Here is a 60948-nt window from a genome sequence, read left to right on the forward strand (position 1 = left end):
ATGTGGTTCCAAATAAACATTAATCTTTTTCAAACAATCTTTGTTTTCCCATCCATAGGATACCATAAAGGACCACATTTTCCACTGAAACGGTTGTTCTAGTACAGTCCTGGCCAAAAGTTTTGAGAATGACACAAATATTTTTCACAAAGTCTGCTGCCTTAGTTTTTATGATGGCAATTTGCATATACTCCAGAATGTCATGGAGTGATCAGATGAATTGCAATTAATTTTAAAGTCCCTCTTTGCCACGACAATGAACTTTATCCCAAAAACAACATTTTCACTGCATTTCAGCCCTGCCACAAAAGGACCAGCTGACATCAGGTCAATGATTCGCTCGTTAACACAGGTGTGTGTGGACGAGAACAAGGCTGGAGATCACTCTATCATGCTTCATGCTGAAGCCTGGAAGCTTGGCCTGGTGTCAAGAATGCCTGCAAAGAAGCCACTTCTCTCCAGGAAAACATCAGGGACAGACTGATATTCTGCAAAAGGTACAGGGATTGGACTGCTGAGGACTTGGGTAAAGTTATTTTCTCTGATGACTCCCCCTTTAAATTGTTTGGAGCATCTGGGAAACACTTGTCCGGAGCAGCAGAATAATAATAATAATAATAATAATAATAATAATAATAATAATAATAATAGATGACAGATGTATGAATTAAAGATGACATTGATGTGCAGGGATATGATAAAGTTGTTAATGGAAATTTAGTAAAAAATGTGTATTTAATATTTAGAGGATCTCTCTCGAATTGTTAATTGTGCACGATCAATTCAATTACAATAGGGGACGTTTACTAACATTGCAACCAGTCAGCAATCAGCTATGATCTGTCTTATAGTTAGATAATGAAATAGTTCCTGGTTGGTTGGGATGGTTTAGTGCAAATGCTACACCTAAATGTAATTTTAGTAAATAAACCTTGTTGTATAGTGTGCCACATGTGAGACAAATGTGCATCAAATTATTGTGTACAACAAAAAAATGTGAATAATCAAACTCATTTTACCCTTTGTTTGGCTGGTCTTCAGACTCGACCCAACAAATGGTCACTTCTTCACTCAAGTCCACAGAGTCTATTTTGCCGCATGATATCTTAAAGTCCTTTTTATCCCTCAGAGCTTGCCGTAAGGATTCCATGATTTCCTGTGTTATTTGTACCATCATGCCATCTGGTATATACATAATGTCATATATAAATCCATGAAAACAAACTGAAAGAAAACTATGAAATAAGGGGTTGACAACATTTACAAAAGATTTAATAGCAGAAAAATATGAGGCAGCTTCCGGGTTATATTTACTTTCTCAGAAGCCACAAGAGAGGAGCATTCACCAAAATAAACAATGAAATAGTGCAATTTTAGAGGACAAGCCACTATCCAGCCTCTGTGCACTATGGCATTAAAGAATAAGCACACTTACATATATTCTGAACATTTACACGCACCTTCTACTATGCTAGACTTGGCGTGGAATCCAGATGAAGTTTTTAGGGCACCATTGAAAACAACAAAACTTGCTCCAGTAACTAGGAAACAATAATGATAAATAAAAACAATGTAATACCACTATATAGCATGCCAATCACTGCAATAAAGGAGAGAGGGGAAGAGCTGGGAAATTAATACATGCAGACTGTTGTCTACAACAGCTTTAATGCAACTTCTCATTTTGAAGCAACATATGTTTTCTTCCCTTGAGCGGCCAGGTCAATACCCAAGTTACATGATGCCAAATAAAGACCTTGATTGTGCAGTGCTTAGGCCCAGATTCTATAGCGCACAATAACTTTGTTAGAAATATGACCCCGCATGATCAGATAACTATCAATGCTGATTGCATTTTTTCACCAGTCCTGATTTAAATCAGAGCGCAGATACTGAATGGGCCCCTCCATCCTAACAAAGGACAGTTAAGAGATCCTCTCAGAGTCCAATATAGTTCATTACAAACCAATCGCTTGCACTTTGGCAGATTAGAGTACTTACAAAATATAAATATGTAGGTCTGTAAACGTTAATACATGCTATTTTTCATATTGGATCAATCTGTAGTTCAGGTTTACCGACCCTCTGAAAAGTATATGTAACAAGTCCTCACCTTGTCTGGTCATCCCAGCAGCACTGTTGGCTTGTGTCTGATAAATTCCATCGCTGTTTTGTACACAAACCAGATGAGAATCCGCCTGGACACTGAAGCTAGCACCAATGCTTATGACGTGTTCATTGCAAGAATGGATTACTTTTAGGATCTTCAAAGCACAAAACAGATAAAAATGTATAAAATGTGTACAAAGGTCTACTCTGTATTAAACAAAATATGCTTTGCAACACAGCAATTTCACAAAGGAATCCCCTCACTAGCTTTGTATCTTATAAAGTAAAGAGGACCCACAAGAAAGTCACGTTTAATAACTGCTGCTTACAATGTAGGCCATTTCCAACAACATATTTCAATAAAAACCATTATGATTAAAATAAAGTGTAGTAACAGTATAATCCTTGCTAACATGCAACACTGTCAATATTTTTATATTTACCGGAAATAAGATCGGAAATTATAATATCCATATTACCAAGTGTTAGAAAAACAAAGCATATACAAAAAAAAAAAAAAATATGTATCAATCACATACTTTAGGTCTATATGTGTTTCAACTCTACTCAGAAAACATAAGGATAATATAGACTAATAAGGACTTGCTGTGTTGCCTTTTTACAAATGGTTGAAATCCTGTCCTGTATGTATGAAAGGAAAAGGCATTCCTGATGGAGATTTTAAAATAATCAAAAAGCAAATGGTTAGTTTTATTGTGCGTTCATAGCAACATTATATAATATATTCTATATCTGGCATGTCTGCACTTAACCTTGTCAACTATAAAACAGGTCAGACCAACCTGTAGCATATCAGGACAACATAATGTTCACCACTGCACCTAGTCCTACGTGATTGGAGTTTGTCAATCTTGTGGGAGACCGTGACCTTTCCACTTTTGTAACTGTGTAAGCAAGAGCTACATGCGACATGGCCAATGCCATAATGCGAGGAGAGAAATAACAGAAAGCAGTAATCTACAGGCAAACAGTTAGCAGTGGAAGGAACAGATTCCTGCTAGGACTCTTGGGGGTAAATGTATCAAGCTGAGAGTTTTCCAGCGGGTTTGAAAAGTGGAGATGTTGCCTATAACTATAGTTTTCATTTTGTAGAATGTACTAAACAAACTATAGCTAGAATCCGATTGGTTTTTCAAACCCCCCCCAGAAAACTCTCAGCTTGATACATTTACCCCTTGGTGTCAAAAGTACCGCTACATGAAAAGAAATCCATGCTTCCAATTTGTGCACTTCACTTACCTCATTATGTCGCTTTGAAGGTATTTTTATATAGCTCTTGCCCATTTCCATGTGAATTACCAAACCATCCACATGTGGAATTGTATACTGGTAATTTCTTAGGTCCTGCAAAAAAAAAAATAATAGTATGTTCTGTGAGGATACTAAAATAGGTCACTCACACTATGACGCATAAATAAATCAATATCACTGTGGATTAAAAGTACAAAAAAAAAAAAAAAGTTACTTACAGTTAATAAATTAATGATAGTATGTCCAATCTCTCCAAATACAGATTTTCGATATCTGTGACTTGTTACAGGAGAAGGATATACTGGAGGAATTAAACAAAGAAACAGTCAGGATAACAACATAGTACAGCTTCCTTCTAGACCAGGCTGATGCTACTGGTCCTCAGTTGTTGTGAATTACAGTAGCGGAGTCACAGGTTGACCAGACCTCTGATCTAGGTTGTTTTTCATAATGTATACAAGAATAACCTTGTTTATCTAGCACTAAACCTATAGAGCATACTAATACAGATAAATAAGTTATATATGCCTTAGGCTTAAAGTTAATGGTAAATCAATGGAGAGAATGTTAATTACCCTATATTGACAAAAGTATTTAGACGCTTGACCATTACACCAACAGGGACTGTAATGACGTTGTATTCAAATATTCACTGGATATGGATTTGGTCCTCATTTTGCAGCGATAACAACTTCCACTCTTCTTGAAAGGCTTTCCACAAGATATTGGAGTGTTTCTGTGGGAATTTTTGCCAAATCCAGACTCGCTCATCTGACTGCCAAACAGAGAAGCGTGATTCGTCACTCCACAGAACACGTTTCCACTGCTTATACCCCTCCATCCGACGCTTGGCATTGGTCTTGGTGATGTGAGGCGTGCATGCAGCTGCTCGCCCATGGAAACCCATTCCATTAAGTTCCCGTCGCACAGTTTTTCTGCGTATATTAATGCCAGTGGAAGGTTGGAACTCTTCAGCTATGGAATCAGCTGAACATTGGTGACTTTTACGCACCATGCGCCTTAGCAGTCGTTGATCCCACTCTGCAATTTTAACGTGCTCTTCCGCTTCGTGGCCGAGTTGCTGTTGTTCCTAAACGCTTCCACTTTCTAATGATATCATTTACAGTTGACCATGGAATATCCAGCAGGGATGAAGTTTCACGAACCACCTTATTACAGGTGGCATCCTATCACAGTACCACGCTTGAAGTCACCGAGCTCTTCAGAACGACCCATTTTGTATCACAAATGTTTGCAAATGGAGACTGCATGGCTAGGTGCTTGAATTCATACACCTCTAGCGACTAGTCTGATTGAAACACTTCAATTCAATAATCAGGTGTGGCCAAATACTTCTGTCCATGTAGTGTATGTCAAATGTAAAAGAACAGCAAGTATTACTTGCATATTTGCATTTTTTCCTATGTCAAAGAGTCTGTTCTACATTATTGTAACAAAACAATTATGTTCACTTGTTTCAAACGGAGTTTCAAAGATCCCATTTTCACATTAGTATGTCTGTAGAGCATTACGAGGCATTTTTCTGGACCCTAAAAATTGGATATATAAACTAGTCCAACTTACCACTATATTCTGCTCCCAATCTCAACATTAAACGAATGGGGAAAACTTTTGCCCATGGAACCTCCATTTTCTGGATGATAACCCCACACAAGAAAGGGCTATTCGGTACAGGCAGTCCACTAATGTCCTGAAAGGTAGGTGCAAAAAACAGGAATCCGCCATGGTCCTTGCTACCCAAGAAGCTTTCAGTAAATGTAATATTTTCCAAATTGCCTATATATTTCCCTGTTAAAAAATGACACAAATTTGAATTAGTACAGTAAAAGATAAATGCGAAAAAGGAAGTGAAATCATACAAAATATAGAGCAGTAGTGTAGACTGCAAAAACAGCTCGTTATTAAGTGCCATTTCTTGTTTAAATGGCCCTTATTTTCACCCCGAAATTGGATAAACACCTCTAGCCCTATTCTCTCAGACTAGAAGAACAACACAGATTTTCCCTGTATTCAGAGGTTGAAAGATGAATAAAATATTTTTTTCCCCAGCCAGTGGTGCCTGAAGTGTACAGGACTAGGGGACAGGGTCATGTTGAGGAATGCAGCACAAATATTGACTTCCTGACTACTTTGAAAATACTGTCACTTCTGTCGGGAGAAAACAAACTATGCCATGCTGTACTTCTGTAACAAAGGAGGCTTCACTGTTCTGCTAGCAGGGAAAAAGCTTGTAGAAAACAGCCCCAGAGGTGGTCATCTCCTTTCAGAAATATATAACAGACATCTATTCTACATTCCAGGAAAATATTTGGAAAACGTTTGAACTTGGAAATCAAAACTTGCTGCTTGTATTTGCTACATGTTAAAATAACTAACTCATCGAGTCATTCACCCACAGTGTAGGGTAGAAGAGACGAGTGAGGTTGGTTGTACCTTACTGAATGTAGTCACATCAGAACTTAAGATTGTATAAGGGAAGCAAGCCAGAATCTTTTTGTGACATCACACCATGAAGTGTATGAGCAGGCCACAGAAAGTCGGAGAAAAAAAAAATTCCATTGCTGTTGTATCTTTCAAGCCAACATATAAGAACTATTGTGCGCAATGTTCTATTTATTGCGACAAATATCTAATGACATTATGAAGTCATGTATGATTTATACATTCATAAATTCATCTTTAATGCAAGCAGTTTGATTTCTCAGTGTAATATTATATATATATATATATATATATAGTGTGTGCAGGGCCTGATCACGCATTAGGCAGCCTAGGCCTTGACACCGATAGACCTAGATTATACTAACCTGTTTTTACATGTGTGCTTTTTGCACATTACTGCATTTAGACATATGTACTATAGGCTTATATAAAATACATAAAGCAATACTTTACAGTGCTATTCCAAATTTTACAGATCATGATCTAGTGTATTTTATGAGTGTTTGTGACAACAGAGGAAACACATGGCTGCACAAAATACATACTTTCCATCATAAGATGTAACCTAGACATGGACATACAAGACTCAATGTAAACATACCTTCCTGTGCTTCCTTGTAAATGTTCAACATAAGTTTAAATATATCCTTTGGAACGGAATCTTCGTTTGACAAACATGTCAACAGAACTACAATTTCAGCCTGGCCTAAGCCGTGTAATCCATTAGATGCAAAGAACCAGCATTTTTCTGAAGCATCTGAACAGTAACAAATACAAGTAGACTCATTATTAAATGCATTTGTCCTTCAGAAGTATCACAGACATGCAAGTATGAAAAGTACAATAGCCAACTCCAAAAGGCAGCTCAAATTAGTTATGTTCCTACTTACAAGTTATTATCTTGACATTCACAAGCAAGTTTGCATTTAGAATGAATGTTAATGGGTTAGGTCCACCTTCTTCTAAAAGCAACATGACAGCTGCATGAGTAGGGTTGTCTTCCACCACAGCATCTGGAACACATAAGATGAACTCTACTAGTCAACACAGATAAAAGACTTGTACAAAATGAAATGCATCTAATTTTTATATTGTCTAAGTCCAATATATTATGTATTGTTCATTATTATTATTACTAGCTCTCTTTTCAGAAGTCAAGATCTTATTTAAACTTGTTGAACCAAATGTTTAATCCTTTATACTGAGGACTAAAGGAGAATGAAACATAAATGATGCCATGTACCACCTACAAGAGGCACTCTATGCCTGAATAGTCTTCAACAAGTTCAGATCCTACAAGTAAACAAGTCGATAGTATTCAGGGTTAACATTGGCAACTCCATGCAAGTGAACACTGACCTTCAGAGGGTAAAAGCTCTGTTTTAAATAACAAAAGAAACAAAACCACCCTGGTACTGCAAATTGAACCTGCGGAAGGCCAAGAGCCACCCACCTTCTAAATGAAACCCTGAAGCAACACTACCAATGGAAATGTAAAAACAGATGTGTACTGGAGGGCATTGGTGCAGGCGACTCGGTGCAATGGAGATCATACAGACTTTTGGAAGAGACCAATTTTCTATAGCTGCAGGAGAGTTGAAGCAGGTAAGGTAAAAACTGCTACCTGGAGACCTAGGACAGGGGTAGGCAACCTGCGGCTCTCCAGGTGTTGTGAAACTACAAATCCCAGCATGCCTTGCTACCTATCTGCTGGTTATCTACTGGAAAAGCATGCTGGGACTTGTAGTTTCACAAAACCTGGAAAGCCGCAGGTTGCCTACCCCTGACCTAGGATGTAGGCAGCTGTAATAGCAAACCTAAAGAAGCTCTTTTCAGCTACATTGTCAATGTTCCTACTGTGCTCAGTGCAGCAAAAAAGTAAGGTATTACAAGAGAGTGCTAGTACGGCCACTGGAAAAATATCCGGAGAATGCAGCCCAAAGCAAACGCACCTCAACCCTGCAGCTACCAAAGCTGCATTCTACAACAGAAGGGGGAGGAGACAGCATTCATTATATTGATCCATTCCCAGTGTCAGAGTAACTTCTTGACAACAAAGTTTGAATCAGCTACAAGAAGAAAAACTTTTTGAGAATACATTATCAATCTCTCTATCCCTCTCACTATATTTTGATCTCTATATATATCCCTGGAAGCTTCTGTGTCAATTACTATTTGACTATTTTCCCTGGCAGTAGCTTTACGAGAAAGAAGGTTTTAAGAGTAAATTACTATTAGGGATGTGTCTTTCACATGTGCCCCTCAGCAAAACAGGTGGCAATGCAGCCACTTCTGCTATCTTTAAAGGTCTAATTTTTTAGCAACGTAAAACAAACTGCAAAATGAGAATTAAAAATAAAAAAAAATAAAAAAAAAACAAATCTTGTGAATCCTGTTTTACAAAAATGATTAACGAGATGAAATAACACTTCTCTGTCGCATGAAGCATACCTATTGGCCAATAGCAGAAGAAAATACATGACTGTAAAACCACAATCATTAAGACATATTAACACAAGACCATTCTATGCCCTCTGACACTACATCAATCAGAAACAAATAATGGGGCAGGTTAACATAACCCTGTGTTGAGCAGATTTCTTAATACAATCAACGCTTTCTGTAATGTTGTACAAAAATATACATCATAGCAATGCAAATTCTTTTCAAGAAATGTCAAATTTCATAACAATTACCTCCACTTTCTCCGGTTGTCATTAAAAGAGGAGGTAGACCCTCATCATCTGGAATAAGATTCCGCTCTCTGCTTACACATTTGTCAATTCCACAAAGCATTTTATAGTCTGTGGCAGAGGACACTGTGAAGGCACTAGGCGTCTCTCCAGCTGAAGATACCTGCACACTTGACACTTCCAGGGTGGTCTCTAACTTTTCTGGTGCACTAGATTGCTTTGCATTATCCTGGAAATGTTCAACAGCCTGTGGGGGGGGGAAATAAATAAATCAATGTTTACTAATGGGAAACTGCTATTATTTACTAGTACCCCACTGCATGAACTAATCATTTCCAACTGAAAATATCCCCTTTACAAATCCGGACAATTATACAATGCAGAAAAGGAGATTAGCAACGGAATTTTGAAAATCTCAAATTATTGATAACGAAAACACACAAATATAAAATTATATCTATTTTATACAATATGCACATATATACTTTCACACACACTTCAATGTATATCACATTCAGACAATTGTAATAAGAACATGGAAGCAACAGTCTCTCACCATGGCAGAATCTGGAGTCATCGGTGTAACTGGACTGGAGTCTTGTGAAGCTTTCCTGCCAACAGTGGCAAGTTTACTTGTATCAGCAACTTCTCCATTGGGTAATAAGCCATCAGCAAACCACACTCTCTTTTGTTCTTTCGCATTAACTCCTTTAAACATTAAAAAGGACAAGTTTGCATGGAAAGTTTAAAGTACACTGCCGCAGAGGAATACCAAAATGTATGTACCCAAGTCCAGAAATGGAAGTGATGGATTTATTAATAAAAGGCTCATACATAGGTAAAACAAACTCCACTGTTACTACAAGTTCCCCAGTTACTCCATGAGTTCGGCTTTCATCAGGCAACACATGGATAGATGGCCAATATGGCAGTGCCATAGCTGTATGTGTTCATGCTCCGGTTCACCGATTGTGTGCTGCGTTCCAGCTTATAAAGTTTTTTTGGGATTCACACACACAGGATTTACTTATTTCAGTAATTGTGTGCCTGTGGATATTCTTCCGTTTTTTCCTCGACAATTAAATCCAATTCAATGGATATGTTTAAGGAGTTCCCTTACTTAAAATCCCTGAATATTAAATGTAAAAAACAAAAAACAAAACAAAAACCCCAAAACATCTATTATCTCAAATGAAGAACCATACTACTTATGTATTTAAATAAATCCATTTTAACTATATAAATAACCAAACTGGATTTGAATGCATCCAAACAAAATTGTTTCGCTTTAATTAATGTGAAGGTATTTTTTTTCGAATGCTATTTTAATGCAAGCAGTTTGTTATATTTTGCTTATAGTTTATATCATACAAACTGGGGTAAACGGTTGGCACTTGCGGCACACTCCGTTACAGTCGAGCAATTTTGGTGTAACTGCTTTTATTTAGCAGGTGCAGAAATAGAATTGTAAAAATAAATCCTAAGACCGTTCAGCACTTACTACACTGTTGCTGTTTATAGTCCCAGACTACCAGTAGGTAGACCTTGTGCCTAGCCCACACCAGGCCTCTTCTCAGACATACCGACAGGCCCTCTGCACTAACACCAGGAGGTAAATGTATTAAGCATCGGTTTCTGCAAGTCACCGCATATCGGAGATTTTGAGAGGAAATTTAAAACGGCAATCGATTTCAAGGCAAGTTTTGCCTTGAATGCGATTGCCGTTTTCAATTACCTCTGCAAAGCCGCCGATATCCAGCGACATGCAGAAACCGATGCTTACTACATTTACCACCAGGCCTCTCCTCAGACCGCCTGAGAGGACCTCTGCACTAACACCAGGCCATTCCTCAGACCGCCTGAGAGGACCTCCGCACTAACACCAGGCCTCTCCTCAGACCGCCTGAGAGGACCTCCGCACTAACACCAGGCCTCTCCTCAGACCGCCTGAGAGGACATCTGCACTAACACCAGGCCATTCCTCAGACCGCCTGAGAGGACCTCCGCACTAACACCAGGCCTCTCCTCAGACCGCCTGAGAGGACATCTGCACTAACACCAGGCCTCTTCTCAGACCGACTGAGAGGACATCTGCACTAACACCAGGCCTCTTCTCAGACTGACTGAGAGGACATCTGCACTAACACCAGGCCTCTTCTCAGACTGACTGATAGGATGTGTGAACTCACACCAAGTTGAGAGCCCTGATCATTAGCAGGTACTTTCTTCTTAACAGTGTATGTACAGCTGCAGGCACTAGTTAAGACTCCAGGCTCATGCCTACAGCAAGGAAAACACTGTATACATGTCACATTACCACTGCCTGTGCTTGCAGGCTCTTATACAGGTGAAGGAACTCAGACTTCTAATATCCTTTTTACTGTGGGGGATATAATTCTTGAAATACACATTTCAATTTGATACAGTACATGTTTGTATGAGGTCATCCTCCCTGGATAAGTCTGGTTAAGTCAGTAACATGCACTTGTAACTGGCTAGACACCAAGACAAAAAAAAAAAAAAGTTAATGAATATCCCCATTAATGGTAAATATAGCAATTCAGAGAGCACAAACACCCAATACCCATGTAGTTTTGTTTTCAGCTTAGCCCTGTCTACTTTTCTATATACAAGGATATAAATATGTATATTCTAATCTACATGACAAAATCTAACCAATGCTGTTGTATCCCAACAGATGAAACTTACTAACTAGTGTCACAAAATATTTATATTATTAGTTTTATACTGGTAGAAAATCTGTGGAACTGTAAATAGCTCAACTTGGTATTCCGTTCAGTAACAAGTAGCTTGCTTAGGAGCTATGTAACCCACAAGTTACCCTGGATAACCTGTGGAGAATTGATTCACAATGCTGAAAAAAAGATGCAATTTTTGCCTAACAACCATACATCACTGAACAAAATTAATTGTGTCCAGAATTGTACTTTACTATACAATCTACTGAACCACAATCCTCATAGTTATGAATGTCACGTGTCAACCCCTTAGAAGTAGACCAAAAGATTACAGACCTTGATAGATCAAAGGGCATGAATGAAACATTTGGAGCAGAACCAAATAGCTGTAATGGTAAGAATGGCTGTGCCAGGTTGTATTCTTTAGCGCTATGACTGAAATGTTTTATACAACTAAACCTCTGTTCTCAAGGCAGAGTAATTGGGATCTTCAGTCAAGCACCTCTATTATGGGTTTCCAGCAGAATAAAAAGGATGCTACTAAAATACACTTTCTCGAAACACATTTTCAAAATTTCCCCCCAGTAATATTTTACCCACTATATCCCACCTCAACTTCTTTGTTTAGCTTTCAAGTCACATGTACCTTATTAGGACAATTGTACATATTCTGCAATTTCTACAGTCACATTTTTATGTTGCAGACTATAATATACTTGCTTAATGCTGTTATAATAATCATATTAATACTTGCATTTAATTTTTTGTGTTTTTATTTCTTACTATTATTAGATACTTGAGTAAAAAATGATCATGAAACTTTTGAACCTTGTAGTCCTTTTTATAGAAATATCTATATTGATGGATACATAATATACAAACATTGTAATTCTAGGTATCGTTTCTTCTTAATCATGTAGGACAGGGACATTCATACATATATTCCAGAAATCACTGAAATAAAAATGATTAACACAAGGGTATATAACATGGAAGACAAGTTGTTATTATATAGATATATACAGTATATGCGCTACTTTAAATTAATGCAATGTGTGCAGGTGAATAAAATCATTTGAGAAAGTGCTGCCAGGAAAATTAAGACTATTGTATGTGAAGGCAAAACATAGTCCAGCGTTCTAAAACAAACAATATATACATCTCTCTGTGTTTGCTTATACATAAGTAGGAGAATACATATGTAGGAGAATTTTGTGCACAATATAGCAATTTAGGGATAAGTTCACCTGCCAACATCAAGGAATCTCTTGCAGGTCAGTCCCAATCATTTCATCATCAGCATCAGTTATTTATATAACGTTGTTAATTCCGCAGCGCTGTACAGAGAACTCACGCACATCAGTCCCTGCCCCAGTGGAGCTTACAGTCTAACTTCCCTAACACACACACACACACATACACACACACACTAGGGTCAATTTTGATAACAGCCAATTAGCCTACTAGTATGTTTTTGGAGTGTGAGAGGAAACCAGAGCACCCGGAGGAAACCCACGCAAACACGGGGAGAACATACAAACTCCACACAGATAAGGCCATGGTCGGGTATTGAACTCATGACCCCAGTGATGTGAGGCAGAAACGCTAACCACTGAGCCTCCCCTTAAAGTTACCCTTCTGCTTTTTGACATTAGAGCACAAGCAAAAAAAACCTGTCCAGCCCAGTTACTCATGAATGGATGTTGGTGGTGTTTCATGCTGTGAGTAACACAAGCATCCCATCATTTAATATCTGGCTATTTGGACTGTGTGAACATGTTACTCTATGGATGACAATAGGGGATAATCAGCACCATTATACATGGTGTGGTTACGATGGGGAGGTCACATTACATATGCAGAGCTATGCTGGCATGTTAACTCCCCTTAAGTGACATATGGCTACAAATGAGGTCTTTAAAAGTAACATTTTGACCACTATGTCTAGTAAGGGGACATATTATATGAATCTATATTGTAATGGTGATTCTGAGCACAAGTAGAAGAATAAACTAACACTATCTGAGATTGAGGGGCATATTCAATTGTTGGCGGAAACGGCAAAAATGTCACGCTCCGTGCACTATTACCGTAATCGTTATTACGGTAGTTTTCTCGCTGGATTTCAGCTTGCAGCTCCCTGAGCCACAAGCTGAAATCCAGCTTACTATTACCGTAATAACGGTAATAGTTATAACGCCGCGGGGATTCGGAACAATTGAATATGCCCCTTAGTGTGCAAGAAGTCCTATGATCCTGTTTTTCGGTCAGGTTCAACAGAGATCACTGTATCCTTAAATTATTCATCCCTGTGTTCTTTACTAGGAATACAATACATAAGTGCTTATTCCGGCTTTGAATTTTAATGTGTTCCTGTTTTTCCAACCAGAACCGTCTAACTACTTATTTGTTGCAATTTACCATCAGCTCCAGATTGTTTAAGAACTGAGCCAGGCACTAAAGCAGTAGGTGAAGAAGAATTAAGTGTACCTGTGGCCTGGGGCTGCACCAAAGATGGGACGGTAGGACAGGACTTAGAGGGGACATTGGGATTTGGATTAGAAGCAGTTGGGCTCATCATCCTCTCAATAGTCTGTACTAAAGTAAGGGAAACAAAATAGAAAAAATATGACGGGGATTCGCTAGCTTGCAGCAGTCTACAAAGTAGTGTGTAGACAAAAGATCTGTCAAGAAGGAAGAGACCATCGTCCAAGAGGATAGACAGAAATATCAAGGATTCAGGAAAAAAATATCTAAACACCCAGCACAAGGCAGAAGTACACAGAAGAAGAAAGAAGTGTGGAAGAAGTGCTCATACTGACTGGCTCAAAGTGAAAATTGAATGGCTTATATATTGAAACAATGGAAGTGCTGTAACCCATAGAAACCAAACATTAAAAGTGGTGTCCACATTAAGACAACCCCTTGTCAAATTAACCGTTCCCCAAATACTCCCAGCAGTGAAGCCCTACTCCCCTTGGGACCCTCCATTACCTGAATCCGAGAATAAATTCCATAGAGTTCTATTAAAAATCTGTACTGTCTCCACTACACTCGCAGCAACAAACTCAACACCTGCTTGGCTGCAAAGGGTTACAACACAGCACTTTGCATTATGTTAATAGAAAATTACATTTGTTATGTGGGGTTTGTTTATGGGCAAGCCTTACTTTTGTGCCTAAAAAACAAACAAACAGTAAATTACTTTGGAAATTAAACATTGAAATATAAATGAGCACACAGATGACAGTGTAAATATATAGTCACAGTCATTTCGTCTTGTGTACGACACACAATGTAATATACAGATTAGATTATTAAAAATTTGTTTCAGTCATGTTGGGAAGCTTGGTGGTTAAGGCAGAAATCAGTAGAAGAAGTGTTAAGAATGAATTTGGAATATTAGAAGACCATCACATCCCACATTTAAAAAGCGGTGCCATTAGATATACATGCATTATAAAGCAACAACATAAAACATGCTGCTTACCTTTAGTAATAAAGTCATAGCAAACCACACACACTCTGGCTTCTTTATCCATGTACTGCAGCTTACACTTTTGACTGCAACATACAGCACAAAAAACCTAAACAGCAAAACGTAGAAAATGACATTTAACTTGTATACACCCATTTGTATGATTTTTAAAATACTTATGTTCTCCACAAAACCTGTTTTGGTGAATGAACAAAGTGGGACTACACCCAACTAAATAGTGATGATTAAATGACTCTCTCGTTTCCCTTCTATTATAAGTACACACTTGCACTGTTCTCATATTTGTCAATACAAGCAATGAAATAATACAGCAGGAAGCTGAAGCCGGATAAACAATTCTAACCCAGATGAAAAACTAAATGCACTGGCAATTCTGGATCTGTTCTCATGTTAAAGGTCTATGCACAGAATAGAAAGCATGGAAAAAATAAAGTGCAATGTCTCATGTTTGTACATAGGTTTTCCTTTCATTCAACTGACTTGGCAAATGGTTGAAAAGCACAGAAAACACAACAAACAAGGTTCAATGCGTCCAACTTACTTTTCCACAAGCTCTACAATGGTGTCTCCGCTTAGTAAAAGTGAACCGAATGCTGCAGTTCATGCAGTTAGCAGCTTCAGAATCAGGGATCCAGGCTGGCTGTCTCTGGCCAAGAACAGGGTTTTCAACAGCCCCGTGCTCAGGTTTTCCCATGGTCTCCCTTATGCTTAGTTCAGGACTCTCATCAGAATCTATTTTCACTGGTTTTGGTAAAGCACTATTGTGAGTAGGACTTGGTGTTTCAACATGCAAGTTGTCTGGACTGGATTCTTTAGTTGCTTGTTCATCCGGATTTCTTTCTAAGTCCTTATTATTTAGCTTTTCTGGTTGGGTGACAGACAGAGAGTTTGGTGGCTGCTGAAATAGCTGTTTAGGCCTAGCACCTCCAATATGTGAAACCAATTTAGCACCTGGAAGATTTCCTTGATTTGAAGTCGAATGTGAGGAAGCAGTTTTATTTGAAACGTCCACTGTGTTGCAGAGAGCGCTGTCCTCTCTTTTGTCTTGATCTATCTTCTGAGACTGCATCCCATCACTAGACGCATTAGTGCTAAATCCACTTGAATCGGCTTCACTTAACTCATAGGTTGGGAAACTTCCCAACCCAATCTCTTTATTTGAAGTTATACCTTCTTCACTAAGAAAAGCATCCAGCTCAGTGTCACTAATATATGTGTCACCTAACAATAGGTCATTATGGTCAGTTAGCAGATTTTGACTTATGAAATCACATAACGCCACATTATCTAATTCACTGCTACATACTGGGTCATGCACTGCAATAGATGGATTTACTTTTTCTACAGTAGGCAATTCAGTAATAGGTTTTTGATGAAAATATTTGTCCTCTAAATTAATTTCGCTGGCTACAAAATTGTTTATGGCTACAGGTAATAGAGGTGCAGGTTGTAAGGACTCATTTTCCCCACTTGTAATCTCATCATTTAGCGATACAGTCACTGGTGTATCTTCTTCAGTCTCTGGACTTGAGACATGGCTATGTAGTACTATACGATTGTCTGTAACTAACATCTCACTGCCGTCTTCCTTCCTTGAATTTACTAAAGTGTTGCTGCATGGAGAGTCTTTATAAGTTTGTTCGTTGACTGTTGATGTTGTAGACATATTAGACAGTTCATCATTGCACTCGGAAGTGATCAGACTTGTAGCTGTAGGTTTCTCCAAAGATGAACATTCATTAGGATAATCTAAATCACTGGAAGTTCCACATTTAACTCTAAAGTCTGCATGTTCTGTATCAACAATTGTGACTTCTGAACTTGCCATTTGTGTTATTCCCTTGTGCTCACAATTTAGTGTATGCCCTATTTCCATTGCATGCTCATTTGACACCAGGCCTGTGTGATCTTCAGTTAATGCCTCATAGGAGAGATCATCACTTACATATCCGTCAGTGCTTGAGCTACTTGAACTACGTGTAGAATCACTGCTGGAAACAAAGTCGGAATTTTCTCTTGCATCGTCCAAGTTAGCGGTAAGTTCTGAGTCAACATTGATGTTTATACTTCTGGCTTCAAGGTTTAGATCAAGCATATTAGATTCACTCATTGCTAGCCAGTTTGTATTTAGGGGAGGAATATCTCCACAATTTACTTTCTCATTTTGTGATGAAGTGGTGGGATCTAAAGATGGAACCGTAAAAAATCCTTGGTCAGAAAGCAACTCAAGGTCAGATGCAACATTTCCACTAGACTGAAGAGCATCTGGAATCAACGACTCATTGCTACTTGCTGTATGGAGTAAACTGCCAGTGTCACTGATAAGATCACATATAGGCACACTACTTCTCCCGGTACTTGAGTCTTCATTGGATGTTCCTCCATCTACACAAGATAAAAGATCTGGGCCAGTCACATTTCTTTCACTCTGTGAGACAGGAGGTACAGTTTTAACCTCAGTCTTATTTTCTGCTGGCCAAACAGAGGATAGAGATGGTTCAGGGCTGCTCCCACACAACTGTTTCCCAGGAGGTGGGAAATCTGGCTGCATGTAGTAGTCATTTGAGGAAAGAACCTGCTGGTTTGAGTTGAAAGGACTTTCACGTGACTGGTAGGTTTCCAGCTCATCTGTGTAAATATAAAACAGCAAATGATTCTAGTCTAAAAATGACAACGAACACATTATTGGATTCAATTATCTTCAAGTTTAGACACTTTTGTGCACCTCCTTTGCTATGTGCAAAGCAAACATTTTTTTTCCCCTCAGAAAGTAATCATATTGTATCTAACCCTAGTTGTCCTTCAAGTGGAAAATCTTTATTAAATAGAATGTTAAACACATTATAATCCAAGTTTGAGGATTTTGATGACCTAGAAGCAACGTAACAGTGAGTAACAACTAATTACATTTCCCACCCATTATACAGGGACCAACAGCTGTCAGTGGAAGCCCAATTCCACTGTAGGCAGCGCTTGTAGTAGCACAGCAGCCGAAAAGACATAACTGTACTGTCTGGTACACAAAAACACTGTGCAACAAGTACAGTTATGTCCTGTTAAGCAAAAGAAGTAAAGTAAAAGTTGTTCATTTTAATATTTAGTTATTTTTATTAAATATGTAACAAAACCCAAGTCTTTTTATAACAGTTAACAAGTTTCTTGCTCTATGTGCACATACACCAAAGTATGTCTCATATACATTTGACATTTATTGTCATATTGCTTAACTATTGCTAAACCAGTTGTGTGCTGTTACTGTGGGCAAGTTTTCTTTACAGAAATAAACCCACTGACCTTGGGTGGCTGTTTTGCCCATTATGTTACATTAACTCATTTGAAATACAATCACACACCTGTGTTCTGTTCAAAATCATCAAGCAGTTTATCCAGATCAACAACAGCTGCTTGAAAGTAGTTATCCATCTTCTAATGGGTCTGCAATCAATTTTCTTCTGCACCTGAATTAAATGGATATTTCATATTAATAAGAAATATATGCTAGTAGATTCACACAGAGATCAAAAAACTATAGGACTAAATTCATGCAATGATCATTATAAAGAATATATAGCATACAGATAGAATACATTGTTTAGAGTTATCCTGAACTTACACTACAAGCGATACTAAAAAGTAAAGTTTAACAAAGTAGTATTTCCCCACACATCTTTAAAGTAAGCTGCCCCACATATTTACAACTCTGACAGAGTTCAAAAAGCTGATGCATACATGACCGGGATATAAGTATAATTCCACCAATTAACATACTACATTTCTGGAAAGTCAGTCTACAGGCCTACCACTTCCACCACTCTGCCAGCTGAGACAGAGTATAACTTCTCCCTAACATGATTAATATATTTACTTCAATATAGATACTTCTGTTTTACTTGCTCTTTCAATAAATTTTCCAACCTGATCAGTGTAATAACTAGCTTGAGTGTTATATCAGGCAGTAAATATGTGGGTAATTGGTCACAGAACCATAAAACAGTTGGGCGGTATTAGCTTGTAAATTTACCCAACTGATTTTTTTAAGCACTTAAAAAAAAAAATCAACCAGCTAAAAGTCTGCTGTTGGCAATTTGAGATTGGCAATGCAATGCAGGTGTATGTCCATCACAGACATAAGTGTAGACATTTGTGTGTGCCCTTCTGCCGATTACCCACAACATACGGAAATTTATTTTAAAAAGAAAAACAAACAATCTCCTTAAATTATAATAAATACAGTAAAATGCAGACCACTCATGTTTAGTATGCACATAAAAATATCCATTGCATATGTAATGTTATCATTTATCTATAGCTCATCACAAAGTATTAAGCAATTCTATATAGGAGAACAAATTGAACATTCCAATGTACAGTGAAAAGAAAGCAAGAGGGCCCTGCTCCTCTATCTAAGATACAATTGCGCAAATACCTTGGTAGGAACTTCACTAAAGAGAAAAAGGCTACATTTTAATTCCACTTGAGGATTACATTAAAATCAGTGATAAACAAGGTCATGGTATTGTGAAAACAACAGTGTTGCAATGGAAGCAAGTATTTAAACATAGATGAGAACCAATAACAGAGCTGGACACTTCTGTAAGTTAAGCTACCTACATTATATAGAATAAAAATAAATGTACAACATATGGATCTCTTGTCACTGTGACTTTATTTCAGATTATAAAATGTATCATTGTTTATATACTCTGAGATGTGAATGTTCACTGCGCAAAAGGGGCAAAAAAGAGCTCACACAACAGATGCACCATACAGTCCTCTGTCACTTGGGTGAATGACGAGACATTGATGCAGTGTACACCCGGCTCACCTCCAGTGTCAGCCCAAACTCATCCTGTTTTTCTCTCCCTCTCTCTCTGCGCTTTTCCCTTCAGGTTCCTTTCACCTCTGACGTCACTTCTCTCCCCTCCTCAAATCACGTGAGTGCATGACGTCGGCGAGTCACAAGCTCAGTGGGCAGTGTGCTAGGGCCCACGTGACACAGCGGCAGGTACATCTCTCTGTCACTAGTGGACTGCAGAGTCCCCGCAAGGTGCTCGACCAAATGCGCAACCCTCAGGCCTAGCTGTCCGTATTCTGCTCTCGTACTGCGGCAGTTGAGGCCATTTTTGTTGTGGGCGTTTTGCCATAGATAGAAAATTACCTCATGATAGTGGAAATAATGCAGTTTCAAGCAAGCCTATAAATCTCCTTGTGTTATAGACTGTATCACAATGACAGTCACTGACACATTATGTATGAATTATGGGAAAATAAGCATGGGTGTCAGATAAAGGTTTCTATTGGAACAAGTTGGGTGTATGGAGTGTGTTTCATAGAGAGATGCAAAATGCATTTGATACCTCAGTTCAACTGAAGACCTCCTCATACCTCCCAGGAAGTGGCTCACCATTCTTAGGACTTTTTGTACTGATTTGGTGATATTTGGGAGATATGTCTTACTGGCTGATGCCCTGTTAATGCTGTGGGTATCCGCAGCAAGTGTACACTGTATTGAATGGATGTTTTTAGGGCTGGGTGTGTCCCTGCCACTGGGCTCTCTCCCAGTGCAATGTGACCACACCCAAGGCCAGAGGATCATGGTAAGTGCGGCATGAGGGCAATTTTTATTTTTCTCAGCACAAAGTACCACTTTATATTCCAAGTCCGTGCTCTGTGGATACCAGAGCAGGTATCAGAACAAGTATTTGAGGGGGGCAGTGTATGCACAGTAAAGCTACTTTCACGCATGCGCCATAGAGTGCTCCCAGCATTTGCCCTGACTACATCCCTTTCTTGTGTACACTTCGTGGCAGCGTCTGCACGCTGTCCCGCAGCTTGTATCCGGCAATTGCCCTAATATCTCAGTATCTGTGGCCACAAAATGACTGGAATGCCAAATAACCATCCTGTCAAAATCAATCTGACTAAATGGACAGGCTGCAATAAAGTCAGAAATTATACTTCTACTCAACTTGAGAGACAAACGGGTGGATCTTATTTTTTATTTTTTACAAGTGGCACTATCAGCAGCAGCAGCAGCATTTATTTATATATCGCCAGCAAATTCTGTAGCATTTTACAATTCTGGACAAACACAATAATAAACAAACTGGGTAAAACAGACAAAGAGGTAAGAAGACCCTCCTCACAAGCTTACAATCTAAGGGACAATGGGAGTTGGATTCATGAGGTTAAGTCTACATATTGCATTGTGATCCAGCCAGATTGCATAGAATCTGCAGATAAAGATGTTGTGGAACTCCAGATACAAGGTAGGTCAGCATCTGAAGTTCATAAAATTATGGCAACAACAACAACACCCTTGCATGCAAATGGTCCCCCTCCATTACCAAGATTTGAAGACATATTTGCGAATCTGGAAAAAGAACTAAAGTTTATCTGTGTGCGACCACACCCTTATGTTTTCTGTGATAGAACTAAAGTTTAGTAATATTGACCTAGCTGATTCGTACCTGCAGATGGAGATAGAGGATGATTCGAAAGTGTCCCTTTCCATCAATACACACAAAGGACTTTACAGGTACAATCATTTGGTATTCGGTATTACTTCTGCCCCTGCCCTTTGGCAATGAGCCATGGACCACGTGTTACAAGGGGTCCCTGATACCCAATGTTATCTGAATGACATTATTGTGACAGGCTCATCTGACAGAGAACACCTTCAAAACCTGAAGCTGGTGTTGCAGCTGCTTGAACAATATGGGTGCAGATTCAAGAGAGAAGTCTGAGTTCTTCACGGCCTCTGTCATATAATGTAGCCACACTATTAAGGCAAATTAACTTCACAAATGTCAGGAAAAAGTTGAATATGTGTTAAAGGCTCCCCTGCCTAAAGACGTGTCCCAGCTTTGCTCCTTCTTGGGGTTCATTAATTACTACCATAGATTCTTGCCTAACTTGTCTACAGGTCTGCACCCATTACATCAGCGTGGTCATAAAGGGCTATGGTCAGGGGACTGTGAGCATGCTTTTACATAGGCAAAGAAATTGATTATGTCAGACCCTGTAATAATCAACTACTACCCCTTTTTCCTGTCAGAGTGACCTGTGATGCCTCAGCTTGTGGCATTAGAGCTGTTATGTCACATACTATGCCAGGTGGACAGGATCGTCCATTTTCCTTTGCATCCCAGACATTATCCAAATCGGTACGTAACTGCACAAATTGACAGGGAAGTCTTAAGCCTGGATTTGGGTGTGAAATGTCTCAATCAGTATTTATATGGCAAGAAATTCACACAGGTGGAAATTGCAGTACTATATCATTTAAGAGGACTGCATACCATGCTAACGCAGATGGTTTGTCGCGATTCCTTTTACAGACCATCCCATTGACAGACAAAGATTCTTGGTATGGTTTCATGATGACACAAGTGGAATGCCTTCATACAACCACCTGTTTGATCAGACACAAGACTATTGGCTCCAGTACAGCAACACAAAAAGGGTGGTTTATGCCACTGCGCAAGCAGCTGGATCCTTACTTTCATCTCAGGCCTGAGTTGAAAGTTGATCCCAGCTGCCTCCTCCTGGGGGGTGCTGTTCAACGTGTCTGTCCTGCATCAAGCAAGAGTCTTGGAGGAACTCAATGTGGGCCACTTAGGCATGTTGTGGATATGCAGATGATACACAAATTTATCCTCCTGATATCTCACCATCTGTGTTGTCTAGCGTTATGAACTGTCTTTCTGCCATTTCATCTCGGATATCCTCTCGCCAACTCAACTCAATCTTTCAAAAAGAGAATAATATTCCCAACCAATAATAGAAGCTTACTACCTGACATCTCGATTTCTGTTGATGACATAACCAAAAATCCCACCCCGCAAGCTCGGGGTGGGAAAAGAAAAGATGAGGGGAGATTGAACTTACTTATCTGTAAACTATGAGCTAATGAGAGGGCAAGCTGCTGGCTGCTGTTTTATCTATTTGTCTATTTTTGGCAGGCTTGACAGCACCCTACACAGGGCTCAGCCCTAAGATGCCAGCTGTCCCTCCGCAAACACCATCCTAGGGTCCAAGTGGATTCCTTCACTTATCTGCCTCTTCAAGGCGAGTTTGTGAACAGTTGCTTCCTTTTCGGTAGCAGATGGTCAGAGGTGTTCAGGCTCTGCTGCTACATCACTAGAATAGTTAACTTGGACAGAAGGCCCGATGAATTTAGTACAGGAACTTGTTCAGTTCTTGTCTTCCCTGGATAGGATGATGGAATCTGCCTTTACAAATAGTATGTAGAAGGACCAAGCTCCTGCTGCTCTTCAGTTTTGGGAGGACTCAGTCTTTAAATAGATGTCCAAAGAGGAAGGTGTGGTGACCAAAAGCTGTTAGTCTGGGTTTTCCTTGTGCCCTGTTGAGGATGCGAAAATAAAGCAAGGAGTAGAGGACTTGGTTCGAGCCATGTGGAAAATAATGAATATACAGGACAGCAGGGAATTAGGGGTTTCAGTCTATTCGCTCTTTAGAGGTAGAAGAAAGAGATGGTGTCCTTACTGTTACTCAGTTTAAATACCTTTTATGCAAAGCATGGATCTAGCCTTCTTGTAGGTTCTGGTTGCTGCAGGTGGTAATTCCTTTTTTTCTTCTCTCCCTAGTGCAATATGAGATGGGAATCTCCACCTTTGCTAAATGCTCCCATAGCTTGCGTACTTAGTCCACCACCTGTCTGGTGTGCTACCTTATAGGGATGGCATGAGTAGCAATATAGATTGTGATTACATGATGGCAGGGGTCTCTTTTACACCCATCTTGGCTTTGGGTCAAATAGCCAGTTTAGAGGTGGTCAGATCAAATGGCAGAGGGTCTGGCTAACTTTGGAGCTCATTGACTATAGAGCATATCCAGGAGGCTTCCTATTATCTTGCAGAAGCTGCCATCAATGCAGGGCTCAGTGGGGCTTGGATTTTAGCCTCAAGTGTCCTTGCATTCTGTGGTTTAGGGCTTAAGATGTGGACATATAATCTAAAAAGAATTCTGATGTCTTTGCCTTTCTGTGGAGTGTTTTTCTCTTCGGCCCTGAACTGGGCAAGATTATTTCCCTGGCCATAGGGGGAAAAGTTCCTATTCTCCCCGTTAATGCTCCGAGACATAGAGGCCTTTGATTTGCTCTTTTCAATCCTTAAGGAAAGCAAGGGGTGAGACCTCCAAAGTAAAAACATACACTACTCCTGAAGATCATCAGAAAGATTAACAGGCTTGGGCAGTTAAACATTCAGCTGTAGTGTCCGGAGACATTTCAGTCAGCATAACAGGCAGATGTTCACCCAGGATGTCCCATGGTAGAAGTTGATAGAATACTTGATAGCTTAGTTGTACACTGAAATTTAAAGTTGATATTTGTGTGCTGCATGAAAAAACAGTCAGTATTTAACTTATGTGCAAAACAGAATGCCAATTTGCACCCCTTGCATTGTAACATGGTTCTGTCCAGGAGACTGAAATAAGAAGTTTCTTCAGTTAAGATCCTTAATGAATCAGGCCCATGATCATTAAGTCCAAGGGCTTCCCAGACAACATGGATTAGAACATGCTTAAAGCTAGGTAGCTGGTTATGGCCAGGAGTTATCTCCAAGATCTGGAAGACCTACATCTCTTGATGCAAATGGAAGGGTTTTCCTATCTGTTCTTTCCAGTTGACTTGTTTACTTCTTTTCTTGCAGGAGGGTCTGGATGGGGGCTTGAGACTTAGTTCCTTGGACAGAAAATGTTTTGGTTTTTTTTGGTTTTTTTTTACCAGAAATGCTGATTTTCTTTAGGGTAGTGATGAAGTGATTCATGTGCAACTACCATACATCCCAAAGGAGCACCTTGGTATCTTACCCTTGTGCTGACAGCCTTGCAGTGCTTTCCATTTAAGAATATTGGTTTCTATGGCATAGAAGGCTTGGCTTCCTCTTGGCCATCTCCACATGTAGGAGATTTTCAGAGCTGGGACCTGTCATGTAAGTCTCTTTTCCACATAAAGACAGGACTGCCTTTCACCTTAAGGTGGTTCCCATGATATGTCATTGATTCTGGCCTTAGATCAGGCTCGGTTTCCAGAGGAAGAGGACTCTCCACTCTTTGGACATGGTTAAGGCGTATAGGATAGATGACCTTATTTGTCATCTATGATGCCCACAAAACAGGCTAGCCAGCCTCTTAGCAGATGATTGTCAGGTGGATTACTTTAATTATTCACCAGGCTTACTTAGGGGGCAGGAAAGCCTGCCCCGTAAAAAAAAAGTGTCCGCACATTCCACCAGATTGGTAGTGCTTTGTGTGTGACGTAGCATGGGGCCTTGGCTGTGCAGCTGTGTCTGGCAACCACCTGATCTTCGGTACACAATTATCTTAGTTCCACAAATGCAAAATTTGTCATCTAAAGATGCCAGCCTAAGACGGTAGGTGCTGTGCACCATAAATTTTAAGCATACCCTCCCTTAAGAGGGACGTCCTTAGCGTATCCAGCGTTTTCCATGGATGAAAGATACATTGGGATCTTTGTACTTACTTTAAATCCTATTCTCTGAGTCCAATGGGGGACACTGGATACGCATATAGATATAATATATATATATATATATATATATATATATATGTGTATGTATGTATAGGGTACAGTGACAGGAGCTTGTGCACTTTTTTAAATTTGCTACCAAAAACTCAAGCTCCTCCTCCTCTATACCCTAGAAGTCTGCTTGGTACAGAACAAGAGGGAGAGGAGTATCTGGGGTCCTCCATTGGAGAAAAGGATTTAACATCCCATTTTTGTCCTTTCTTTTAAGTTGACCTTTATGATGGAGCACTGCACTTTTCTTTGAATATGACATATCACAGAACAGATATGTTACCATTGCCTTTTAATGAACTAGGAATGACCTACTTTAAAAAAGGCAATGCCATATAATTCACCAGTGAAGTTCACATTCCCCTGGGGTAAAACAATCTACTTTTAGAAAGGTTTCACTGATGATGACTAACACATTAAATATCTGTCGAAGTCGTATAATTGGATGAACGAAAGTATATTGGTTAATATTGTTTTGCCGTGCGATCGCACGGTAAAATGCGCACGCGCACACACGCACTATAATATTTAGTTTCACATATATATTTATAGATTACATACCAAAGTGATTTATGAGCAGCCAGTATTTGGTTTATTATTAGTTTATATATTATGATTATGATTTAGTGTTATTTAAGGTTCAGGTTATAGGAAATGTGACATGTCTGATATCATACTAATCCCCTATTCATCAGCAGCTGTCCGGTTCCATCGCCGAAGAGATCGCATATTGCATACTCTAGTTATTGATGTTAGGGAATAAATAGCCAGATTGACATCAGAATGTGAAGTGCTAATGAACTCATTATAACTGGAGCACATTCCCTGGAGAGACGACCTCCACCTTTGGATTCCTGAGTCTGAACTAGCCTATGACCGGATTACCCTGGACCCGCCCGAGGTCTGGACCTATGGAAGCAAGCCACGTCATTTGCATTGTTCTCTGTAACACTGAATGTGTATATATAATCATAGCTACACCCCCACCAGTCTCAGTCATGTTCTGACCACAGTATCCTAAGCAGATATACTGTCCACTGGGACCCGTGAAAGTGCAGCGAAGCTCATGCAAAGCGCAGCGGTATGTATGTATATATCTTTTAATATTGGCTGTACTGTACTGTATCTTAATATAATAATGTATTGAACTGTTAAACTATTTACATCTGCTAAAATAAAATCACTTTGTGCGTTAGAAACACAATACAATCGCTTGGGCAATGCTTATTTGAAAACGATAGAAGTACTTTAATATATCCCTCATGTGGATTTGGGCATTAGACATCTACAGTGTTTCGGTCCAATGTTCTGCAAGGCCAAAAGTACTGGGAAATGCCATTGTTGTTAAATCAATGTAAAGTGTGGGTCTATATATTTTTTTTTTTATTATGATTATGGGGTTGCATGGTATTCAATAAGTGTGGCTTGGTTAGGCTTGGAATCTCCTTACAGTTTTTGTTCTGTTTTAATTCCCATTAGTAGTCCATAACAGTGGCGGATCCAGGGGGGGGGGGGGGGGGGGGCGCAGCGGGACAGCACACTGCCAATGCTGAACGGACCTGCACATACTGTGCAGCCGTCAGCACCCTTAGAAATTAGAAAGGGGGTGGGGCCTAAATCGCCCTCCCTCCTAAAATAGCCCCAGGTAGAGCAGTTGCCTAGATCCGCCCCTGGTCCATAACATGGTTAAGATGTTCTTGTAGAGAAGAGCAAGAACCTTTATTGTTGGTCTTCTGTTCTAAATTGAGATGTTAATTTTATCTTGGATGTCCTTTGCAGACCTGGTGTTTACATCACAGTTATAAGTTCTGCCTTGTCAACCTTAAGTTCTCACTTTTGCATTCATTGTAAAAATGAAACTTGTAGCCAATCTCTTCTATCAAAGGTCTGTCATTTTTGAAGGCTTTAAATTTAATGGCAGAGCAGTTTCTTACCCATTGAAATTTGGTTAGCATATGCTTTTTGTTCCATTGCACTTTGAGACTCTTCTGGGCTTTTTAGCTCCTTTTTATTGTATATCTACTATACTGTGGATTTTACATCCCCCAAAACTATTTTATTTACTGTACTGCATTAATAGCTTTTTAGTGTAGACATCAGGCTCATGATTAACGTCATCATTTATCTATATAGCGCCAGAAAATTCCACAGCGCTTTACAATTGTGAACAAATACAGTAATAAAACAATACTGGGCAATACAGACAGTGAGGGAAGAAGGCCATGTCCGCACGCTTTCTTTTTGGTCTGCTTTTGAATGGATTCATGGTTTCTGTGTTATCTGGTATTCTGAGAAAACTGTTTTGATGTACTTAAGATTACATTTTACTCTAACTCACTAAATGACACAGGTGTCCTGCACCAATTCATACATAATATTGTGCAAGTGTTTAATCTTATTTAACAGTGTTCCACATTTAAAATACTAAAGGACTATTACTGTAGGTTATTATCAACTGGTACACATTCAGATTGATCTAAAATTGTTACCACAGTGGTCAGTATTGGACAGGGTCCATTTTTTTTTTAGGAATTACCTTATCAATGACCTAGAAAGTAAGGGGTTTATATTTGCAGACAACACTAAACTAGGTAATGTTATATTTACACAACAGGATAGTAACTTACTCTAGAAATATTTTGACAAATGCTCAGTTAGTGCAGGGACCCGGCTGATGAGGTTCAACAACATAAATATAAGTTTAAGAGATGGAACTATTTAGGAATATTAGTGGATCTTAAACGGAGTAACACCACTCACAACTAGGTAGTTGATGCAAGAATTAAAGGGTGCATAAAAAAGTGGGATGATGAACAAGATTTCAAACAGTGTTATGAAAGTCACTTTCCACAACATCTTCAATGAACTGTACTATTTTGAGAACCTGTCTATAAGAAAAATATGGGAGAATATGAGAGGGGTCTGAAATAAATAAATTCATTAATAAATGGAATGGAGGACTAAAAGTAAACTTAAAAAAAATATTTGTTATTCGTACCCGCCATGATTATAGCCTAATCAACAGATTAATGTGGTCAGAAGTACTCCTAAAAAAAAAAAACCATGAAGTTGCTTTAGATAACATGGCAAGGTGGTTAATGTATTTTGGTGTATATTTCAGAGGTCTGCTTTTTGTCACCTTGTCTGTGTGCTTATTCCGAGACGCTATTGTGTCACAAGAGAAGCAATCATCCTTTGCTTATTGCAAAGTTAATAGCTCAACAGATTCTAAAATATAGAGATAGTCCTATTGGTAAAATGACCGTATTAGGGGTCAGTCCAAGTTCAGCAAAGCAATACTTTCCAAAAATCCATATTTGAGAAGACCTTTGTTTACATTTGTTACCACTGTAATTAACAACATAATGATAAAATGATCTATACAGGCCTAATGAGAAAGCTATAGGAATAATGCATCTCCCCCAAAGAATCAATATAACAATCATGTTTCGTATGCATATGTGCAGAAAATCTTATGTTTAGTGGCATTAATGTAAAATCTCTGTTATGTCCCAGAAGAGCGTTCTAATATATTTTTGGAATCCATTACTTGAACTGTTGTTTTACAATTGGGAAAGAAAGAACAAGGTTTACAAAGTGGTTAGTTTTTGGGGCTTGGTCTTTTACTGATGGATTGTCCATACCCTCTAGCCTCCCGCAGTGGCAGATTGCGCAAAATATGTGAGTGTACCATTACTGATTCAGTGTTTTAGTTTTAAAACTGTATTTGCAATTACATTTCTGTATGTTAATTTGTTATGATCATTTTTATACCATTAACATTACGCCGGTCATACTAAACCACATCTAATAACATTCTGCCTTCATTCTGTTTTCGTAAAGAATTCATGCATCAGATAGGCTTGGTTTTTATAATGCTACATTTATACAGGAATTTGATTTACGGTAACTGATTAAATTAAGTTGTAATTCATTTTAGGAACAGAGAGTATATGAAGTCTTCCAAAAAAAGTATCCAAAAAGTATCAGCTCTTGAACTAAATCTTAATGGTGGCAGAACTTTGGGTTTAACAGTGAGTGTAAGATATATTTTTGGGGGATTTTAGTCAATTTTAGACATCGGGTGTACTTTTTTTTTATTAACCCCTTCACATTCACGTCACATATACCCAGGGTCATTGTGCAGTGACAGTACCTAAGAAATTAAGTTCATACATTAATCTTGTATTGTAAATGCATGGGTTTTATAGCTCTTGGAACTCTTTCAGCCATGTAGCTAAAAGACTTGAAGGAAGTTGACTATACCACAATGGTATATTTAATAAATACAATGAGACTGTATAAAACAAGGTTTATGGAATACAGTTTTGTAACTTCAAAAAGTACCAGGAGTTTCATAAATGATGTACAGATTATAAGATTTAAGTCAAGCTTGTCTTAATCAGGTAACAGTTAAAGTACAATTATAAATTTAAAATATTAATAACTACTATAAAACACACAACATTTAAATATTCTTATGTCTGAAGCTCTTCTGTATCCTCAGAGTGTGTCCCATGGTTTGAAGTGCTACTTTCTGCATTTTCTTTTTGAGGATAGACCTCCTTAAGCAGCAAGGAAAAGGAGGTTTCAATAGCCCTAAGTGATCCTTGCTGGGGGCTACTGCTCTCCTCTGATGGACTGTTTGTTAGGCAGAGGCAAGGAGCAACGGTTTGCCTAGTGTCGGAGCCGTTATCTTGGTCCCCCCTCATAGGAGACTCTATCCCAGGATTACTTCTCTCATGTGTTCTTCCGGGCTCCACCTTGTCTTCTATAGTCCGTGCAAGCATGTAGCTTACCTTCCTTTGATGTGCCAATGCCTCCTCCTTATCATTGAGCTGCAAAACCAGTTAAGATCAGTATTCATTATTTGTATTAAGCAAATTTGTAATTGTAGAGATACATTTTTTTGATGCTTGGAAAAAAGGGCAACTATAACGAAAACGAACCTATCAGAATAAAAAAGTCTAATTGCAATGTAAAGCTATTAAGACATTCCATACCTGATAAAATAAATGATGTGTACCACAGATGTGCCTCTCAGGTCCAGTCTCCTACTTCATGCCATAATCCTAGGCATTACATAGATAAGCTGGACTGGGCTAAAGATCTAATCTCATGTAATCATCAGAAAGGTGGACTGCTTGCTAGTATTATGATATCACAAAGTTTCTCACCAACGCAATAGGCATTTTATTTAAAAATTTAAATACAAAATTCCTAGTGTGGCTGTGTGTCTGGGATCTTTTGGCATCTCCTTTGCAGCTGTCCAAGAACTACAAACTTCTGGTTTCAAGTTATCAGATGCATCAATAAAACTGGTGTTTCGATACCTCTACATTCTCCAACTACCTTCATTTTTGTGTTGCGCTTAAAAACTATGACAAATAGAGTGACAACAATATAAGCAGAATTTATTTATAATAGACAAGGTTTGTATAGTTAGGTTATGGTTGGCGCCCAGCAGTCCAAAAATCCAAACCTGGATTAAGTTTGTCAACAAAACGATAGGACACAAGAGATTTGTATACGTTAGTATAAAGGCCATACCAAAATTTGTAAGTATCTGGAGTAGATGGACTGACTCTCCTTATGCTTTGGTTTCAATGAGGAGAATAAGTGTGGATGACTGACCCCGTGGACACCCATGTCACATGACATATGACATTACATTAATATTTATGTGCTCTATATGTGGGTTTGTACATCTTATAAATCTAATGTTAAACACATCTTAACTGTAGAATGCGGTGTATGTTAGTTTGTTGGAATTCTATTTGATTTCAGAACCCGTTAATAAGCTGTAATGTTTATACTGTTTTATATTTAAAAACAATAAAAATACTGTACGTATACCCAATCTAAGTAGTGTTAGGCCTATTTCTTTCCTAAAAATGTTCGGAATATAGTTTTATACTTTTACTTTAAATATTTGTAAAGAAATAAAAATTTCCATATAAACAAATGAAATGACATGTTTGGAATGGAAAAGCATTGATGTACAACAGAACATATCTAAAGTGGCCAAATTATGGTGAAGATTATAATAAAAAAAAAAAATGTATTCAGTATACTGTCTTAATCTAATTAGATTAATAAAGCAAATTGTTCAGTATAAGCAAAAAGGAATAATAATACACCCTCTACTTTTATATGTAGGAATACTAGGGATTAGTGCAGTTTCCTGCTCTGTATGAAGGTCTTGGAATATCTTTATACAGAATACAATAAAAAGCCAGTCTATTAGCCAGTAATCCAGTATGTTCCTAAAGCTGGGTACACACTACAGAATTTTCCACCAACTTTTTATGCCGAGCGATTTTACATGCAATCGATGGTCCGATCGCTCGGTCCATGGACTGCATACACACTAGCCTTGTTTATAACGATAAAGGGAAGAGCGGACATCCCTTTAGCAACTTTTTACAGCCATGTTGTCGTGAGCAATGACTGTAATTTCGTACTCACTGTTGTGGATCGGTCGGAAACTTATACACACTACACAACGGAAACGAGATTGTAACGAAAATATTTAACGGTACGACCAACCAAATGAGGCGACAATCATCCACTTGGGCAGACTTTCAACCATCGTGTCACTGCACACACTGACCTGACTTTTGAACGAGCGGTCGTATGTCGGCTGATTGAGTCGATTATTGGACGAAAACCATGTAGTGTGTACCTAGCTTTACTCATCTCCACATTCTATATAGTCTACCAAGCATGCATTGTGTAAAGAAATAGCTGCACACTATATTGCAATTAGCAATGTGTTTACTGCAAGGCTGACACTACTGTGTTCTACATTTGCAGTGGTGTCTGAGGTCACTGGTCCCTGTGGAGCACCATGCAGTAATTTGGTTAAACTGCCTGTGTGCTGGCCCTTACATGTGATATCAGGCTTAGTGCAAGCACATGTCGCTCTAGTTCTTTAGGGGTATAAGCCCCTAAAGCATTGTTATTGCTAATAACACACATTTCTAGTCACTATACCCATTGCAGCTGTTACTAGCGTTTCAAAATACCTTCTGGGTTTTTTTCAGTACCCTGTCAGGCGTTTTCAAACAGACAGATACAGTGATGGTGAACAAGTTTATCTTCACTTACCAAATCAATTAATACTCCGAGAATCTCTTGTGGGTCATCAACTGCATCTAAATTTGTGCAGTCAGCTGTTGATAATAACATGCCCTTTAATTTCTGACCCAAAGTTTTGTTTTCAGCTCTTGAGGAGAGATGTCCTTAAGGTGAAAAAAAAAATACGCTGAAGGTTAGTTTATTTCTAAGACATTGAGTGACATCCTTATATCATGAAATATACATGAATAGCTTTATAGGATTGATAGAACATATAACTGTTGTGTCTTTCAGTAGGGTGTGCAAGAAGAGGTTCTAGGGCCGGATTCATTAAGGATCTTAACTTGAGAAACTTCTTATTTCAGTCTCCTGGACAAAACCATGTTACAATGCAAGGGGTGCAAATTAGTATTCTGTTTTGCACATAAGTTAAATACGGACTGTGTTTTCATGTAGCACACAAATACTTGATAGCTTATTTATACACTGAAATTTAAAGTTGATATTTGTGTGCTACATGAAAAAACAGTCAGTATTTAACTTATGTGCAAAACAGAAAACTAGTTTGCACCCCTTGCACTGTAACATGGTTTTGTCCAGACAAGAAGCTAAGAGAAATCCTTTTTCATAGGCAGATTACTCTGGTTCCAATTTAATTGTTTGTCTGCATTCTAATGAATACTGCTAGGCACACAAAATTAACAACATTTACTTATATAACGTCAGTATATTCTGCTGGAGATAAAAAAGACTGGGAGGTATATTTACTAAACTGCGGGTTTGAAGAAGTGGAGATGTTGCCTATAGCAACCAATCAGATTCTAGCTTTCATTTATTTAGTACTTTCTACAATGTGACAGCTAGAATCTGATTGGTTGCTACAGGCAACATCCCCACTTTTCCAAACCCGCAGTTTAGTAAATCTAGCCCTGGGTATTAAACAAAGAAGTAAAATGGCTCTGCTCACAAGCTTACAATACATAGGAATATAGGAGTTGATATATGAGGTTAAGCGCCACAAATTGCATGATGGTCAAGCCAGATTATAATGGGGAAAAGTTTGTGAGGAGCAGATCTTGGACAGAGTTGTAAGACATTTAAATGCAAAAGTTTTTTAATTCATGTCTTCACAGTGTTGTGCGAGATGCACATGTATTCTGCCAGAACGCCTAAAAATTAAACATTCAAATACAAAAAAATGTAAAAAAAAAATAAAAATTTGTAAACCTACGTATATTATAAATATTTGGGTAATATCAGGCACAAGACATGTATAAATACAAAAATGAATATTTTTGAAAACAACATTTTCGAAGAAAGATAATTAACAGTTATTGTGTTTAGAATATCGGGTATTACCATCCTCTTTAATATGTTTCCGGCTGTTTATTCGTTTGCTCCCTTTCTTGCAAAGCTTCTCTATGTTGTTTAGAGGTAAAGTCTCCTCATTCCTGCGCTTCAACTGCTGCTCAAAGGCAATGCGAAATGCGTCTGCCATTACATAGGCTTCTTCCTTACTCTTTTTTTCAACTTCATACTGAAAAAAACAGATTAAATAAACAGGCTGCAGAATCATACACTAATTCATTTCAAATGTGTCTGATCACTTTTTAATGAATATTTTCTGGTTCAAAGAACAAGAACAAAGATATGTTTTGTATGTGGGGCTGGCTGACCGTATGCAGTATAAATTCAACACAACCACAATAATTTACCTCTTGCCGCAACTGAAGTAGCTGTTTGCGAGTAGCAGCTGACATCTTTGCACATGAGCAAGGTTCTCCTCCAGGGCTACATGTACAGGCACCAAGCACTGCCAGCTAGGAAACACATGCCACCAAGTTATTAAATGAAGTCTTAGTAAGGAACATTTTAAACACAGGAACACAGAGGTGGTGATGGTGAAGAGGCACAGAGGTGGTGATGGTGAAGAGGCACAGAGGTGGTGATGGTGAAGAGGCACAGAGGTGGTGATGGTGAAGAGATACAGAGGTGGTGATGGTGAAGAGGCACAGAGGTGGTGATGGGCACAGAGGTGGTGATGGTGATGGGGCACATGTGATATTGTGAAGGGGCAAAAGTGACAATGAAGGGGCACAGTGTGATGATAGAGGGACAAAAGTGACAAGAGCACATACTTGGATTTATGCGTATTATTTTTGCAAACAACTTAAGTATTTCTGCCCTGACTTCAATATTTATTATGTTGTTTTGACCCAACTACTTAAAAAAACGGGACTGCTTGGTAATTATTTAGGGGTGCCTTTTTCTGCAGCAGGGTGGCCTTGCTCTTTTCACATGTTAGGTACGCCCCCAAAGATGCAAGCCACGCCCTCACCTCCTTTGGCGGCACATGCTTTCATATCTACTTAACTATAGGGGTATATGGTAGGCATGCGGCGGCACATGCTTTCATATCTACTTAACTATTGGGGTATATGGTAGGCTGCAAAAATATAGTGCTATGGATTGTTTCAGGGAGGGGGCCCAAAAACAGTATCCTGCCTAGGGCCCTATGAGGTCTAAATCCGGCTCTGGCGGTGCCTGCTCTATTCATTTGCTTTCACTACAAGTTGGTACATTGGGCTAACGGCGTATCCTCCACTAACAACACCCTCGACCACAAGTACTGGTTATCACTGCATGTCAAATGCAATCATATTTCACATGCAGTGTCACTAGCGTTTTCCTAACATGACTGGAGAACCAGTCCTAGACCCAGTAAACATTGGGAGGTTTTGAACAGACTTGTGTTCCCAGTCACACGTACCAGCTACCAGGCTCGTATATTATTCTCCCCTTCCCATCACTCTGACAGGAGCTTCTGATGCACCTCAGACAGTCATTGTAATTCAACAGCACACCTTCCCCCAGTAGGCAAGGCAATGGCGATTGTCCCATCCACACACTCTTCTATCTGAAGCCTCATGTCTTCCTTTTATGACGGACATCTTTTAATCACCTAAACTTTTTCGCCTTACTGCGGGACATGAACCGAAATTGGGTATATAAACAAACTACAACCAATGAGGCCAAACAGCACCTGATGAACGGGCAGGAAACTACAATCTAGATTTATAAACTATACACTCATAGCTTAGAGGCCTATGGATACTTACTTCAAGTGCGGTTACTTCTGCTAGACAGTTTTTATCAAGAGACAGATTGTCTTGGACCATCTTCTGCTGCTTCACATCGAGCATTGCAAGAAGTTCCTGGCACTGCTGACTTACAACTAGACAAAAGGGGACAAATGATGCATAAGTATATATAGCATACAACAGCATAAGTCAACCTAAAATACTCAGTCAGAAGTCAGAGATAAGAGAAGTAAAACATCTCCTATTTTCTCCCATCCTATTTCACCACATTTTTGTAAAGACACCTGTGTGCACTGTCAGTATATTCCTCCACAGTGATCCTTACTATACCTACAGAGACACACTGAGAAAGGATTACAAAACAATATCAGCTAGATAAGTACAGTGCCTTAAATTCTACATAGTATTGGGGACATTTACCTATAAATTTATGGATGTCACAGAATAAATGTTCACACTGGATCAACCAATCTGCTATATGAAATGGATGATTACCTTCATTAAGAAACACAAAAACTCCAAGGCTAGCCCTTTAAAATGCATTAGGGTTAAAACCATAGTAACCTAATCTCGGAAACTTGTTTCCTGGAGAGGGGCGTGGCTAGGGGGTGGGGCGCGGGCAAACACGGCATTTTGGCCCCTCGACGGAAATGACGGTATTTCGCGGGGGGCGGGGCCAAAATGGAGAATCGCGCCATTATAACAAGGGAATTCCGGGATGCGGGAAAAATGCCAACTCTCGTGGGAGCCCAGGAGACTGACCCGAATTTCGGGAGCCTCCCGGGAGAGTTGGCAAGTATGGTTAGAACCCAGCTTTATTGTGGTGCTTATACCCATCATAGCACAATACCTATGGCAGGTATATGAGCACATTAATGATGGGTTATTTAAAAGGGTGTAGCCGTGGAGTTTCTTTCTTCTCCTTTATGAAGGTAATGCTTAATAGTGTCTGTCTACTTAATTGATTGTATCTAAATATGTATATACTATTATAACATGTAAACTACTATGGTACCTTTCACAATAAAAGGCATATATACATTCATATCACCTCAAGTTTAGTTATCTCTATACAAATTACTAAACAGATCCACTTGGAACGAGTATTGGGTGGTACTGTAGGTAGAATTAAGAAGTCATAACTGTAAAGTGCATCCACAGTCTTATCACAATGGAGACAACCATTTTGTGGGCCGAGCTTATTCCTCCAATAGAAACCACTGACAGTGCCGTGCTGATATTGGTGGTTCCGTGACAAGCGATAGGCTGTATTAGTAATAGGCACAACGTGGCTGCCTCCCCTTTGTGCCTCAGTGGTATCACTGCTTTATAGTGGATTGGTGAGCTGTTTCTTTATAGATGTCGATTAGCCCTACACAGGCTGCCTCCACCTGGTGTCAGTGTTCAAACTTCATATACCATTGCACAGATATCAGTCTTACTTGCATTTTCAGACTTGAGAGTCTTCACTTCGTGTGTACGTAGCTCTAGACTTTCCTTCAGTGCTGTATTTTCACACTGTGCTCTGAGAGAAAAAAAAGTTAATGTACTTTGAAAAAATTAACAACATCAAAATCATTGGACACTTGTTCAGTGATGATTTGTTTGGGTCCAGTTTATCCCTTCTCTCATTTTACTAGCATACAACCCACTTTAGGATCACTATCAAAACGGACAATAAAAATGTGTATATATAGAATTAAAAACAAACTAGTATGTGACATTACTGAGCATGATTGAAAGAAGTGTTTAAAGTGAAGATAAATAAAATAAACTTACATCTATCTTACATGATACAAGTTCAAACACGTTATACAACATTTTATTTTACAATATGAGTGTGTGCGCAATGGCAGCCACCCCCATAATCCATCCCACACCGTGATGAACATACAGAGACACAAGAATATTCCACGATACTGGAAACTAAACATTCATATTTAAAGGCTTTAACTATTTTTAACAATCCAAACACCAGTTTCAAATTAAGCAGAAGCAGCCCAACTCCTAAAAAGATATCTCTAAGTTTAGCTCCAGGAAGTAATAAACCTTTGTCCTGTGCACAAAAAGTGCAGGTAAATAGAGATTCCAATTTGTGTGCACCCAAATAATGCCAAAAACCCAATAGTACAGCCCCAAATCCCAAGACTAAACCTAACGAAAACCTCGTTCACTTGTTTATTTTCAAATCTGAAATAAAACTTGCAGCACAAAGTATTTCTGAACTGTTTACTCAACTAAATCAGAAGGACTCTTAAGACTTTAAACTCAAGCGGCTGGATGTATCATGTGCCAGAGGGGGAGGACTATAGGCAGCTTAGACCACCAGCAGGAGGCAGATTCCACTTTAACCAATCACAAATATGTTACAGACTTTATATCACTCTGTTTATTACATCTCCTTGATTTACCACCAGGTATGTTCTCTGCCAAAAAATGCAATAAAACACAAATCATCTTGATAATAACCGTTTTTGTTGTGTTCTGCGCTCGTGGTACAAAGAAGAAGAACTATAATTAACTTATTTGTCTTTTGTCACTGATAATGTTTTTTTTTTTTTTTATTTGGCTTTCATGAAAGACTTTAAGACTCATTTTTTGGCCTTTGAGCTCATGTAATAATAGCCTTTTACCCAGTCGAATATATATTTCTTATCTCCCTATGATATCTAGACTAATAATTGTAACTCTGTTATTCTGTAAAAGCTATCAATAAATTGATTATATAATCTGTTCCCTACTATAAATAATCTGCAAATGAAAATATGTTTCCAACCCTTTACCTAAAGGTCTGTTTTACTAAACTCTATCCAATGCTGCTAGAAATTGTAAAAGAAACAGCTAACCAGTCTCTTCAGTTCCTGATTAGAAGTAATTCTTGAATGAAATCAGGTTTCTAATTGTATACCCAGAGGTCCGTGCCATTATGCTATACTTGTCTTAAGGTGAAGTGCTTTGAATGGATTCAGCTCTGTAATACACGCAATGACATCAAGTGCACTTGGAGATGGCTGCTGCTATAATTTGCTTATAGAATTGTGGGAAAATGTAAGAAAAAGCGTATCCAGCCTTTAACTACAATTAACTTATGCATGAAATTCTACGTACAGAGGTCCATGCTGCTATAAACTCTGTTCATTTTCCAACCAAGCTAGATCAACAAACGGTTTAAACTTTATCCAGATACTCTAAATCTGTACTTTCTTTTTACCATAACAGATTAAGCAACAACCTTATTTGAGTGCTCATGTTGTTTAGCCTCTTATCAGCTTGTTTTCACTCTCAAATGGATCATTATTTATATATTATTAGTGACAAGTCAGATCTTATTTCATTTATTTTTTAAATAACATTTTTTTTAACGGGATCAAAATGAAAAAGGTACAAACCTTTACAGAGAGAATAAGTTTACACCCTTCACAGAACAGTAAAACGAAAAAGTTCAATCCAGCTTCACAGTAGATAATAGATATGAGTCTGTTATCAAGCTGGGGTTTTCTGGGAACAAGTAGGCAGCCTGATGCTTGGATATTTATTTATATTTTTAAAAGAGGGGGTTGAGGAATGGAGGAAGGGGTGGGGGCTCTTGCACAAAGCAAAACCAGGTAGGTGTTGTGAGCTTCCTGCAATTAGAGAAGAAATTAGAAGAGGATTGGAGGGGCATTGTTGAGCCGAGTCCAAGGACCCCTAAGTTTTGTAGACTAAAGCTGGTGATTTCTTTAGACTACTTGTCATCAATTATATTCCGTAAGTATTCCAAACCTTCCAAGAACTAGCGATCAGACAAGCCGCTGCGCTCAGTATGTCTAGCAAGCCTATTAAGATCGGAGATACGGAAGTGGTAAAGGAAGAGTTGTTGGGGGAGGGGGGGGGGGGGGGGGGGGAGTATTAGTGCTGGTTAGCAATAAGGTACCAGACTCCAGACCAAAATCTCTGCACGGCCAGGACAACCAACATATTTGAAGAAAGGAGCTGTCTCCTGACAGCCTCTCCAGCAAGCATTGTATGCAACCTAGATGGATCTAAAGAAAAGATGAAAGTAGTTGCTGGAGGAGGATGAGGGTCCTGGAGGGATTTTTTATAGCTAAAGCTTGGAAGAGTTAGGAAGAGTCCAGGGAGTACCTTCATTTTTACAGAATTGATTCGGCTTATCCAGGGAATGAATAATCCTTTCCAGACAACAAGGTCAAATTTAATGGAAGGTATGCGGGGGAGCAACTGGCTTTGTCTATTTAATTAATTTATTAATGGAATAAATATTGTAGATTTACAACTCTATTATATCACAGAAACCTCCTCTTTTTGTGCTTTTAATAAACTGTAAAATAAACAGTATTGAACAAGTAACTAGGCTGTAAGAAGATTAAGGATTGGCATACCGTTGCTAACCTACATAAACTCATTCAATACAGTCACTTGCACAGAGGACCCACAGATGGCCCCAAGTATGCTCGGCCAAAGTTCTGAATAGTTAAAAGTGGGGACGGTGTCCTAAATGAGGACGGACTGTTGCGATTTCTCCTCATATACAAGGGGACCACATGGCATCGAATTTGTGTCATGTATCACGCAGGTAATATGTGATACTCTCATGCTCGCAAAATGCCAAATAAGGTTTTTAAGAGCTTTAATGGTAGGAGGATCAAGGTTTTCCAGTTTGTAGCAATTAGGGATTTAGCAGCTACGAGGGTTTTAGAGATACGTTTTTTAGTCTGTGTGCTCACATCTTGTAGGGGATGGGAGAGGAGCAAGGTCCATGGCCATTTCAGGATTGGTTGTTTATACGGAGAGTTAAGTATGTACAAGACTTTGCCCATAAAGGGGTCAATGCGAGGGCAAATTCCACAATGTAATAAAGCTTTTACGCAATTTCCTTAATTTGTGTTGAAATAGAACTAATGGTAACTCCTTCTCTCACTTCTTCCCAACAAGATTCGTCTGGAGGACATCCCAGGACCTTTCATGACTGCCCTGAGAGCCAACAGTAATATCAATTAGTAAATTGAGGAAACAATGGCCTTGCAAATTTGTGACTGTAAACTTAGTTTTGGAAGGGTGTAATGTTTCTCAGAGTATCCACAGAGGGAAGAGACATAAGGAAGTGTCTCACCTGGAAAAATTCAAAAAACAGAGCACAGGAGAAAAAATAAAACTTTTGTTGGATATTGTTTAGGGAGGCCCAATTGTCTTGAATGTTAAGATCATGGCCTACTCTAACCCCATCATGGAAACACGATTTTAAGTGGGTGGATGACGGTATGTGTGAAATCTGGGTTGTCCCAGAATGGGTCCAAGAGGGATACAGTGGAGGATATTTTAAGTTGGGAGTGACAATAATCCCATATGGACTAGCAGAATTTCAGAGCGGGAATGGAATTAAGCATGTGGCCCCCGTCTGTTGGCTTTGGATATACCCTGTATGGAGGCTAAGGGGTTTACCTTGATGTAATTAGTTTGAAGTGAAACCTCTCCCTTCCTGATTCTTAAGGATAGTCAGAGAGATCTTGGGGAGGTTGTCATTCCAGATGACTCTAAAGGTGACCAATTTTAGGTCTTTAAAACCCGCATTTGGATTTGAAACCGGCAGTGTTTGAAACAAGTATAACCATTTTGAAATCAGATTCATTTTTTTCCTCTACGTGTTGAGGAGCCGGGACAATATTAAGGGTCAAGTAAACCTGATCAAGCAGTTACTTGTTTTTGTGTTGAAGTCATAGTGTGTATTTTTCTGTGTGTCCTATAAATGTTTGTTTTTATTTTTAAGAACCAATCCATCAACTTGATTTTAAATAGGAGGCACTCCAGCATTAAATATTCATCTCTCTTTAGCTACTTTCCACAGCGCAAGTCTTATTTGTGTTTTCTCCACGTGTTGAGACCTTTTTTTAATTCTAGATAGGAGCTGAGGAAAATTCTCCCGATACAAATATTAGTAAGACAATGTGATGAATACAACCATTTTATTTTGTATTTTTGCCACTTGAGCTAAACCTTGATTGAATACATTCCTTCCTCATGTAACAGTATGGCACCGGACTTTGAGAAGTAAACTTTATAGCCCAACAGGATATCATACTCTCCCATTAGGTGATATAGGAACAGTAAAGTGTTCTGGGCCTGACCGATTGATAGAATGTCATCCACAAACAATGAGGTTTTAAATGCATGGGCCTCCACCACCACCCATATATTGAGTCTGAGCTCCTATTCAGAGCTGCCAGAGGTTCCATCACCAGGGCAAAGACCAGGGGCGACAGGGGACAACCTGGTCTATAGTCACATTGAAGATTCGGTATTGTGCCAGAAAGGGATCGGTTAATTTATATTTTAGCAGTGGGAGAGGTGTATAGGGCATCAATTGCCGTAAGGAATTCAGCTGAGATGCTGTAGACTTTTCTTGTTTGACACATGAACTTCCAGGAAATTCTATCAAAATACTTTTTTCAGCATCAAGAGAAATATCAGTGTTTAGTTGTTGTGTTGCTGCACATGAGAGCTTAGCTTTGCTTTTTGAAGGATGTTATTAATTCTCTGAAGGGATATTTCTGAATTCAAAACTTCTAGATTACATAATTTGGAATAGAAAGATTGAAATTATTATCTATTAAATTCTGGATTATACATTTAAAAGGCAATATATAGTTTTGTGACCTTTTTGCCCTCGGAGGCCAGGATTCCGTCAGCTTCTTATCCCTTTTCATAAAAAAATGTTTGGTTTAACCCTTTTAGTTTTTCGACACTTTGTTCTTAGAGAAGGAGGTTTAGCTCAGACCTTGTCTAGTTGCCAGGTCTGGGGAGTACTTGTGTGGTTGTCCAGGTCTTGGTATTTGCTTTCCAGACAGCTTGGTTTATAACTTGTATATGGCCATGGCTACGTGTTCTGTTGGACAACACTATTGCTTTCCCTACAAGATACAAGAAGCCAGGCACAAGTATCAAGTGTGGCAAATATCACTACTGGCTACATTAAAAAGGGACTCATTGAGTTCCATTAAACACATACCACTACACTTATAAGGTTTATATAAGCTTTAATGGCTCTTACATATTCTGACAATTTTTTAAATGTCAAAGCTAGTTAGCCAACAAATCCTATTTGTCCTATGTGCTGGTGGAGATTAAATATATTTATATGCTTTAATTATTTTATCTTTAGAATTTTTTTTAGTATTATTGTACAAGCTTCTATGATTTATGTATGCTTTATCTTTTCTTGTCTTTTCCTACACTATTACCCTCACCTGCTACAATTTTCATCAGCATGTCTTCCATGCTATCTTCCTATTACAGTCATGATTAGTCGGCTACTGTTGTACTGGTGGAATCACAGGTTACAATATTTTCAGCACCATCATTATGGCGAGAACCTCTGAACGATTTAACACAAGTTGATGTTTACTGAAGCAACGCCAGGCCAGGATTGTAGGAAGGCCTGGAACTAAGGCAGCAGCAAGAAGCCCCTTCTCTCGGTAGGCAGCTGGCACTTGGGCGTGGGGATGGTAGGGAAACATGTTTGCCAGCTGCAATTGAGCAACACTATGCTAAAAAACAAGTACTCAATTACTGTTATTGTAAGTTGTGAGGTTATAGTGCATTTTAATTGGCAAAGTGCTGCATGGTCATTGATTGTCTCTGATTTTCAGGTACTATAAATATACTTTTCTTCCAAGAAAGTTGTGCCAGGAAGGTTTTGTTTGCAAAATCAGCTCTTATTTTATTGTTGTATTGACAAACTACACTTTGCCAAATCATTTGTGCTTGTACTACATATGTGGATGACTGCACAATGCAACTTTTCTTGTCATGTATGCTATAACTAATTCCCAGTACCTGTTCTTGTTCTAGATGCACAGTAAGCAGTACAAGTACATAGCACCATTTCTCTGTAAGTGGTGTATACTATTTGTGCTTTGGCTCTGTTTTACAATGCTGCAGAATATGTTGATGACTTTTAAATAAAGGTCGACGATACTGCAATTCTCAAACTCTGTATGTATGGGTAGTTAAAATGAAACAAAACTGCATTATGGTCATGTTCAAATGGTACATTCATAACGATACAGAAGCTCTATGTTGATACTGTAGGGATTTTCAATTTTTTGATGGTCGATTAATGTAATATTTAGAAGTATTTTGCCACTTAAAAAAAGTATTTCTGATGTGTACAGTGCTGTGGAATATGCTGGCACAATACGTTAATGTATTATTAATAGAAGCAACATTAGCAAGTTTGGAGCAGTCCGTTAACCAAAATATATTCCAATAGGCCCACAATACCCAGACAGGGACTAGGTATGAAGAGTAAGGGTTCAGCAAACATGAAACAAATATACAGATAAGGTGCAGCTTATAACATACCCTGTGCAGACATTTTCCCTGCGCCACATATCTAGGAGTGAGAGGCTCTTCTAATATATTCTCTGTACAGCGCTGCGCTATATAAATGAACCATAATAATAAAAGTAGTACAAGAGTGCTATAATTGCTGCCTGCACGTCACTTCTGACTTTTCTCCCATTGAGTATTTCCTCCTGCAAAACATGCAGCAAATAGAGAACACCAGCTCCTGGTAGATGAGGACAGAAGGTAAGGGCACTACTAGATTGCAGGAAGCACTGAAGGTATAATGGGGGCACTGTTGTATAAAGGTGGGTAATGCTGGTATAATGGTTTACATTATAGGTTATAATGTATGTATAACAGTGGCAGATATACCACCACTGCAGGACAGGGAGGACTGATTGGTATCGCTGGGCCATTAGCCACACTGCAAATGGACACCGATGCAGTGTTATATTGCAGGAGCAGAACACTGCAGGAGCAGAACACTGATGCAGTGTTCTGCTCCTGCAATATAACCCACAGGGAAAACCATTATTCCAGCAGTGTCAATCATTATTCCAATTTAAATGATGGGCATCCCAGGTATGATGGCGAGAAGCACTGCATTTGTATTAATGGTTGGCACTGGTTGTTATAATATTGGTGGGCACACATATCTGTGGGTAACTTGGAGGGCTGAACAGCACAGTGCTACACCCAGACCTGGTGCATAATTGTGCTGGCCAAACATAAAACCAGGAGGATCAACTTCATGCGGGACCTCTTTCTTCTGCTCTCTCTCTAAGAGCCACACCCACTGGTCTGCATACCTCATCCCTGACTTGTGTGTACCATGTATATAAATCTACTACCAGAAAGGAGGTCTTTGGACATGGCTCCACAAATGCAGCTATAACTATTCAGATATTTCATGCATGGCTTTTACACTTAACCCTTAGCACACTCGTCCCTGCAATAAACCCTCTTCTGTAGACCAAACAAGCCATTTACTTGAAGTGAAACACAGACAGGTATGGTAAACATAAGCTTATCCATGCCATGCATACAATAAAAGTTCAGTGGGCTGAAAAGAAGCACATTGTTTGCGTTCAGTATTGTTGTATTCATTAATGGTGTATAACTTTGTAACAATATTTCTCATGGTGTACTTCTGAACAGGTAACGTACCTTTCATACTTCTCCCTCCAGGACTCCTCCAAGTTTTTAAGCCTCACATGGTCAAACTCAATTTCCCACTGTAGAACATTTATCTCCTATGAAGAAATACACAAAGCAGAAACCATAAATAAAGAGTAAGCATTAAGAAACCACACTTAAATATTGTCTTTTATGCTCTGACATTTCACATAGACGCACTGTTTGTTTTCGCTGTTCATTAACCATAGATCAAACTCTTAACCTAGCTGAAGTATTCTGCAAATGGAATGTTATTAAAAGGTCCTTGCATTCAGTTTGTATGCATGATAAAACATGTATCATATATGTACAGAAAAAATTATTTATATCTGAGAATGTTCCTGGAAAGTAAGGAGCAGCGATTGTGTTCCTTAGGTGCCTAGAACGGCATTGTCATGGCCAAAAGCAGAGCAAATTGTTAGAATACAATTGAATAATCACAATGCAACTTCCAAACAAAAAAAGTTCATTTCTTGAAAGAGCGAACAATAAGAATGTAAACTATGAACAGACTGCAACGTCTTCCAGCTAGCGGAGGAACCAGTGCACACACATGTAATAAGCCAATCTTCCATTTCATTGGAGATGCATTATTACTACAAATCATTTTAATTTGTAATGTAATTTCCAAATTGGTTGTAGTGTACGACAACTGTCTGGTTTGGTTTGTAGTGGACCACTTCTTGTATTTGTTTAGTGAGGCTTGTGACTATCCTTTCAACCAATGTCAGAAAGGTTTCCAGTTGTAGTCTGCAAGAACAATCTTCTGCTAAAAATACATCTTACATACCAGAAATATAATGTTCAGGATGTTAGTATGTGGATCCGAGTTGTATTACCAATTACATGGCAGATTTGATGAAATTGTGTAAGCCAGTGTTCATATTAAATTCATCTTATTCAAATATAAAACAATATTACAGTCCATTCATTTATGTGGTGCCTAGATTGCTGCAAATAGTGTGGCCCTGCATACTTGATTGTATTCCATATATTTAGACAACCCTTTGCTTCTAGTTTCAATCAGATTATTAGTATATGATTGGGTAAAATCTAAGCCATCAATCGGATAAAGCCAGCATTATTCAGCTAAAGGTTTATATGAAAAATAATACATTCCGAGGACTTTTTTCTGGTTGATTTTCTCCGCTGTGGGTACAACACTTAAACGTTGGAACAAAGGTTTGTGCAGGACTACTTTATTTGGGCAGATTTGACTTTGTGAAACTAGAGAAAATTAATTAGATCTTTAGTAGCTAGAACTCAAACCCTAGTACTTGTGCCTTGAGCTGGAGAAACAAAAAAAAAAGGAAGTTTTTACTAAATGCATTGATTCCATCTAGGAGAAACTGCAACCATGGGGATATAGAGGCAACACTGAAGGTGGAGTTAACCAATCAAAAGGAAAGCTCTTACCCTCTATATCCCACCACCAAAGGATACTCCAGTTTATAACAAACAAAGCCCAAACAATGGGGGCAATGCAGACTAGACTGGCTGGGAAGGGACCCATCATGCTAATGGCTTGTCAGAGTGCTTGGGGGCTGGCCCATGTCCACTTTACCCTCCGATGCCCCCTTACGATGTACAGTGCTTACCCCCTGAGGTGAAAAGTCTTTATTTAGAAGCATCACCTTGCTGAAAATGGAATGACCGATACAGCTCACACTCTTAGAAAATGAGCCAGATTTACTCAGCAGTTAGATGAGCTCTCAGTAAGAGAAAGTAAAGCTTCTATGTAATCTGAACATCTGGCAGACTTTTCACAGATAGGTAAAGCCTGCCATGGAGACAGTGCTAAGAACTGGGGATTGCCTCCAAATCTCCACGGTTGCAGTGTCCTCCAGCAAGAATGACAAAAAAAATGTGTTGTATCTGATATCATTCATTGATGTATCTGCATTCCTGAAATAACTTACACAATGTATATGTTTAGAAAAAAAAACAAAAAACAACAATGTACAAGATATAAAGTCTCTATCCAAATACTGAATTTTCACCCTTTGGTTGTCAAAATTCATTCTTAGACCAATTTAGCTGGGCCATCTAATCCCACAGATGTTCTATAGGACGGTGTTCTGGTTCTGGTATCTTAAAGCTTGCACTCGGCGCTAATAGACTAGATCACTGGTTGTTTAACAGGAAAGTAGCAAATATACCGTATTTCCCCATGTATAGGATGCTCCATTGTATAAAACGCACCTTCATTTTTTTCTCCGAAATGTAAATAAAAAAATATATTTGCTGTTAAAAAGTTTTGTTCCGTTCAACTGAAGTGTGCGGAGATTGTGCAGCAGCCGGCCAGCACACTCTCACTACAGGTCCATTCGGCAGAGACAGGCAGGGGGAGTCTGCTGCCTGGCTGCTCTGATTGTGATCAGTTGGCGCAGGTCGCCGAAGGAAAGAGACAGAGGTTGTGCTGCTCTGCGCCATGGAGAGTCGGTACCTTTATAGTCCGGTAAGACAGCCAACCCTCTGCACCGCTGGAACCATCTCACCCTCCCCTGGTGTATTGATTGATGATTCCAAATGAGCAGCCGGCCAGCACACTATCCCTGCAGGTCTGTTCCGCAGAAACAGGCAAGGAGAGTGTGCTGGCTGGCTGCTCTGATTATGATCAGAGCAGCTGGCCAGTACACTCTCCCTGCCTGTATCTGCCGAACGGACCTGCACAGTGTGCAGCCGCCGGCAACAAGCCCCTCAGCACACTTTAGCGGAATGGACCAGCCAATTACACCCCCCCTCCCCCCCCCCCCACTGGATCCCCCACTTCCCCTGTATAAGACGCACCCCGTTTTTGGACCCTAACTTTTTTGAAAAAAGGTACGTCTTATACATGGGGAAAAGTAGTTAGTTATAAATGCAGGCAGTGTAAGTTCTGGATTCCATGGGGCTGAAACATACAAGTGTTCAAAGTCCCTGTTGGTCACAAGCTTTAGAGAACCACTAAACCTAAAATAAATCCTTCCCTTATATAAAAGCAGTTAAGAATAGAACAACTGATAACATACAAACACATATATTTAAAAGTTTCCAAACCATGGCAAATCTTGCAACGTTTGACATTATATTTAAAAAAAATTATATTACATTTTCTGTTCTCAACCAGTGCCTGCAAAAGATGGCTAAAATAATCTGTCCAATGGCCATTGCCTAGGTTCAGGTTTCTTTGTTGTTTATTTTATGACTTTTCCATTGTCACCCATATGTTCTTGTGACACATCCAGCCTGGTAACTAACACACGCACTCAAGTCTTCACACACTGATTATATTATTTACATTAATGGCCCTTTACAGGATTAGAGAACAAGTATCATAGACAAGTATAGCTATCAGTACATGGTGTAAGCACAGCAGCCATTTAGATACACAATAGATACTTTCACTTCAAACATTAATAGTCAAACACATATTTCAATTGACTAATAATTAAATACAATAAGTATTGCTACTATTATATGTGATTAAACAAACAGAATAACCATCAGTGAACAGTCCCGGTCAACTAGTGCAGTTGTTAATGTTACCGTTCACCATACACCGATATTGTCATCAATGATAATGAGATCCTTAAGTGGTGTTGGTCGATGTCACCCGATGGATCTCTATTCCTGCAACCCATGTTCATTTCTAAGTAAAGCTTTGTGTGTTACACTGACCTTTTCTAGGGCTCTCCGCTGGTCCACTGCTTTCTGAAGCATTACCTTAGTGTGACTTGTGGCTTTATTAAAGACGGCCTAAGAGAGACACATCTACAGTTATATACACATCATAAAAAACATTCATTTATTATTGTGTTTACTGACAGCCAGAAACTTATATTATCCAAAAACATTATTCTTGTTGACTAAACAAAATGCACAATAATCATATAACTCATTAACAATGCACACTAGTAGACAACCATTGTAGTAAAGAATATTCAAATGATCAATATTGTTAGCAGTCTTACATATTTTAGGATAAGCATTACAACCAACTGAACAGACAAACACACCACCAACACAAAAGGGATATGTATAAAAATAAAATGTAACCCCTTCAGCAGTATCCTACTGTACAAGCTGTAGCTTTAAAGACACCCGATAATAAAACAATACTTAAAATTATACTAAAGACAACTTGTGCTATGTATATCTCTTTTTCTGAAGAATACAAATGCACTCCTATGCCTGAGAGATTGGTTTATTGCTTGGTAAATTTAAATAAATAATCTACCATTTTTTAAAAAAAATAAAAATAAATGTCGCCACTAGGGGCACTGTTCCACTGGAAGCTATGGGGGAAAATCAATTGCCGGCGATGTGGCGCACAGACATGCGCCGCGCACGTTGCCGGCAATTACAGTCAAAATCTCTGCTCATTTTTCTAGCAAGGAAAAATGAGCTGAGATATTACAGAAACCTCCACCGCGAAATGTCTCCGGAATATCTGTGGGACGCTTTGTGGCTAATTGAATTCCCCACTAAGACTGATGCTTCATTATTCCTGAGCTAGGCAAACAATATAGCAGCCTCTGCTCATATTTTAAATGCAAATATACAGAGAAACAGATTTACTGTGCAGAATGATCCATGCCCATATATTTAACTGAACATTTTTTAAAAAAAATAAAAGTGAAAATACCCTTACAACCAACATTGAATTCCTTGTTCTTTCCTACATAGCAGTATCTAGGTTACATTATTTGTATGTGTTTATTTCTGTAGCAGCAGCAAACACTAATCATGTCAGTCACTTTCTGGGTGTCTTTTCCTTAGGAAATTACAGGAACTAAAATGCAGCTACCAAAGATCCTTTATTCCTATGTCCACACAAAAATATCACGTGGCATGTCTGACAGGCTCTATAACTTACCATACTCTGTAGAATCTTCAGTGCTTCATCCTTTCCATCAAGTTGTCTTTGAGAAGCCTCAAGTTCCACCGTTAGAAGTTCCACTTCCTGGAGGCAGACACAAAACTTGTAGTAATATTATTATTATTATTATTATTATTACTACTAGTGCTGCTATTACTAGAGGATCCTAGTTCAAGTAGCTCTTGTTGGTATAGTATGCCCTGGGGTGAAGCTACCAATGTTGTGGCTTTCTCCTTAAAGAACCACAAAATTGTAATTTTCATATATAAACCATGATGGTAAAATACCTTTTTCAGTGTTAACCTGACATCACCGAGCAGCTAAGCCATAAAGTAAATCTTTACCTCACCACTCCATTACAGACCGCTGGAGATCCTCCGTGCAGTAACGTTATGGGACAGGCTCCTCTTGTTATAGAGCCTCGGGTCACTTGTAAGATGTTTCTGAGGATTTACACATACGTAGCTACTATTGCTGCGTCCTCTCTTTTCACTTATCTCAGAAGAAACAAACTTAAAGTCTGCGCATGCGCAGTAGCGTCATGCGGATGGCCTCATCACTGCCCCACTTCCTGTCCCACTAGGCCACTGGGGAAATAGAGGAGCATAGAGCTCTATACTAACAATTTCATGTATATCATTGAGCCTAGTAGTGCAAAAATATATTAATATCAAGTATTAGCTTCATTTTCACTAAATAGTGTGTCCTGCGACATTGACAGATGAACAATATAGGTTTTGGTAAACTATATGCCAAGTGATGGCTTACATTTTCTATTGGCAACTACGTTATTTGTGTGAAGGATGCCTGTAAAGGATAGTGGAGTGTAGGCTTAATTACATTGCCGTCCCCAGGAGATGGCGTAATACGACATAAGAATGCTACAGCCATGGCACCAGGACTGATCCAGAAAATGGTGTATTTCAAGGTCAGTAGAATCATCACCTTAAACCAAAACAATTTTCTAAGGTTCGAGTGAATTTATACTTTAAGTCCTTCAACATCGAGGACCTGGCTGCAGTGGAGGGAGCCACATTGTGTGAAGTCTATCTTCCTGTGGGCTGCATTTCCTGCAATAATGACAGAATGCTCCCTAATTCTCTAGGTCAGCCGGTCTGACCTGTGCAGACAATCATTTTCTTCTTGCCGACTCTTCATTTCTAATGTCTTTAGAGTCAAGCAGTTTGTGCCAATGGCCAGGTCATGCAACCTACAGACTCCATAGGGATCAAAGATTTATATATGACCCCTCATCATTCATCCAATGGGTCAATAAAGGCAATGATTCATGATATAAAATGTATCAAAGCAGTTATGTGCAAACAATAAATATATCCTACAACGTGAAATGTATTAAAAAAAATGTTTTAAAAACATTTCTATATATTTTTTGCACTCTCTTTTTTTTATTATTAAAGCAAAAGGCAAAATAAAAACAACTCTAAGAAAACAAACGGCTATTGTTACTAGTGAACCCCTGGTTCTGGTGATTTTTGAACTTAACGTGTACTTCGAAATGTTAAGCGATATGCAACTATTCTTCTTAAATGTGTCACTACAATTCGCAAAAACAAAAACTTCTCACCCATTTTCTCAGGAGAAAAGAAAAAAAATCAATAAAAAAAAAAAAAATACACACCACACAATTCAATAATTCTCTCCACCACTTGCTAAGTGTACAGTCCTTGGAACTAAGAACTTGTAAAACTGGTTAAGTAGAGCCTAGGATTCCAGTGGAATACGTCACAGCAACACCTCAAAAGTAAAAAAAACTGCCACTATAGGGATCTAAAGATACAAGAGAATCAATTAGATCTATATACACAAGCAATAGTTTGTTCACAGATGTACTGGTCACAGCTTGAGGGAACTGCAAGGCCTCAAAGAAAAAGAAAAACCATAAAATAATCCTCTAGAGTGGACCTACGTTTGGGATAAAGACAAATGCCACACTCAGCCAAAGCCAGTGTATGTAGATAACATTAAATGTACTATCTTTAATAAATAAACATTATACATACTCATGATAAACCAATACCAGAAATATAATAAATCATAAAATATAAATCCATTTTCTCATTATCTCCTGTCTTGACTATTGCAGCCTCCTGCTACCTGGCATTCCCGACACCCATAGATCCACACTTCTATCCATCCTAAATGCTGCTGCAAGACTGATCTACCTCTCTCACCGCTCCACTGGCTCTCTGTATCCTCCAGATTTAAATTCAAATTACTCACGTTTACCTACAATACCCTCAAGAACACTACCCCCTGCATACATCTCAAATATCATATCAAAATACTCTCCCTCCCGCCATCTTAGATCTACCTCTGACCTTTGCCTTGGCTCTGGTAACCACCTCTCACTCCCACCGACAAGACTTCTCTCGTGCTGCTCCCCACTTACGGAATTCTCTATCACGCTCAATCAGACTTTCCCACAGCCTTCAAATCTTTAGACGCTCTTTGAAAACCCATCTCTTTTTTAGAAGTGACCTTATCCCCGATAACACGACTAACACAATGTCCCCTCACAACGGTCCCAATCTCCACACTGAGCCACTCATCTCGTTTTAGCTGTGCCCTCTTCCACTTAGAATCTCTAATGAGCAGGGTCCTTCATACCCTTTGTTTTCACTTCTGCTTTTATTTTGTCTACCTTTTATGTCCCTGTTTTATGTATGTACTGTTTTCCCTACTGTACGGCGCTGCGGAGCACTGTGGTGCCTTACAAATCTACGATAATAATAATAATATATATTCCAGTATAATGACAAATTCATATATTCAATCATAAATTCCATGTAACAAGCATAGGAATTACAGAGCCCACAGTGCCCTTATGAAAGGCCACATGAATAAGTCTAATGAAGGACCTGGCCGGTTCTACTTCTGCAGTGCTTAATAGGCCAGATATGGAGTCCGTGTTACCATGGTTGTTAAAAACTGGCAAATATCCACAAGTACATAGAGTATTCCTTACTATCACTATGTGGTTTGTTGTGGATTAGTCGTTCATTACCAATGTGCTGAGAGAATAATATAAACTCAATGTTAGCCTGCACAAAAGAGCTGTCCATTTAAGTAAATGTAACTTTCCCTCAAAATGCTGTGATACCATACACCACAGTCAGTAAAAGAATCTCTCTCTGAATAAAACAAATCTCTCAGCAATCGAGCTTAGCTAGAGCTGCGTGTCTCACATAGACTGACCGGCACACATCAGTACCACATTTTGAAACCAGTAAACAGAACACAGAGCAATGTCCATAATTTGTAACAACAACCAATAAACTGGAGTCGTAAAAATGTTATATCTTAATTATCTCATCTCACGACGCGTTTCTCTATCACTTTTGTGTAGCTTCTTCAGAGGTCAGGTATGTGTCACAGGCTTAATCCTAGTGACTAATTATCAGATTCTCATGATATTGCACACAAAACTGGACAATAATGTTTACTCTCAGAGGGGAAAAAAAAGCAACAAAATAAAATTATAAACAAATGTTTGTCCCTTATTATGGTAACGCAGAGGTGGAACTAGCAAGAGCCCCGCAGCAGGGGGGAGGGAACCAGGGCCCCGACCGTCTGCATCTGCCATGCAGTTGGTCCCATTATCTCCACGGGCCCTGATGCACGGCACCTGCTCACCAATGGTAGTTCCGCCGCTGTGGTAAAGGCTTTGTCGCAAATGACACACTTACAAGAGTTAAAGAGATTAATTGCAAAGTACAAAACTAGTGGTCTATGCTAGTAGCACTTACCTCAGTTAAATCTTGAAGACGCTGCCTCAGATCTTCATTTGAGATTTCAGAGCTTGCATCTGCACATAATACAAATAACAGCAATGGGATTATAGCCAGACCTGAAGAAAGGCTCCCATTACTAATAACTACTGGGAATTTCTACTTGTCAATTTTATGTTACCTTCTACAAACCCATATGAATACCTGTAGGGGTCACGTGGGATTACGTGGTTCTTGCATAGTCTCATGAGCATACTGGGCCTATACCTGTGATATAATGATACATGCCTCATGTTACATCTGCTGACATCATACCAAAGACACAGATGGGTTTATTTATCAAACTCCGATTTGATCAAATCAGAGGATTTTGCCCCAAATCAGAGGATTTTGCCCCTAAATTGCTATCGTAAATATGAGCATCAAAAAATGAGAATTTGACAAAACCAGAGTTTGGTAAATAATCCCCAGAATCTAACAAGCCCTTGGGCTAGATTTACTAAACTGCGAGTTTGGAAAAAGTGGGCTTGTTGCCTATAGCAACCAATCAGATTCTAGCTGTCATTTTGTAGAAAGCACTAAATAAATGAAAGCTAGAATTTGATTGGTTGCTATAGGCAACATTCCCACTTTTTTCAAACCCGCAGCTTAGTAAATCTAGCCCCTTGACTTTGTACAGGGGTGCCAAGAGGGGGGGAGGGGGCAGGTACAAAGTGTCGGGTCCTGGGGGCTCTGTTCTGCCTGTGTAGTAGGAGGAGCCACCAACCTGACGTGGTCACTCACCCTTCGGCAGCTATGGAAAGGGCCACAAATTTTTGCGCCTGGGCATGAAATTCCTCTTCGGGGCCCTGCTTGTATATAAATAAGTATATAATAGAATATGTGTGTGCCATGTAAACACAGGTGTGAAACAGGATGGCTGATAACATAACAATATTAGGAAAACTAGTTCTACTTGAGGTCAGTACAGGAGTCCACGTAAAGAAAGCAGCACCCAGAGCAAAACTGTGTGTTTGGTGGGTTCACAAGGGTTTAATACTAAAACACAACACATTGTAAAAGTATTATAATACTTGCAGAGACCATCTTGCGCAATATAAAATTGTTGCCAACGGGTCTCAGGGAAATTTTCTTCAAAAGTTGTTTGCTTAGTAAAGGTAACCAAGTAATTTAGGATCTAACAGGATAATCTGGCTCATATTACATTTTACCTTCGCTGAGGAAACAGTATGCAGTTTAGTGGCGCTGACTATATGTAACAAAACATAATTCCAACAAAAAATTATTTTTCAGCCATCATCTCCCATTCCCCCACCCGCAGAACTGTGAAGGTAGCATGCAAATCACTTACGCCAGACCAAAAATGGCTTATTTTCCTTGTATCGGCAACCAGGTTTATCAGTTTAAACACAGGTTTTGATTGAACAGAGGTACAGCAAAGATTAGTTTAAGCATCCATTGACCAGCCTCCTGGGGAGTATAACTGGGTGGTGGCTCAGGGGTTTTTGATTGGCTCCTCTATCTATTTAAAGCAGAGAGGGATCTTTTCCTGAACCTGACTCCGCTATTTGCTCCTGCTCTTGGACCCTGGTGTGTTCCTGACCATCGTTTCGTTCTGTCATCACCTCCTTTTTCCGCATTGCACCATTACTCATAAGCTTGCACTACGTTGAGTTTATGACCTGGGGGCATCTGAGTACCTGTGAACATATGTAGCTCTACGGGAAAGGCAGCTGCTATAGGTGAAGACCTCTGCTACTAGTTCTGCCAGCTAATGATAATAGCTGGTAGCCATAACATTTTGTAATTTTTTCAAAATTAGCTTTTTATGAAAAGCTTTTCCACCTGTACAGCAATTTACTTAAATGGATAAGAAAAACACATAAAACATAAAAGGAAAGCTGGGAACCAGCTTAGATAGCAATGTGTTCAGCGGTGTGATTGGGCCAATGAAAAGAAGAACTGCTTTAAATAGACCATGAGGGGTAATGTTGCAACTGTACCTCAAAAGTAAAAAGAGTATGATCTATTCTCAAGGGACTAGCACACCACAAAGATAAAATCAATCCTGTAAGAGGTTTGTTGAGAGACGCTCAACACCGCCTACTGTAATAAGACAGTAACGCGCAACACCGCCTACTGTAATAAGACAGTAACGCGCAACACCGCCTACTGTAATAAGACAGTAACGCGCAACACCGCCTACTGTAATAAGACAGTAACGCTCAACACCGCCTACTGTAATAAGACAGTAACGCTCAACACCGCCTACTGTAATAAGACAGCAACGCTCAACACCGCCTACTGTAATAAGACAGCGACGCTCAACACCGCCTACTGTAATAAGACAGCGACGCTCAACACCGCCTACTGTAATAAGACAGTAACGCTCAACACCGCCTACTGTAATAAGACAGTAACGCTCAACACCGCCTACTGTAAAGACAGTAATGCGCAACACCGCCTACTGTAAAGACAGTAACGGGCAACACCGCCTACTGTAAAGACAGTAATGCGCAACACCGCCTACTGTAAAGACAGTAACGGGCAACACCGCCTACTGTAAAGACAGTAACGCTCAACACCGCCTAATGTAAAAAGACAGTAACTTCTTTAAGTTCCCTGATGTCTGTGTGTACGAATGCGTGAAAACTGCACCAACATCACAGATTGATCATTGAGACACCAGATCAGTATACAAATCCCCACACACAATCCTTATACTTAGTTGTACGCATGGACAGCCTCCTTACCTATGCTGTTTTGTCTGCACCGTGTGTAGCCCTCTGTGCCAGGTTTAATAGCACTTTTTTCCTCCAAAACACTCTGTTTTTTACTATGGTTTCTTGTGGTAGAAACATCTTCTGCCTTCTTAATAAGATGATAATGACACTGAGAATCAGATGCCTTTCTTTGTTTGACCGTATTTGCCAATGTCCCCTCAAGAGCCTCATACAGACCCCCAGGCTTTCTCCCAAAGCCCTCTCCCAAGTCTCCTCCTGCCATAAAGTCTTCCTCCTCCTCTGACAAAGCATCGCACATGGTCACAGGGTGCAGTAAAGCACTGGTTTTCCTGTAAAGTTGAAACACACAGTCAGTAACATTATAATGTATTAGCATCTCTGGAATAAGAATAAATCATAGATTCCACTGCAAATGGACAAAGAGCACCATGAAAATGTGTTGCAGACAGGGCCGTCTTTCCCATTGGGCACAATGGGCAGGTGCAGCAAAAAAAAAACAAAACTGAAAAAAAAGAAGTAAATACTTACCTTGCGATCAGCTGGCGATCCGGCTCCCTCCATGGTCTCCTCCTCCGTCGCGCTCGCAGTGCATGTCGGGCGTGACGTCATCACGCCCGCCCGACATCCATTGCGGAGCGCGACAGAGGAGGAGACCAGGGAGGGAGCAGGATCGCCAGCTGACAGCAAGGTAAGTATTTTCTTCTTTTTTTACACTTTGTTTTTTTTTGCTGCCTCCGACGGGCCCCCCTGGGCTGCAGGGCCCATATATATAATCTTTTTTTTTTTTTGTATATATAGGGGCCCCGGTGCACTGCTGTGCCCGGGGCCCCTATATTTGTTCTACAAGTGTTGTAAATAAAAACAAGAATTTGATAAATATTTCAAAAACCTGTCACTTCATGTTTACTAACATAATAATGTACACGGTACTTGTGTAAGTTATCATAATAAATATTTTGTATTTCTATAGCATGTAAAGCTTTACACAGCTCTGTACCAAAGGGATGTTCACGGTTCCCTTTCCCAGTTGAGCTTAAAATCTAGGTTTTTGTGCCTGGCACACAGGGAGAGAGTACGAGTATGGATCAGGCGCCTGAGTGCATGTCTTTTCCATTAACATGGATTTCATTTTGTGGGACGGTGCACCACCTATATCTATAAAAAGGATCCCATTTTTTATAACAACTTGGGGGTACTACAAATCTACTCTAGTCCTATACTTTTAACAGATATATTTTGCCCCACGTAAAGCACACAGTACGGTACATAAGTACAAAGTTAGCAAATTTTGTTTCCATCATTTATTGCGAGCAGGGTTCTCTTACCTCTCTATCTGTATGTATTACGCAGTATTGTCTTATCAGTGTTTGTTCCCAATTGTAAAGCGCTACGGAATTTGCTGGCGCTATATAAATAAATGTTGATGATGATGATGATTTAACATGCTACTTTCAACACTCATTGGATGTGCCATGTGCTACCCTTTTACATGCCTTTAAAATAAGGATTTTGTTTCTTTACCTATGCGATAATTCACTAAAATTAATTTCCACAATAAAAAAAATTAAGAATTTTTATGCAAAATAATCATTCACAAAATAGTGTGAATGTTTAGAAGAATATTTTAAGAGATCTACATATTCTATAGAAAGAGTTGAATTACACTTAATACTACCTGTCCAATTACACCGGGAACTGACAATAGATGGGAATGAGTCCCTTAGTTTTAGTCCCTGTCATTAATTCTGTACTATTATTAATTATACAAAATATAATTAAGAAATTCTTGAAACACATGAATACTTAACCCTTTATTGCACCAAATCTAAATACATTTGGGGAACATTTACTGCATCTGTGTTTCAGGGCAAATTATTAACTGTCGCTAAAGTTACAGTACATGAAACGGAAACTAGGACATTCACACTGACACTACCTCCTCTGCATTGTGTATTCAGGAAAGAATACAAACCGCTCCCAGATAGAGCCGATATGCAGCAAACCTTCAGCTGGACAGGAAGACATGGGGCACACACAGATCTGACAACCTCTCTGTTTCCACGGCCATCATAAATGCTGAAATCTTCAGCAGCTACATAATTGTTTTCAATAGTTTTAAATGTCAATGCATTTGTCCTCATCCCCCCACGTGATATCAAAAAGTCCGGAAAAATAGGGAATACACAGCCAGGCAGTAGATAGAGGAATTGGTGTCTCACCAGCTGTTTACAGCACTGGGCTCTCCTGGGTTGTCGGTGCTCAGTCTCTTACTCTCCAGGTGGGGATTCCCGACACTCAATGATTTCCTCCTGCACACAGACGTGGCCTTCCCCCACCCGTGTCACATGACATCTGAGTGAAGGTTGGACTTGGGCTCTGCCTCTCTCACCTGGACCTGTGTCTGTACCTGCCCTATACAGGTTGCAGACAGTGGCTTTCCTGGGGAAACAATTGCCCCTCTCATATTTCAAGAATATTATGAGTTTAATAATAGTTATTATGTACTATTAGACTTCTTATAAGGGTGCACTTATTTATTGGTATAATTCACCAATTCAGATAAATAACCAATATAAAACTAGATAACATAATTAAAGTATATATAACCCCACCCCACCCAAAAAAACCAGAAACCATAAAACACCTGTTTCACGGCAATGTAATTCCTACTACAGTACTAAAAGCTGCTCCATGGACCAAGCGCTCACTTGCACACCGTAGGTACTTTCAGCGGTGGACAGGGGTCAGTATGGACACTCGGACTGATTTGCAGCTGCATTGTACTGTGTGTCCTGACACCTTTCTATCAGAGTCAGCATTAACTTTTTCAGGAATTTATGCTACAGTTGCTCTTCTGTGGGATTGGACCAGACGGGCTAGACTTTGCTTCCCACAGGCATCAATGAGCCTTGGCCACTTATGACTCTGTCACTGGTTCACTGGATGTCCTCCCTTGGACCACTTCCAGGAGTTAATAACCACTGCATACAGTGAACACCCCACAAGACCTGACATTTTGGAGATGTTCTGACCCAGACGTCTAGCCATTACGATTTGGCCCTTGTTAAAGTTATTCAGGTCTTTACGCTTTGCCAATTTTTCCTGCTTAAAACACATCAACTTCAAGAACTCACTTCATTCACTTCCTAATATATCCCACCACTTGACAGGTGCTATTGTAATGAGATAATCAATGCTATTCACTTTACTTGTCAGTAGTTTTAATTTTGTGGCTGATCTGTGTGTATATATTGTGACAAAGCGAGTGGTTTTCCACAAGCCTCTAAACTTTACAGGTTTTTCAACCAATTATCGGCCAGTCACACGATAAACCACTGTTAGGTCCGATATCGCATTAGTATTTATGCTCCCACAATCATGTTTTATCGTACCCAAAGCACTTCGTATCTTTTGATTTGTTTTTATAAACTGACTAAAATCACTATCAACTGTACACCAAAGAGAGGGGTTTTGTGTATAGAAACCTGTATTATGCACATGTGCAGTGCGACCGATGTCACACAGTGGCCGGTGTCTAGGCAGAAGAACCGTGTCTAGTAAGAGTTAGGTCGCCAGGTGTCATCCTGACGAAGTACGATGATTTAACAATAAAAGCACCAAACTACTTTATCGCCACAATACATGAGTATTGTGGCACAGGCACCGTCCTGGTGATGCAGATATGAGCAGCTTCTTGTTGAACAAAACGGTGCTTCTATTGTTACATCACAACAAACAGCATACACCTTGTCAGGATGACACTGGTTGATCCAACTGTTACTAGACACAGTCCCTCTGTCTAGACACCTGCCTTCTGACAATATATATATATATATATATATATATATATATATATATATATATATATATATATATACACATACACATATACATATATATACACACACACTCATTGTCCACTTTGTTAGGCACACCTGCTTGTTAATGCAACAATTTAATCAGCAAACCATGTGGCAGCAACTCCATGCATAATGGAAATGCAGAAATGATCATGAGGTTCAGTTATTGTCCAGACCAAACACCAGAGTGGGGAAGAAATGGGATTTAAGTGACTCTGACTGTGTACTTATTGTTGGTACAAGACAGGATGGTTTGAGTATCTAGGAACTGCTGATCTACTGGGATTTTCTTGCACAACAATCTGTAGAGCAGGGGTGGGCAAACCAGTCCTCAAGGGCCATATAACAGTTCATGTTTTTAGGATTTCTGTCTGTAGAAACAGCTGGGATAATTACTGACCCAGCCAAATAGATTAACTCAGCTGTGCATGATTAAAGAAATCCTAAAAACATGAACTGTTATATGGCCCTTGAGGACTGGTTTGCCCACCCCTGCTGTAGAGTTTACAGAGATATTGTGCTGCCATGAACAAATTGTCGGTAAGTATAATTCTCATTTCTTTTCTTGCTCCATGGCAGCCCTTACCAGGGCAAACGCAGGATTTCCGTCAGTGGGCGTGACCAGCATGCATGGGGGCGTCGCTATAATTTTAGAGAGTGCTCGGCTGCTCTCCAACTCTCCCTATCCCCATAATATACAGGGGCAATGCTGCGTGTACTACTGTTAGGTGCATG

The 60948-nt window shown here is 39.3% G+C and overlaps 2 protein-coding genes across 3 annotated transcripts in view; both read right to left on the bottom strand.

Annotated features, from left to right (window-relative positions):
- The window catches only part of ZFYVE16 (zinc finger FYVE-type containing 16), a 28040-nt gene extending 8389 nt beyond the window's left edge, over nucleotides 1–19651 (bottom strand). Inside the window, exons 1-15 of one of the 2 annotated variants that reach the window (XM_075180100.1) lie at nucleotides 19561–19651; nucleotides 18089–18193; nucleotides 15277–17363; nucleotides 14727–14823; nucleotides 13727–13834; nucleotides 9094–9245; nucleotides 8541–8784; nucleotides 6735–6857; nucleotides 6446–6601; nucleotides 4966–5190; nucleotides 3600–3682; nucleotides 3370–3474; nucleotides 2114–2264; nucleotides 1461–1541; nucleotides 1020–1182 (exon numbers count right to left, since the gene is read on the bottom strand). In XM_075180100.1, coding sequence (XP_075036201.1) covers nucleotides 1020–1182; nucleotides 1461–1541; nucleotides 2114–2264; nucleotides 3370–3474; nucleotides 3600–3682; nucleotides 4966–5190; nucleotides 6446–6601; nucleotides 6735–6857; nucleotides 8541–8784; nucleotides 9094–9245; nucleotides 13727–13834; nucleotides 14727–14823; nucleotides 15277–17363; nucleotides 18089–18158 — 3845 coding nt within the window. In that variant the 5' untranslated portion in view covers nucleotides 18159–18193; nucleotides 19561–19651. The remainder of the gene's footprint in view (nucleotides 1–1019; nucleotides 1183–1460; nucleotides 1542–2113; nucleotides 2265–3369; nucleotides 3475–3599; nucleotides 3683–4965; nucleotides 5191–6445; nucleotides 6602–6734; nucleotides 6858–8540; nucleotides 8785–9093; nucleotides 9246–13726; nucleotides 13835–14726; nucleotides 14824–15276; nucleotides 17364–18088; nucleotides 18194–19560) is intronic. The other variant, XM_075180109.1, reaches the window with a different exon arrangement.
- A 10064-nt stretch (nucleotides 19652–29715) lies between these two features.
- Nucleotides 29716–58750, bottom strand: CCDC125 (coiled-coil domain containing 125). The gene is made up of 12 exons (XM_075180121.1): nucleotides 58573–58750; nucleotides 56363–56682; nucleotides 53628–53686; nucleotides 49858–49944; nucleotides 48660–48737; nucleotides 44991–45076; nucleotides 36923–37005; nucleotides 35499–35614; nucleotides 34095–34199; nucleotides 33739–33916; nucleotides 32410–32543; nucleotides 29716–30137 (listed from the first exon to the last, which is right to left on the bottom strand). The coding sequence occupies exons 2-12, from the start codon at nucleotides 56649–56651 to the stop codon at nucleotides 29778–29780; spliced, it is 1575 nt and encodes a 524-aa protein (XP_075036222.1). The 5' UTR covers nucleotides 56652–56682; nucleotides 58573–58750; the 3' UTR covers nucleotides 29716–29777.
- Nucleotides 58751–60948: the final 2198 nt, after the last annotated feature.

Source organism: Mixophyes fleayi, chromosome 1, assembly GCF_038048845.1.
Source record: "Mixophyes fleayi isolate aMixFle1 chromosome 1, aMixFle1.hap1, whole genome shotgun sequence".
Lineage (NCBI taxonomy): Eukaryota > Metazoa > Chordata > Amphibia > Anura > Limnodynastidae > Mixophyes > Mixophyes fleayi.

Excerpts from the sequence above, each read along its gene's own strand:
- CCDC125 (XM_075180121.1), bottom strand. The coding sequence starts at position 56,651 with ATGTGCGATGCTTTGTCAGAGGAGGAGGAAGACTTTATGGCAGGAGGA. Across the intron at positions 32,544-33,738 it reads GAAACATATTAAAGAGGATG|GACATCTCTCCTCAAGAGCT; the intron begins GTAATACCCGAT and ends TTTCACCTTAAG. Across the intron at positions 30,138-32,409 it reads TCGGAGTATTAATTGATTTG|CTCAATGATAAGGAGGAGGC; the intron begins GTAAGTGAAGAT and ends CTGGTTTTGCAG.